At 40.8% G+C, this 54,838-nt stretch overlaps 1 long non-coding RNA gene across 1 annotated transcript; it reads left to right on the plus strand.

The window, feature by feature from the left end:
- Positions 1-4,163: 4,163 nt before the first annotated feature.
- LOC138923612 (uncharacterized) lies at positions 4,164-11,654 on the plus strand. The gene is made up of 2 exons (XR_011437483.1): positions 4,164-4,301; positions 11,544-11,654. It is a non-coding gene; the product is annotated as an uncharacterized lncRNA (long non-coding RNA).
- The last annotated feature ends 43,184 nt before the right edge of the window (positions 11,655-54,838 follow it).

The following is a 54,838-nucleotide window of genomic DNA, read 5'->3' on the forward strand; positions in this document are numbered from 1 at the left end:
ATTTGAAAAATTTCAAAATATAATAATAACGATTGTTGAATACTAATTTTTTTAGTATAGGTTGGCTAATGAGGAGAATTTTTTTTAAATAACATTTTTCTTAATGGGAGTTCGAGTTGGCGTTTCCTGTTATCAAATTGATTGCAAATGTTCATCTGTAAGAACAATTCTTATCCTGTGGCGTGTACAAAATAGATAGTCGTTGAGATTTGGTCTGTGGGTATAGTTGGTTGATTCCACCTCTAGAATAAACTTCAACTGAAAAATAGCAATTAAGAGATTTCAGTTAGCCTGAAGGTGCTTTTATTTGACAGTGGCAAGAGTGGAGCACCTCCTCAGTGCTATTGTATTGGTGAGGCTTTTTCTCTTTGAAGGCGGGGTTACAATGCCTCGTGTTGTGGATAGCTTCAGAAAAAGAGAATCTCACAAGTTCTCAGTGGGGAGTATTTTTTGGAAAGGAATTTGTCAAAATTTGTGAAAAAATCTAAAAAGTGCACAGACACTTCATTTCACCCAGTGGTTTGACTTCTAGGAATTTAACCCAAGTCTTTATGGGTTAGGTTATTCATCGCGGCATTGTTTATCAAAGTGAAAATTTGGGTGCATCCTGAACGCTCAGCAGTAAGGGGAGCAGTGACATAAATTATTGTAGAGGTATAAAAGAGATTGTTATGCAGCCAGTGGAAATTATATTGTGGAACTTTATTGACTTAGAAAGATTTTTTTAAAAAAGCAAGCTATAGACATTGTGCATAGTATGATCCCATTATTGAATAAAAAATATGTGAAACATACACACAGGAAATAAAATGAAAGACTCCCTGCTAGAACGTTAACAGTGCTAATTTGTGAGATAGGAGTATAGATCGTTAGCAGCAGCAGCACAGTAGTAAGTACTATTTCTTGAGTCCTTAGCAACTGCTGGCACTCTAGGAAATGCTTTACATACATAGTGTCATGTAATCTTTAAATCAATGATGTGAAATAGGAATGCTTATTCCTCTAATATAGTGGAAATGAGAGGCTTGGAGAAATTAAGTAGCTTCCTCAGCTGACGCAGCTAGAAATGGGGGGCCCGGGTTTTGTACTCAGATGTATCTGATTCCAGAATTTGCACTACTGGGTCACATGCCATACTGACTCTCTTCCTTTCTTCATGCTGATTTATGCTTCTAATCTTGCTCTAAAGTATCAGTGGGTGTTTTTAAGAAAGTTGAAGATGAGATCATTGGGTGTAATTACGTTAAAAACACTGATTGCCATGAGAAGATTTACCCATTCTTGTTCCATTGCTGCTGAGTCTAGGGACTACCATCCGCCTGTCCTTTCTCCTGGCCCGAGCGGCCTCCCTGCAGATTTGGAAGGGCAGAAGTGATTCCTCTAGGCTACTGCATAGAATGGGTATCCCCATTGCCTCTAAGTCCATAACCCAGCCAAGAAATATTTGTTTTTCTCCAAGATGAAGAATAATCTTCCATATTTTAAAGGTAAATTCCTTTGTTCCAAGAGAAAATCTGACTCTAAGAGCTTTTTAGAATCACTGCCAGAAGTGGGAGTAGTTGTCAAGTGGTGACCAAGAAACTTCCCCCCATTCCCCTCTTCCTTACACATTCCCTCGAAAGTGAATAGGGATAGTATTCATCCAGGAGGAGTGTTACGTATTCAAATCAAAATCGTAAATGCTTTCTTAATAACGTGTCTACCAGAAAGAAGCTATCACCTGAATTTCAACTTCATGATTGTTTTTTCTGTATGCGGGGCTACAGACACTATAAAAATGGTGCCTACTGAACTCCGACACTTTTCACGGTGAGCTGCTGTTTCTTGCTAAATTGCTCTTTAAGATAACGAGTCCTGCCACCAAACGTCTATGATCATCTTGCCACTTGGGTTTGTGTGATTACTGGCTTACAGAGCACAGTTAACATGATCAATTTTTTCTTTGACCTGTTTTGTCCCATCTTTTGTGTCCAGCTCCTTGAAAACAGAATGATGGGTAAATTCGTGTTTCTCGGGAGTTGGGAAGAACCATAGTTTTATTTATTGAATGCAGTTAATATGGCCAGTGTGAAATGATGCTAGATCACGGGTGGGCAAGTAGGGTCATGTAAAGCGATTACAGGAGACACATGAAAAATCTTGCCACACTGTTAAATTAAAAGTGATTATAAGTATAAATCTAGGCATTGCATTGGGAGTTTAATGGTCAGTATTGACTCTGAATCATTTGGAATAGGCAATAATCAGGTTGTGCAGTGAAGGATAATAGACAGTTAAGTGTGGTAATTGGGGGTGGGGTGGGAGTAGAGGGAGTTGGTATATAAGGGTAGCTCTGATTTCTTTTAGTTCCCCTTCATTCATCCATTCACTTAACAAATATTTATTGAGCTTTCTAGGCAATGAGGACACAGAGCTGAGCAGGACAGACCCAATCTCTGTTCTCATAGAACCTAGAGTCTCCCAGATGGATGCTGAGCATCCTGCAGTGCATGTGACTTGGGACCCTCCATAAATCATGAGGATGGATAACTCTCACCTACATAGACACGTAAACATGGTGACCTTGAACATGAAAGCGAGAGGGCAGTGGAAAGAGTTGACCTTCCTAGCTGCTTAAAATTTAGATTAATTCATATTTTTAAAATACCCCAATTCTACTGGTCCAGACCAAAGGGAAAATTCTAGTCTGATAATTAATATCTTTTCATAATATTTTTAAACTGGAGTTTTAATTCTCACAGTGTGTCACCCAATGATTGCAGGGTGCTGTTGACAGCAGCAGGGCTGTCCTTTCTGCTGGTTTCCAGAGGTGCTAGATAGTGGCTTATTGTTTGTGTCCTCTTTGTGTAAGCAGAAAATTTTTCCAATTCAGTGTATTTATCTTATTATAAAAACAACATTAAATGAAAGAATAATTTTCAAAAATAATGCTTTTAAAAGGAATTAAGAACTTGTTACCTTTCCCTCTAACACGAACATTTCCTTTATCGACTCTTCGAGAATCCTGGTGCGTAATTATAAAGTTTCACCAGCGATTCGTTCTTGACCTTCATGTAGCTGAGCGTCAAAGTCATCCAGGCTGTTTGTCTTTTAGCACTTCTTCCAACTTAGTTTTTGTATTAGGAACAATTAGTCTCTAATATCAGAGACTTTGTTCTCCTATTTTGTGCACAATCTAAAGATGGGGGAAAAAATGAATTTATTCTGGAGGGCAAGATGGCTGCAGAAGCTCCAAGAATCACATCCTCATTAACAGTATTTGAAAGAAAGTGCCCCTTGCCCATATTCCTTTTCCCAGAGCTCTTTGCAGACTCCCCTTCGTGCTCACTGGCCTACACCCGGGAAGGTCACTGCAAAGGGGAGTGGAGTTACTGTGTTTGGGTTTTAGACCCGATTCATCCCCAGGGTCTGGAGAGTTCATCTTCCCTGTGGCTCATGGCTTCTTGAAGAAGGATGGACACAATTTGGTTTGTGTTGGCACAGCGTGACAGTGAGGTAGGCAAGATATGGTGTTTGCCAAAGTTGTTTTTGGTGAGTTAATGTCATGAATTCTGGTAAAAAATTTTTCCTCTAATATTTGTTAAAACTTCTTCTCACCTCACAGTATTCTCAATCTTCTTCATGTTATTAATTTGCATATCAAACTCACTGTTCATAGGTAAGTGAAATATTTTTTCAAAAATAAGTGATTCGAATATATAAAGTTTTATTGTAATGACATTTTATAAAAGTGGATGTATTTTTAGAATAACTACCTAAGATCTCAGGACCTGCAAAATAAAGCAGGGGAAGAGAAGGAAAGGTTCCCAGTTTATTGCAGGGAGAAGGAAGTTATTATACAGAAATATCTTTATGTCTTTGGGCTATGGTAACTGGAGCCTTGACAGCCCTGGTTCTTTAGGGGCGCCTTTTAAGGTAGTTGGGTTATCCTAGATGAAAAAGGGTGAGAAAGCTGAAGGATAGTGTTATGGGCTGAATTGTACACCCCAAATGTATGTACTGAAACCGTAATCCCTAGTACCTCAGAATGTGGTTGTATTTGGAGTGAGGTGATCAAGTTAAAATGAGGCCGTGAGGTTGGACCCCTAATCCAGTCTGACTGGTGTCCTTATAAGAAGAGATCGGGACACAAATAAAGACACCAGGAATGTGTGTTCACAGAGGGAAGACCGTGTGAGGACACAGTGGGAAGACGGCCACCTGCAAGCCAAGGAGAGAGGCCTCAGAAGGAAGCGGCCATGCAGACACCTTCATCTTGGAAGTCCAGTCTCCAGACCTGTGAGAAAAACAGCTTCTGTTGTGTAAGCCCCCAGTCTGTGGTATTTTGACATGGCGGCCTAGCAGACTGATATAGATAGCGTTTAGTGCCGCCTGTTAAGGAATACCTACTGAGTGTCAGGGACTGAACGAACCCCTATTTGAGGTAGGAATTATCCTATTTTAACAACTGAGAAACTGAGTGTTGGAGAGATTAAATAACTTGTAAGTGGAAGGATCGAGAAGCAACCCACTGTAAATACTTCCCATATGCCACGCAGCCTGGATACAGCACATGTAACACGCCATAAACTTAGTAAAGACTGGCCTTGTTGATTTCTTCCTATTTGTCGGGCATTCTGTGCTAAGCATGTTGCATGAATTAGTGTGTTTAATCGTCATCATGACATTTTGACATATGTACCATTATTATTCCTCAGTACAGATAAGGCTCACAGACTGTAAGTCAGTTTACCGCGGTCACACGGGTACGCAGTGCTGGGGTCAGGACTGAGCTTGGCTATCTGACTCTGGAGCATCCTCTGCTCCCCATCGTCTAAACTACTTTCTGTTTGAATGTATCATCAGGAGGAAAGGTTTATGAAGGTAAAGGTTACATCAAAATGACAGAAAGCACCGAGGGTAGAGGATAAATGTAAATTCAATGATATGGTAATTGGTGAGTAGATCTTGAGGAGATATTTAAAAGGCAAATATGAAATAATATTTCTTATGAAACCAGTATATGCCTGGAAATATTTATTGACCATTGTAGCTCACAGACCAGTCTTTTAATTAATCAGTCATTCAAAGGATTGACAAAAGGGCCACAGGCAGTCCCTGAAATGACATCATATTAGCAGAGTGGTGAGGTGTACTCTCTGTTCCAAACGACCATGCTGTAATTAGGGCTCTAACAACAAATACTCATCATCAAACACCTCACACATGTGACTGAAATATGCCACAAACAGGCATTCACTTGAATATAAACTTGACAGACATCTTAAAATAAAAAATATACATCCAACTCCTATAAAGTGGGCATTGATAAAATGTCCCTCCCTTGTCTTAGCAACTTTAAGGTTCTCTGAAGTTTCAAAAAAGTGCTAACAGGCATCTAATACACAACTATGGAAATGATGAGGGAGAATCAGCCGTTCCTGGTGACAGCAAGTGGCATCTCTGGAATCACAGTGTAGCTATAAGTGTCCGCCTTCTTTGTCCTAAATGCCAGCTATGCCTCTCTCACACTGCTTACTTGACTCTCTGCCCAGAAACTACTGGACAAACGGGAAACACAGCAAGATGAGGAGCAGAGCGTTAATTAGTGACCACAAATGAACACTCAGGATTGTGAAAAACTCAGAAGCAGGACCGACTGGAATCCTGTGATTCATATAAAATATCCAGATTTTTTGAGCTATAAGATCTTTTTTTGGTTAATTTAACTATTATCTCTCTTGCCATTAGTAAATTATATGCAATTTGCTATATGTTTTTGAACTAAACTTATTCCTGCTTTGAGAAATTTTGTATCATTCTTTGGTATATTTATCTGAGCCCTCAAAAGCTCAAGATTGAGAATGATTCCTTTGAGTAGCATTTAGTATAGTATTGGTAGGAATAAACTTAGAAAGCATGTCAGCCTAAATCATGCCATAGAGATTTTTTTTTTTCCTGCTGAGGAAGATTAGCCTTGAACTAACATCTGTTGTCAATCTTCCTCTTTTTGCTTGAGGAAGATTAGCCCCGAGCTAACATCTGTGCCAATCCTCCTCCACTTTGTATGTGGGATGCCTCCACAGCATGGCTGACGAGTGGTGTAAGTCTGTGCCTGGGATCCGGACCTGCGAACCTGGGCCACCAAAGCAGAGTGTGCCGAACTTAACCATTATGCCACAGGGCTGGTCCCCACAGAGATTTTTATGCCATAGAGTAAAGGATGAGGGTTGGAATGAGTAAGATATTTAAAAAATATACTTCACTTTCTTGTAAAGTGAAAAGCCAATGTATTCAGCAGCTAGTTCTCCAAAATTCACATTTATCAGGCAGGGGTAATAATCATGACTTGGCACTTCTAAGGGAGAATGAAAAATACTCAGACTGATATTGGACAAGATTAAAAAGAGAAATTTCTTACGTGAATTGGAAAGCTTGTTATGATGGTTATGATTTTTTTATTTGACTCTTAAACCCATATCTTTTCTAGACACTTGGACCACAGCGCTGGTGAGCCTCGCCTTACGTTCATCAAGCTGGCGGCTCATGTGGCTGGCCATCACATCACCTTTCCCACGTCTGTTCCCTTCCCGGTCTCCCAGACCACGACCCTGTTCTCACCCTTCTCTCTCCTCAAATCTCCAAAACTCTTTCACTTCCCCCTTCTTATAGATGAGCTTGTTTCCCGTTTCACTGAGAACAAAAGCAAACAGCAGAGGACTTCCACAAGCTACCATGACCACTTCTACACAGCTGTATGCATCTGCTTTCTCTCCTGATATTATAGGTGAACATTTGCTACTAGAGAAAAAAATTCTAATCTCTCTTCTTCCCTGCTATCACTCATCCTTTCTCATCTATTAAGGACATTGCTCAGCAATTTTTCCTTCCAGCTTTTGTCATCAAATTGGCCCTTTCTACTTGAATATTCTCTTAGACTACAAATATTCTTTAAATTCTCATATTGTGTAAAAAAAGAAAAGAAGGGGGAAAAAAGCAAGAGAGAAACAAAAAGAAAAAAATCACTTCTCTTGACCTTATATTTCTCTCCATTATCAACCTGTTTCTCACCTCCTCTTTTTTCTCACCTCCTCTTTAGCGCTAAGGTCTTGAAATGAATTTTTTTATACCGGTTCTCTACAATTGTTCTTCTCCTATTCTCTCTTGAATTGAATGAAATGAGGCTTTTGATCCCACAAGGACGGCTAACTGCTCTTGTCAAGATCATCATCCCCTCCATGTTGCTACGTCTAATGGTCAAGCCCCAGTCCTCGTGCTCCAAGCATTCAACGTCCTTGATGACTCCCACCTCTTTGAAATGTGTTAGTCATTTGGCTTCTAGGACACTCTACTCTTTTGTCTTTTCCTCCTATCTCATTGGCGCTCCTTCCCAGGACCTTTGATGGTCCCTACTCATCTCTCTGATCTTTAAATGTTGAAGCACCCCAGTATTCAGACATTGAACTTCTTTTTTTTTTTTTTTTTTACTAGGACATGTCATCTAGGCTGGTGATTCACACATTTATACCTCCCACCCAGATATCTCTCCTGAACTTCAGACCCATGGATCCTGCTGTCTCCTTGACATTGCTACCTGGAGGTCTAACGATGATTTAATCTTGACTTTCCCCAAACCTGCTTCTCCCAGTTTTCCATATCCAGTAAAATGCAGCTCCATTTTTCCAGTTGCTCAGGTTAAAAAACCATGACTCCTCTCTTTCTTGATCCCACATCTGATTCTTCCATAAATGCTTTTGGCTCTGCCTTTAAATTTTTTCCAGAGTCTTCTCATTTCTCACTATCACCACAACTGCTTGTCAAGTCTTATCCAACATCTTTTGCCCCCTGAAGTATTCGAGCGCCTTCTACCTGGTCTCCCTTTCTCTGTCCTTGTCTCTCCTGTGGTCTATTCTCAATTCAGATGCCAGATGATCCTTTTAAATGTAAGTCAGTTCGTGTAATTACTCTCTTCAAACTATTCCTATGGCTTCTTCTGGTCTTATTTGAAATAAAAGTCAAAGGTCAAGTACATGCTTCTGGCGTTAGCATCATTATGTCTCACCTCATCTTCTACCACCGTCTCCCTCATCACCCGCTTCCAGCTGCACTGGCCTCAGGGATATTCCTCCGACAGGCTGAGGATGCTTCCGCCTCAGGGCTTTTGCACTGGATGCTTCCTCTGCCTTGAACACTTTTTCATCCAATATTTCTAAGACTTGCTCCCTCATCAAATTCAGGTTTTTACTCAAATGTCATCTTCTTTTTTAAGGTCTTCTCATACCAATTATTAAAAACTGCAACCACACCCTTCCTTGCTTTATATTTCTCTGTCGCACTTTTCACCATCTGACCGGGTAGCTCTTCGATTTACTTGTTTATTGTCTGTCTTCCCTCCTAGGAGGTGAACTCTGTGATGCCAGGGGTTTTGGCTTCATAACTGCAGCACACAGAGCACTGCCTTACAACTAATAGGTACTTAGTAAACATCTGAATATGTGACTATATAGATAAGATTTGACGGGCAGCTAAATGTAACTCCTATGTTTTTTCTGGAGGTATGAAATAAATCAGTGATTTACAGCATTAGGTTCTGTCTTTTAACATAATACTTCTATCTTATAAGAAATAAAGGGTATTTTTTACACTAATTAGATGGACTGTATTATAACTGGTGTGGCAATATAGATAATTAAATAAAATTAGTCAAACCAAATGTTACACTTTTTTTTTTTAAAGATTTTATTTTTTCCTTTTTCTCCCCAAAGCCCCCCGTACATAGTTGTATATTCTTCGTTGTGGGTCCTTCTAGTTGTGGCATGTGGGACGCTGCCTCAGCGTGGTCTGATGAGCAGTGCCATGTCCGCGCCCAGGATTCGAACCAACGAAACACTGGGCCGCCTGCAGCGGAGCGCGCGAACTTCACCACTCGGCCACGGGGCCAGCCCCCAAATGTTACACTTTTTATTGTTAATTTACAGCTATTTTTCCAAAAAAGATTTTTGTTCCCTTTTACTTCAGTGGTTTTGAATGCTTCCCTATGTTTTTTGTTTCAAAAATGGATTATCTCTGTAGGTCGCCTGTAGAAAAGTGGAATCTGTCACGTTTACAAATGATCTTTTGGATGCCGAGGCAAATAGCAGAGCGGAGGAAAGTTAGCTACAGTTAGATCTTTGAGTAACTTCCCGGCTCTAAATGAGTGGCTTCACATTCCAGGGTGCCAGTGACCCCCTGGAGCTGCTTGTTCCATACAGCAGCCCTGGCTGCACCCCAGGTCGGCTCTGCTGGAATCTGTCATGGGCCCTGGGAATCTGAGCTTTAACAATGCCCCCAGGGAATCTGCTGCTGGAGCGCCCTGGGCCTGGCTTTGAGATGTGCTGCTCTGATCATTCAAAAGATGTTCAATGTCTTTCCTAGAAATCAAGCAAAGGCTTATGGTAAGAAGAAAGGTAGCATAAATTTCACTCCTGTGGGGACGGATGATCTTGCTACTAATTGTGGCTTGGCTGCAAACTGTCCCCCGTCCTCGGGGTGCCATCTTGCATATGTGCTGTGGCTTACAAGGGGGGATGAGTGATTTCAGCTAAGCTCCGCTCGATCAGTATTAACCTATCCCCCTTACTGAAGAAATAATTCTACGGAAATGTCACATAACTGGAGGTGGTTGGAATCACTTCCTGATCACGTTTGCTGACTTATCACCATCTACGCCACAAACGCCTACATGGTTTTGTCTTAGGGTTTTTGTTTCCTTGCTCCTTTCTTTATCCTGAGGGAATCGGGTGATCAAAAGGGTCGGAATATGACACACTATTACCATGGAGACAAGAGCTCTCCAGCTCCCGTGCGGGTTGTTTTCTCCTCTCAAACCAGCTGTTACTCCATTGGAGTGAAGGATTTTTACCAAGTGGAAATATGAGCTTGAAAATCTTTCGCTTTAGCTTTAGTTTGTGTGAGAGGAATGCCATGAAGTACTTTGCATTATTCTGAGACAAAGTGCCAAGAAAATGTTGGGTTTGGGGTGGTGACATTTTCTGTCACCGTGGTGTTTGGTTTCTGGGCTTGTACCTATTTTGTTTTAAGATTTTGATTAGCACATTATAATCATGAGTGGGAAAACATGGAGTCCTGTTAATGCACCCACCTCCTGCTACAGGAGAAGGAAATTGATATGTTGGTACTTGCAAATTATTTGATGAAATTCTATCCACCTCTTTGAGTATTTACTATATCCAATCTCTCTTCTAAGTGCTTTCCATGTATTATTTCATTTAGCCCCGCATCAAACTATGAGGTAGATTCTATGATGTTCATTTTACAGGTGAGGAAACTGAAACTGAGTGTAAGTGACTCGTGCATGCACACTGTAGTGATGGAACTAGGAGTAGAGCTGGGCCGTCCAGCCCTGGAGCCCATGCTTGGACTGTGAGCACAGCTCCAGGGGGACTGCTGCTGAGTCTGTTGTGCGGATTGTGACAGGGCTGCTCTACTACTATACTTAAGGTCACGTTCATGTCAGACGTGAGTGTGCAAGTCACAAGGCTCAGCCAATAGTTATTTTGGCAAGTTGTAACATATCCTAGAATTACGGTGCAGCTGTCAGCCCTGGCGCCTGCATCGAGACCTCTAGGTCCAGCTCTGGTTTCAGCGGCAGCCGTGGTGGGCAGTTCTCTGACAGCCCAGTCTCAACTCAGCACAACCACCCTCACCTGGAGCCCACTTATGAGTCTTTCTGTGCTTTACCCAGGGTCTTCTCTGATGCTCCAGGAGCCCCTTATGCTGTGCATAAGAGCAGCCAGGAAAAGAGGGGGAGTTACTGTGCCAGGGACAGTGTCCAGCCAATGGAGCTGGGGGTGGGGGACTAATGTATAAGTGCTCCAGCCTCCCACAGTCAGTTGGATAATTCTAGAAGGCATCCTATATGCTTCTCAGAGGTCCTGGTAGAATCGAGAATCCACCCTAGGGGAATCCATTCATTGATGGAAATGACACCACATGGCAGTCTGACCTTTCTCCTGTCTCCATTTATTTGCTCCTGCTTCCTGGGATCAGTACCCAAACAAACTGCCTGCACCCAAGTCTTTGTCTCGGGTTCTGATTTCTAGGGGAACCCAAACTAAGAACCAGACTCGTTTATCAACATTCACAATTGTGATGATTATGCTGTACTGGGAGTATAACCACCAAGGTTGTGGTCAAGTCCATGTGGTCAAGACATACTTGTGTGTGGCTGGATCCTAGTTCTGTCACGCCTATACCTCACAACACTGTCAGCTAATCAAATATTCTGAGTCTCAGTGGAAAAGTACCTCACAGGATTGTTATGAGCCTGCTCAGAGCCGTGACATAGCAGTCTTGCTGTGGCTGTGATCCTTGCCCTCCTCTGGACTCCCCCTACAATCAGGTGTTGAGTGATGCTAAGTTGGAAAGAAGGAGGAGTGAACTAAATGTTGCTTAGAGATCTTTGCTCATAAGTTTGGCAGATGATTTGTGAGGCAACGTTTTCCCAATATTCTTTATAAGGAATTTTATTTAACAATGTCTGCTTTCCTTTATTCCCCTTCTAGGAAAGAACTATGAGCCTATGGCAAGATATAAAGAAATCTGGGGACTCCAAAATGCCAAAGCTTCTGTTTAAATTATACCTCTGTCTATTAAAACGTTTCTACTTTATTAAACTTTTGGTCTCTTGCTGTTAAAGAGATGTTACAGTGAATGGGAACAGAAAGTGGGTGAGTGTGCACTGGATCTAGGGTTGCCATGGAAACAGGAGGCACAACCAATCAGTGAAGAGGTATGTGTTCTTCCAGGAAGTCTTCAAATTGTCCCCAAAAGCCATCTGTCTGTATAAGTGAACTGAATAACCATATCTGGTGCTCAGTGCCCACTGTGCAACCCAAAATCTAGGTAAGGGTCAAAGAAGTCTTATCTTGCACACACAGCTGTAAGACTGAAGAGAGTAGGAGTCGTCTGTGCTGCAGTTCCCTCCTCTGCTTTTGCAAATAGCAGGAGAGACAGCGGGAATGGCAATAATAATGACTGAAGTGTGTCTAACTCTCCCAACATTTCCAAGGGATTCTATGTTCATTGATCACTTGATTCTGTAAGACAGCAGCCTCCGCCTTACTATCCCAGTATCACAGAGGGGAACACTGAGGCGCAGGGGGATTTGCTCAAGGTCACACAAATAATAAATAATTAAAATGGGACCAGATTCCTGAACTCTTATTTGTGCAACTTTTCCCTTCTGCTAAGGCATAGCCCAGAGGTATACTGGGAGAGAATAAAGGACTTAGGGGTCAGTTTCTCTGGATCTGGAAGAAATCCTGATGGTGCTGTTGGGAACCCAGGCTAAGTGTTATACACTGGTCCACCTTGTCTCTATCCTGTCCTCCATTTCTGCCCTTATCAAAACCTCAAGTTCTTATTCTGCAGCACAGTTTTTCCTCCATGAAAACTTCCTGAAGTTAACGTATATATACACCCACATATATATCTTTCTTGAATTCTCAACCATTTGCTCTCTGAGTAACCCACATGGTACTGTGATATTGTGATTTATAAGAAGTGTATATTTAATCATTCAGATGACCAAAATGTATTTCTCATATATATTTGGTCTTCATCCACAGTTCCTGGCTCACGGCTAACCAAAACCCTTGGAATTTCCTGAGCAATAAGAGCAATGGGAGCATCTTTTGTCATAATATTTGGTCTCTTGTCCTAGTTCCTAAAAACTCTTCAGAGTCATAAAGATCAAATGGGTGTCTTGCTGTTCATAACAATCACCTTTTCTCCACAACTGGGTTTATGTTGATGAGGTGACTTTTGGAAAGCACCTGTGGATGAGGGCTGGTTGCCAGGGGAACCAACCATGAATTGAGAGGGTGGAAACTTCACTCCTATCCCCTGATTTCTGGGAAGGGGGAGGGGCTAGAGGTTGAACCAATCACCAGTGGTCAATGATTTAATTAATCATGCCTATGTAATGAAACCTCCATAAAAACCCAAGAGGAGAGGGTCCTTCCGGGTTGGTGAGCACTTGGAGATTTGGGGAGAATGGTGCGCCTCCAGAGGGTATAGAAGCTCGTTGTCCTTTCTCCACACCTTGCCTTGGGCATCTCTCCCATACACTGTTCCTGAGTTATATCCTTTTATAATAGACTGGTGATCCTCTAAGTGAAATGTTTCTCTGAGTTCCATGAGCGGCTCTAGCAAATTAATCCAACCCAAGGAGGGGCTCTTTGGAACCTCTGATCTATAGCCCTGTCAGTCAGTAGCGCAGGTGACAACCTGGATTTGCGACAGGCATCTGAAGTGTGTGCGTGGGATCTGATACTTGGGTACTTAACCACTTTTTCTACTATTTCATGTGTGAGAATCTTGCCTCTTCAACTAAATTATAACTTCTGTAAAGGCAAAAGTTGTGAACTCATGTCATGAGCCCTTTGTTTCTCCCTAATTTCTGGCAATGTTGGACACAAATTAGGTGTTGAGATACGTCACTTGGTATTGTGGTGACTTGCAGCACCTGCTACTCTAGAGCTGTGGTTTTTGTTATTGTTTGCTTGCTTTTGGTGTGTCCAGAAATGTAGTATTAAATTTTATGAGATCATATCCCTTTTGTAACCCATCTAGAGCCTTAATAGAAGCAAGCAAAAAGGTGTTAACAGTACCAGAACTGCTTCTCAATTGCTGTGGCCTCACTGAGTTTCTGTGCTAACTTAGTAAATTAAGAAACAAGTTTGACTGCTAGAATCTTAGGACATCTTATTGACCTTAGAATGTCTTCTTACATTATGAGAATGAGTTATGTGTTACTAAGCCTAATGCAAAGGAGTTAAAAAAACAAAACAAGACCAGAAACCCCTTATCCTGGTGAAGGTCATGCACATTACAATACACTTCCCTGTTCTTTCCTAGTTTAGTCCTTCTCTGTGCTCAGGTTGAGCTAACTGCTGTAACGAACGCACTCCCAGATGAATCATGGCTTAAGCACAGGAAGAGAATGTTTCTGACTCATGTAACAGACCTTAGAGTGTCAACAGGTCAGAGATGCTGCCCTCTACTCATCCTCAGTCTTGAGGCTGCTGGAGGCCCTGGCTTCTTCCAGGAGTGGCTTTCAAGTTCACCCTAGGATAGTTCTATTTTGATGAGCCACAAGAGAAGAGAGGAGGAAGGCTTGGTTGCTTTCTACAGGCCAAGCTGGATCACATGCATTCACATTCAGTGGCCTCACCTGCCTGGAAGGTGGTGGGAAGTCTGGCCTGTGTGCCCAGGAAGAAGAGGAGACAACGGATTTTGGAGAGTAGCTAACAACCTATGACAACTCCCCCCTTCCGCCCAATAATCTGCATCCCATAATGAACACTCAGACTCAGAGTTTACCGGGAGATACCAAGAAGAGCAAAGAAAAGCAAACTTATGAATGCTTCCTTTGTTCCCAAATAAAGGTTTATCTTTGGAGGTATCACTCACTGGTCTTGTTGACTCTCAACCCCTTTCAGCTAAGATTGAAGGAATTGCAAAATGTCCTTGGGGACCAAATCAACTGTCACAAAGGCTCTGCCTAAAGGCAAACAAAAAGTGAGAGAGATACTGGATGACAAAGGATGGTTTTTAACATTCAAAGTTCTCAGACAAGGGTGCCCAGCACATCTTATCTCCATTTGGTTCATTCCCCCAATAAAGTCTTAAATACACAACTGTCCCCATTGTTGGGAGGATGGCCCTGGTGCCTGGTTGGAAAGAGAAGACCTGAGGAGTTGATGATTAAGGAGAGGGGAACTGGGGCTATTGTAGGGGAGTGGGAAAGGAGACAGGCTCAGGCCAGGCTATGAGTGGGCGTTTCATAAGTCACCCTCCAGGGCGCAACCATGAAATCACTGATGCCAGGTAGCCCCAAAAATTCCCTGCACCTCCTTGTTAGGTGAAATGGCTCCACTGCCTTCTTTGCCCACTGTGTAGGGTTTGGATTTGATTTTTACTTCTGTAGCACAAATGAACTCCTTCTAAAAGCAGCTCTTGATTGGTTCCCCCTTTTCATGACCTGTTCCCCAGGAATGCCCTCTGCAACCTTCTGCAGAGTGTCATGTGTATAATTTCCTTATATTAAGAAACCAAAAGCTGGAATGTAAATAGTGGATGATGCGGGGTCGGTGAGCCGAGGAGTCAAAAGAAAGATTTCTTAGACTCTCAAGATTTGGCAGTAGTGCTCTTTTATTTAGAGAATAGTGTGGAACAGCATGGGGACAGGACCCATGGGCAGTCAGAGCTTCTGCTGCCGCCACTTCTGCTGCCCCCGCTGGCATGGGGACAGGGCCCATGGGCAGGCAGAGCAGCTGCTGCTGCCCTCGCTGGCATGGGGACAGGACCCATGGGCAGGCAGAGCTGGTGCGTGGGGACAGGACCCACGGGCGGTCAGAGCTCCTGCTGCTGCTGCATGGGGACAGGACCCATGGGCAGTCAGAGCTCCTGCTGCTGCCCTGAGTTGAGGGTTAGGGCTAATTTTATAAGGCATAGGTACGTGACTTATTTTTACTGGAGAAAAGAAAAGATGATGTAAAAAGTCATTAAATGATTTCAGTGCAGATGGGGTCTGGTTATTGTGCGGTCATATAACTTTAGATACGAATCTGGCCATATAGATCGGCATGTAGGTGAGGATGCCCTGGGCTTCTCTCCCTGGGGCGGTCCTAATTCATACCATAAAAAAGACCACCGGGTCGTATAGTTTGGCATGTAGGCCAGGTCACCTTGGGCTTCTCTAGCTGGGGCAGCCTTAATCCACATCAGTGGATATTATCAGTATAAGAACAGAAGCACAGGTAACTCGGTAAAAACTTTAATCAAATATATGTGTTTGGAGAAATGTAACAAATCCTTAATTGTAAAGTAGGTGAGAATAATGCACGTATTATTCCTTTTATACTTACAACAAGGCTATGAAGCAGATATTATCTGTTTGTTTTTTTTGTAGAAGGGAAAATTGGGACATAAAAAGTGTTCAGTTATCTTTCTAAGGTCAAATAGCTGGGTGTTATGGATAGAATTTTAACTCAGTTTTAACTCCAAACCCCATGGATTTACTCATTATACCAGATTCCTTCATCCTTAGGAGTCAGGCTTTAAGATACCTTCCATTTCCTCCTACCTTCCACTTGAAAGCATAAAGTAGGCAGTGAAGTTATTTGATCAAAATGACTAGAAATGATTATCATCAAAGTAACTTCTTAAGTTCATGTTTGTGTATAGCACAGGGGAGAAAGACAATTCCTCTACCCTCTGGGTCCTTCTGGCTGGCCTAAGAATTGAATCCACAGGAGTCAGAGTAACAGGAGAAAATCAAACAAAGCTTTATAACATGTATGATGAGGATTATTTTAGGCTGGTTACTGTTAAAAACTGCAGATGAGAAGGAGGCTCTGAGGAGTAGAATTTACTTGCCCTTTGATGAGAGATATTTGCTATTGTGAAGGAAGTCTCCATCTGTGGGGGTATCTCCCTCTCTGCACCAGGAGGAAGGGGGGATGACTTTATCTCTAGAAACTCTTAATGGGGAAGGCAAGGACTTAAGTTGTTTACTGTCTGGTAACCTCATGTAGCTGACCCCCCATCCCAACATCCTCCTTTGTCTTTAGCTGAAGATAATATTTAAGGTGGTGGCTTCTGCTATTTACTTAATCCAGTTTGATTCTTATCTAAAAGTTATAGGACCACCCAATAACCAGACCCTACCGGCACTGATACCATTTTAACAACTCTTTTTACATATTCTTTCCTTTGTCTTGTAAAGAGATAACTCACATACTTATGCCTTAAATGTAGCCCTTATCTCAACCCATGTTTGCAGCAGCAGCTCTGACTGCCCGTGGATCCTGTCCCCATGCTATTCCACACTACTCTCTAAATAAAAGAGCACTACTGCCAGAGCTTGAGAGTCCAAGAAATCTTTCTTTCGACTCTTCGGCTCGCCGACCCCGCATCAATATACACGTGGGAGAAACCCAGAAAAACTGAGCAACTCACTGGAATTGCCAAAGGTGTCACCTTAAATACCATCGTCAGTTACAGACAAAGGAGGGATGTTGGGGGAAGTGGTTTGGGACTTCAGAGGGAAGAAGGCAATTCACATGGAGATGGAAAAGCAAAGGTTTGGTGCAGAACTTTGATAAGAGTGGGCTTAGTGAGGACCCTCACAGTCTACCCATACTCAGAGTTATTGTTGGTGATGGCCTGTCCTGGGGACAGGCCTTTTATCTTAAATTCTTTTAAGCAGTTAGGGGGGAAGGTCAAAGTTTCTTTCAGAGTCTTTTGTTCTTAAAAATAATGAAGCCTAAAAGACAGATTTTGAGGTGGCCAATTCTGATCCTCTGCAATAGCAATGGACTAGCTGTTAGGAAGAAATCCTGCCTCTAGAAGCTTACGCTTAGAAACACTGGCATGTCTTAGGCTTAGTATTTTTGATAACCTGTGTGTGTCTCAGAACTGTGTTTTATTTGAATGTCAGGGTTCACATTTGATTGCTGAAATCTGGCTTATCCTTTAAGATTCACCTTGAATACCACCACTTCTAAGAATCTTTTCTACAACTCCTCAAAAGAAAATTTCTTCCTTTCTTTTTAAAAATTAATTAATTAATTAATTTTTGGATGTACATCATATTTTGAATTCTGTGTAGATTACATCATGTTCGCCACCTGAAAACTAATTATAGTCCATTCCCTCGCATGTGAGCCTAATCACCACTTTTGCCCTCCTCCCTTCCCCCTTCCTTTATGGTAACCACCAATCCAATCTCCAATGCTATGTGTTTTTTTGTCGTTGTTTTTATCTTCTACTTATGATTGAGATCATACGGTATTTGACTTTCTCCCTCTGACTTATTTCACTCAGCATAATACCCTCAAGGTCCATCCATGTTGTCACAAATGGCTGGATTTCATCATTTCTTATGGCTGAGTAGTAGTCCATCATGTATAAATACCACATCTTCTTTTCCATTCGTCCCTTGATGGGCACTTAGGTTCCTTCCATGTCTTGGCTATTGTGTATAATGCTGCAATGAACATAGGGGTGCAAGTATCTTTATGCCTTTGTGTTTTCAAGTTCTTTGCATAAATACCCAGCAGTGGGATAGCTGGATCATATGGTAGATCTATCCTTAATTTTCTGAGAATACTCCATACTGATTTCCATAGTGGTTGCACCAGTTTGCACTCCCACCAGCAGTGTATGAGAGTTCCCTTCTCTCCATATCCTCACCAACATTTGTTGTTTCCTGTCTTGTTAATTATAGCCATTCTGACCAGAGTGAGGTGATACCTCATTGTAGTTTTGATTTGCATTTCCCTGATAGCTAATGATGTTGAGCATCTTTTCATATGCCTGTTGGCCATCCATATATCTTCTTTGGAGAAATCTCTGTTCAAATCTTTTGCCCATGTTTTAATAGGATTGTTGGTGTTTTTTGTTGTTGAGCTGTATGAGTTCTTTGTATATTTTGGATATTAAGCCCTTATCTGACATATGGTTTGCAAATATCTTCTCCTAATTGTTAGGTTGTCTTTTCGTTTTGTTGATGGTTTCCTTTGCTGTGCAGAAGCTTTTTAGTTTGATGTAGCCCCATTTCTTCATTTTTTCTTTTGTTTCCCTTTCCGGGTCAGACATGGGACTTGAAAATATGCTACTCAGACCGATGTCAAAGAGCGTACTGCCTATGTTTTCTCCTAGAAGTTTCAGGGTTTCGGGTCTTACATTCAAGTCTTTAACCTATTTTGAGTTGATTTTTGTGCATGGTGTACGGGAATGGTCTACTTTCATTCTTTTGCATGTGGCTATCCAGTTTTCCCAGCCCTATTTATTGAAGAGACTCTCCTTTCTCCATCGTATGCTCTTGGCTCCTTTGTCGAAACTTAGCTGTCCATAAACGTGTGGGTTTATTTCTGGGCTCTCAATTCTGTTCCATGGATCTGTGTGTCTGTTTTTGTGCCAGTACCATGCTGTTTTGGTTACTATGGCTTTGTAGTATATTTTGAAATCAGGGAGTGTGATACCTCCAACTTTGTTCTTTTTTCTCAGGAATCCTTTAGCTATTCGGGGTCTTTTGTTGTTCCATATAAATTTTAGGATTCTTTGTTCTGTTCCTGTAAAAAATGTTGTTGTAACTTTGATAAGGATTGCATTGAATCTATGGATTGCTTTAGGAACATAGCGTACATAGTGTTAGCCTTTTGGATGCCCGCCTGGAGTCTTACACGTGGTAAGTGTACTGCAGACGTTTGCTGAAATGAGATTAAATACCTTCCCGTAGCTTGAACACCACTCTTTTTTAGCTCAGCCTTTGAATAGAGAAAAATCTATTCTGAATTTAGACTTTTGCTTCAACCTCTCTGTCTCCAAGGGATCCTACAAAAGAAACACTTGGGAATGAAAGTGAGACACAGAAAAGAACTAGACTGCTTAGATAGTTTAATCCTCCCAGATTTTCCAAGCTTGCTCTAAAATTTGTTATCAACTTTTTTTTTTGGCTTTAATAGTAGATTGGACCAGATATTTATTAAAATCCTAGCTTCCAGGGTTTCTGTTTTACTCATGTAGGAGACACACACTGCTGTGCAGGCGTTGCACCTGGTGTTCCCAGAACAGGGTAAAAGCTGAACTGTATTTTGTGAAGAATAAATCGACTCCCAGGCGCAGAAGACATTGTGTGAATTCACTGGGTTCATTTATTTTCTTCTTTAAAGCCATTTTAGAAAAAAGATAATCTTACTCCATTTCAAAGAGCTTGAGAACAGAAGATCCTGCATGGTGTAAACAGTGACAAAAATGGTGGTCTCCATAATACTAGTGTGCTAAAAGTTAGGAAAAATTTCTTCCCCTTTCACTAGAATTGGGATGAATGTTTCTTTGTTTATTCACTCATTAAAATGTTTTTCTTTATTCATTCCCTGCCTTTTTGCTTCAAGGCAGCTTTGAATTTCTATAGTAGCTTCTCTTCCAGATTGGCCAGAATCAATTCAATGCTCTAAGAAACAGTTCGTCTCTATTATATGGATCTTTTGGTTGATAATTTTCCTGAAGTCTTTGTTTTGAAGGGGAAAGTGGAATGACATTCCTTCTAGTCAAAGAAATCATCCTCATTGGTGTAGAGTTACACTGTGGAGTAACTGCAATGGTTTAGCGCTATCCATAACCACACTGCTGACCCTAGTTATCATAGGTTGCAGGTAGAATGACTGTAAACTTGGAAATTTATAATAATGCTGTTATTTATTACTTTGTAGTTAAAATTGATAATAATGTGGCATGTTTTCTAAGAAAAAGTGCTTATGCACATCTTATACTACTCTTGAATCCTCCAAGTTTCTCCCTTTCTAAGGTGCTTCCTACATTTCAGACAAAAGGCTCTATTTTGTTGACTCATCAGTTGATTGTCCTCATTACTGAGTGTGCTGGCAGCAGAAGAGGTGTCCTGCACTGTCACGACCACCACGTTGTTTGCTGCCTTCTGACAAGCACCTCGAAAGAAGGAAGCATAAAGCAGATCCAAGTAACTGACAGAAGCCTCTAGTAAGACCAATGGGGATGAGACATTATCTCAATTTTCTGGGGAAGTATGTATAACTTCCAGTGATTTATTGAGAATTACATACCTATATCTAAGTTCTTATTGTTATCGAACCAGGTTCATTTTTGCCCACTACACAGAAAGCCAAACACCAAGAGCACGAGACTATGGCACAGAGAGGGTTTAATCACAAGACAGCCAGGTCAGGAAATGGGAGAATGAGTCTCAAACCGGCCTCCCTGAAAATAGGGACTCAGGGATATTTGTGGGGTAGAGGGCAAGGTGGTCTGAAGTGTGGAGATGGATAATTGGAGGTGAGGTGATTGGTGATGTGTGCAAGTGTAGTCAGAATCCGTGCTTTGTCACAGGACACATGCTCACAAAATGGCGGCATTAGCATGATCTGACAGTGGAGTTTTTGGCCTTGATGTCAAAAGGTCACCTATCGGACAGCTGCACGGGCCCATTTGATGAGTTGGTGGTCTCAGCTGGCCTGAAGTGGACAAGGAGTTCTAATTCCTGAAAAACAGCTCACACGCCCACTACCATGGTGACCCAGGCTCCAGGGGGATGTTCTTTACAGGAACCTAGTGGGAGTCAGAGAGCATATTGCCCAAAGAGCACAGTTAACTAAGGGTGGGTTAAACAGCTGAAAGCTATAATCAGTAATTGCAGAAAGGAAAAAAAATTTGGTTCCTAGCTATTTAATCATCAAACTCTCTGCTGGTTTCATCTTGAGAGAGTGAGTGGACAGGTTTTTAACAGCAGGTCAAGGAAAGAAAGAAAGGATTTGAAGGATTTGAAGCAGAGTTACTGCAGATAATTCTATAAGCAACTTGCTGTTTTTCTGTTTACCTTGAGGGCTGACTCGGGTCTCGAGGATTTGTGAATTTGTTTTGCAGAAGAAAGAGAAGGCCTTTGGGGAGGTTGTGATCACCAGATGGCTGGCCCCCAGCAGCCCTGGAAACCCAGAATTCAGATTGCCGAGGGGTTTATCAGGAGTGACCCCTTTGTTTTTCCCGAGCTCTTCCTGCCAAGCCCCTTAGCTCTATGAACCTCCTTGCTCTGGTCGAGGCAGAACTGAGTGAACCCAAGCTCCCGCCTTCTCATCTTAGCCAACTCGAATGGGGCCTTTCTCCACCTCCAAGCACTGACGTCTCGGTGTTTGGCTTGCTGTGCATTGGGCGCACAAACTTGAGATTAAGAGGTTCCGTGACAGGTTCCCTGGGAGAGCTAAGTGAACAGGAATAAGAAATCATTGAATAGCATTCAATCTGCGCTTATACTGAAGCCTGAAAACATTGTTCCATCTTAGAATAAAATGTGTCCCCTTCTGCTTTCCAGAAGTTTGAAAAGGTAAAGCATTGGCTATTTAGAGAATTTGTTGATTGACTTCCTGTGGACTTCCCCTCCCTCCTCTCCCCTGCCCACCTCTCTACCCTGGGTGGCCCTTTCTTCAGGGCAATGGGAGAGTCTGGGAAGAGAGAGCAAGCCTGGCAGTGAACTTCCTGATTGATCCTGACCGCTGCTCCCAGCCCGTCTGGGCTTCCTGAGCAGCTGGGAATTTCTTCCAAGCAGTTTGGAGGAGACCAGACACGACATTGAGGATGGGTGATGACGTGATTTACACTGATTCTGGTGACAGTCCTTGAGAGAAGCTACAAGGCCACAAAGCTCCCTCTCTGGGCGACAGGCTTGAGTTGCCACATGTAAGTAGAGTGACTGCATATTTGGCCCATACGATTTATTGTCCAAACTGCCACATATTTTAGACAGAAAGGAGGAACTATTAATCATTAATCCAGGACAAGAAGCTTAAACCATCCCAGGCAAACAAGGACACAAGATCACCTTACGTAAAAATCACGTTCTTTCTCTCTATAATGTCATCCTATGCCTGGGGCACAGATCGCTTCACTTCCTTCCCACTAATGGATTTTCCACTAAGGGAGAGCTAACTAGACCATATAACACTTAGTATCTACTTACGGCTGCTACATGTGCTCATGGCTTTTCTCATTACAATGCCATTGTAAGAAGTTGGGGGTTTCCTATTGTTAAGTGACTAGAACTGGAGTCTGTACGACAGTCTTGACTGAGACCTTTAACTGTCCTGAGTCAGATTCTTTCTGTGTTCTTGCTTTTTCTTACTCTGCGTGTTGAAAGAATAGAAGAATACAAACCATTTTACAGTCCCGCAGGTGTTCTCTTCATAGTGTTTCTCTCCCACTCCAAATTACAGCTGTGTAGCACAGTTCACCTGAATTTATAATTTATCTTATTCTGTTCCTTCTAGTTAAAGTTGATGGCTTTCCTCTTCCCTATAATGAGATTTCCCTTTCTGATTAAACAACCACTCTTATTTTAAAAAAAATTCTTGGCCCGGTCCCAGGCAGAGTGGCTAAAACTCCACGTGCTCTGCTTTGGCAGCCTTGGTTTGTGGGTTTGCATCCCAGGTGCAGATCTACTCTACTCACCACCCACACTGTGGTTGTGTCTCACATACAAAAATAGAGGAAGGTTGGCACAGATGTTAGCTCAGGGCAAATCTTCCTCAGCAAAAAAAATAAATAAAATAAAATTGCATATTAGTTCTTTGCTTTGTTCTTGGTTTTTCTGTTTCATGTATTAAAAATGCAAATTCACCTGATTTTGCTGTATTTTAATCTGCTCACTTTTAAGTGTATAAAGTATTTTAACACTTTAATAAAACTTGTACTCAGAAAAGTATAATAAATGCTAATAAAATATCCCCTTTTTGGCTGCAGAATAATAATAACATTTTGAAAAACTTCATACTTTTTGAGATGAAAGTAAAGAGTTTTTAAAAAATGCATTTCATGTATATTCTATATGTATTTAGAATCTAACATGAAATTTGTTTTTGCCTCAAAGGTGTAATAATTTTGAACAAAATATGAATAATTCTGAAATCACTCGTATACTAGTAAAACAAGAATGAAAGATTCTAAGAACACAAAATTAAAGAGAGCTGCCACATGCTGGGTTGTGTGTGCGTTTGTCTAGTTTTCCTTGTTTTCTTTCCTTTTATGCCTACTCTTGAATATAGGTAAATTATTTTATTTTGTCTTACTATTTTCAAATCATGAAGGTAGTAATATTTGACATGAAGAAAAATAGGTTGTAATATATTATTTCTTCATCTGTAACATCTAAATTTATTTTTATACATGTTACCACACAAAGTTGGGGTTCTCTGTCCAATGCGCATAAACAAGCCAATTAATTATGGCATCAGCCTTTGGGGGAGAAATCAGCTTTTATTCTGCAGCATTGATCTGCAGAGAGACAGGGGACATGTGCCCTCAGGTCTGTCTCCCCAGTTCAGGATTTGGGGTGAAATTTAAGAGGTTGGGGAGAACAGACTGGCACCTGGAAACTCTGGCAGGCCAGGTTTTGATTGGTGGGCTTCAAGCATTTATGGTGAGGTTTTAAACATGTATGACAGGGTTCTAAACATTTATCATGAGGATCTAAAGATTTATGATGAGGTTCTAAACATTTATGATGAGGTTCTAAACATTTATGATGGGGTTCTAGACATTTATGACAGGGTTCTAAACATTTATCATGAGGTTCTAAACGTTTATGATGGGGTTCTAAACATTTATGATGAAGTAGAGAAGGAATTTTAACACCGGATCTTCCTGAACTAGGGACCCTTCGCTTCTGATAAGAGTCCAACTTTCAAATTTTGGTCCTGTCTGCTCCTTGGGTTCTGTGGGAAAGAGGATTTTTAGTTCCGAGGTCATGTCAGGTCACGATTTCTTCTTTTATGCATGCTTTGGTCACATGACTTTGCAATTTTCCTGAAAGACCATCCCTAATCATTTTGTTGATAATAGATAGGGTCTGTTCAACCTGGCTCTGATGGGCCTCTGGTTACATATAGAGAGATTCTGAAAATGAAGCACTGAGTGAGAAGTGCTTCCGGGAAGATGGAGACAGGACCTCCAAAAACCCAGTCCTTCTAAAAGCAACAACAACACAGGCAGGAATGATCAAAATCAACTCTTTCCGGCCTTTGAAAATTAACTAATGATTTGTAACAATTTGAAGAGCATTTGTTCAAGCAGTTGTTCCACTGAAACTTGCTAAGAACAGTGAGCGTTGTGGATTTTTAATCTACCTTATCCCATCTCTTTCTCCCCACTTGTGAGGCTGCTGGTTTTCAGCAGTTGCAGAGAACTGTCACTATGTGAGCTGTCTTCAGCTTCTTACCAGCTGCCCAGCTAGCATTAGCAGTGGGTAGTTGGATAACACCAGTCTGGCTGGGGTGGAGAGGAACAGCAGGTGCAGACACCCTTCGCGCATTCCTCCCGACCTGCTCCTTCCTGAGGTGATGGGATGGTAACTGCGGGAGACTGCTATTGCACAGGAGCAGCGCCAGGACAGAAGTACAGTTCTTAACACCAGCGGTCCATCTTGAGGGTTGTCTTCCTTCTCTCTGTTAATAAAGGCCTGGGCTCCCACTCCTCCTCTGAGGACTCCATCACCTGCTGAGCTCTCTAACACTCTTTCCTTCCAGGGGGGAAATAGGTAATTTTAAATTTGAAAACATTTAAAAACACCACAAAGTTAAAAAACTGTAACAGACGAACAAACACATGGACCCAACAGAGAATTTAAAATAAGCAAACAAAATCTCAGAGAAATGAGGATTGTGGCAGATACTGCAGGTTGGTTCACTCCATATTTTCCAGCCAGTTTTTGCCCTGCCTTAATCTACTATAAGAGTCCAGGAAGCCAACAACCTACTATCAAGATGGCCTTGTGGCTTGAGTTGGATATGCAGATGCTGAGATATAACAAAAAGTCTGCTGAGAATCTCTGGGAAAGGTTTGTTGGCCTGATAAAGGTACTGCTTCTTCTCTCCTTCCTTCTTCTCGCCCTCCCTTCTTCTTGGGACCTGCTACAGGATGACTGGAGGGCATTCATCATCTAGCCACCACAAGGGAAAAATCATGGGAAGAAGAGCCCTTGACCTTAACACTCGGAACTGCCAGCAATGACTTACTTCCAAACCGCTTGCTATTTTTGAAAAGTAAACAACTTAATGTGTTTAAACTCCTACTTAATCAGATTTTCTGTTACTCACAGGTATAAGTAATTTTAATTTCCAACTGATGCAGGTAGAAATAGGACATATGAAGCAGAAGACAATCACTTATCAACTCAACCGGAAATAGTTAATTTGAAAAATATAATAGCTTAAATAAAGAACTCAATAGAGGGGTTAAGTAGCTGAATGGACACAATGGAAGATAAATTAGAGAGCTGGAAGATGAGGTCCAGGAACTTTCTCCAAAGGAATCAGATAGGGATAAAGAGAAGAACCATGTAACAAACAATTAAGAATTGTGGCCAACAGCATTAGCATCAATATCTGAATAAGAAGTGTTTCAGATGGCAAGACAAACAATAAAGAGAGAGAAGGAAATAACTGAAAAAATAATGAGTAAGATCTCCTTAAACTAAGACAAGATATTCATGCAATGAATTGACAGATTTCATGCAGTGTGAAACAGAATAGATAAATGATAACTCACACCCATGCATGTTATAATGAAATGTAAGAAAATCTAAGTCTAAGAGAAAAATTCCAATAGCTCTCAGAAATTAAAAGCATACCCCCTCAATCTAACAAGAATTTCATTGCTATAAGATTGTGCAATAGCAATGTTGGATACTGCAATACTAATTCTTTTTTTTGAGGAAGATTAACCCTGAGTAACATCTGCTGCCAATACTCCTCTTTTTGCTGAGGAAGACTGGCCCTGAGCTAACATCCATGCCCATCTTCCTCTACTTTATATATGGGATGCCTACTACAGCGTGGCTTGCCAGTGGTGCCATGCCCGCACCAGGGATCGGAACCGGCGAACCCCGGGCCTCCGAAGTGGAACATGTGCATACTTAACTGCTGCGCCACTGGGTGGCCCCTGGAATACTAGTTTTAGATTGTTAAATAAAAAGATATTTAAATCTAGAATTTTTCCCAGCTGAAGTATCATTTGAATGCTTGAAAAAAATCCTCACATGTAAAATGCTTCAGAAGAGCTATCACACGGTGATCCTTTTTGAAAATACTCTAGAACAAGAGTCAGAAAACTCTGGGCCGGGGGCAAAATTTGTCTACCACGTGTTTATGTAAATAACATTCTGTTGGAGTGCAGTTCTGCTCATTTGTTTGTGTGTTATCTATGGCTTCTTTCCTGCTATGAAGGCAGAACGCAGTAGTCATGAGAGAGGCTATACGCCACAAGCCTAAAATGTTTACTATCTGGTCCTTTACAGAAAACATTTGCCAACTCCTGTTCTAGGACAAAGTCCTCAGGCAAGAAGACAAATAGGCCTAGGGTACTTTGAGATAAGGAAGCTGGTGTGAGTCACTGACTTGGTAAGGCTTACTGTTTAAACCATAAAGGACCAAACCCAGCCATGACCCAGACAATCCAGAACTAAAGTATTTTATGTGATGACCACATGAGTCATGGAAAGGCCAGAGGAGGTATGTTTATGCCAAACTATTTGGTTGTTCAGTTGGCATTGTGGCATAGGACTCTTCCTGAATAGGGCGTCCCATCTGAGGAGGCATCCTTCATGATACTGACTCATCTTAGAGAGACAATTAGGGCCTGAGTTCCGGCCCTCACAGTGCTGTCTTACTTGCTAGTGGTGGCATGGGGGTGAGGCTTGCAGCTGTCTGTGCCGCGACGTGATGCCTGAGCTGCTGAGAGGGGAGCGTGTCTGGGCCTACAGCCAGATGGGGCTGCTGCCTGCCAGGGCTCTAGAAAAACCCCACACTCATTTACAATGATTTTTTTCTTTTTGAAGAAGTGTCGATTTTCTCTAATTCCCACAAATTTGCCTTCTGACCTAGTAGCTGACTTTTTAAAAGGGGATGATTTAGCCATGGATAGGCTTAAAAATGATAGGGGAAAGTTAATAGATGCGTGCTATCAATGTATTAGTGGTATCCACCAGGAGTGTAGAAATAGACCAACAGCAGAGTTTACCCATCCAACGGGAGACAGGAAAGGAGAGGGGGAAAATAAGAAGATTTGGTAAATAGAAACATAAAATAGTCTGCTAGAAGTCAGTCCAAATATAACAGTAATTACAATAAATATAAATGCATAAAACTGATTGATCCAAAAACATAGCTGCTCAGATTAGATCTTAAAATAGTGATCGTTAGGGAAGAGAATCAAATGACTCCATCTCCATGGAAACAGAGACATCGTGTGATAGTTGGCAAGTGATAGTTATTACTGTGCTTTTCTCTGAATCGAGTTAATTATTCAGAATCAAAGCAACATTCAATCTCCTGTTGTCAGAGGTGGACATGCTAAGGTTTTATCTTTCAGTTAACGCTCTGTCCCAGCAGAGGCTCTGCTTCGTGAATTCTTAACACGACTTAGCGTTATGAGAGAAAACTCTTAGGATAATTTTCAAGAGAGTCTTTTATGTGAAAAAATTTCTGCTTTACTGAAAATAAAACAATGAAACAATACTAAATATCATGGTTTTGGAAATGGAATTTTGATTAACTTGTTTAAAACCAAATTTGTCAGAAAAGAGCTATCATCTCTGATGCAAAGATGATTAAGATGTATGTAGAGTCACAGAGAAATTCAGCCTAACATTTTGCATAAAAGTTGACTAGTTCGTTATGAAAAACAGAGAAACTGTAATTCAACAAGTCCTTTACTACAGGACTGCTTGTTTAAAGTATTGGTAGATTTCTTCTATAAACTTGATTCTATTTTACCTAACTTTTTGTCATTAGATTGCAAACTACTGAGTATGATGTAACTTTCTTCCAGATAGCGTGAACTGAAAACTTCCCCTGTTTCTATGATTAAAAACCTCATTTTAAAAAAAGAGTGAGAGCATACAATGGGCAATAAGTGATTGGAGAGTAATTATTAATTTCCAGTGACAATAAGCACCTACTTTCAAAAATGTATCTCGGTGCTAAAATGTAAAGTCATACAGAGGCCACATTCTGTTTTTTGGAGCTGGTGAAATGAAAGCCATTCTAAACAGTACTTACTGAGATTGATCACCACTTTGGTCTTTCACAATGTTGTCTAATATCTAAGAGTGTTTACTCTGCAGAATTGCAAAATTTCAATGGCTGGGCTGCACCTGTACTGGTGAGGGAAGAGAAAGGTAACATTCATGGAAGAGTCACATTATAATAGTAACCATTTCAGTATCCTTTTCATCTGCAAATAGTTTCTGCAATCAAATTATTAAACCTCCAAATACCCCAATGTCATGAAAATTTATAGCTAGGGAAAAGGGGAAAACTAGTTTTGTGACTTTCCAGAGGGCGTTTAACTAGAAGCCAGATCAAGCTATTCCTATTGGTTAACACAATAAAAGTGGTAAAAGAAAAGACGCATTATCGGCGACTACTTAGAAGAATTTGGAAGCCAAATCTGTTAAGGGTCGGCTATATAGTCAACATATTGTATCCAAAAATGGGTTAGATTAAGCTCAGGGAAATGGTGGGACTGGGGAGAAGAAACAGAAAGCCTGGTCAGTAGAACTGAGCATCTGGTGAGTTGAACCCTAAGAAGAATGAAGAGAGGAGAAACGATGAGGCGCTCTCTGCTATGTGACTAGCACGTTAGCACTGTTTTTTAAATATTGGATTTTATTTTTTTCCTTTTTCTCCCCAAAGCCCACGGGTACATAGTTGTATATTCTTAGTTGTGAGTCCTTCTAGCTGTGGCATGTGGGACGCCACCTCAGCGTGGCTTGATGAGCGGTGCCATGTCTGTGCCCAGGATTCGAACCGACGAAACAGTGGGCCGCTTGCGTTGGAGCACGCACACTTAACCACTCGGCCACGGCACCGGCCCCCAGCACTGTTTTTTGAGGTGACAGCAGGAAATCTTGTGATTATTGGTTAATATTGCTGAGGCTCATTTGAAAGAAGTAACTTTAAATGCTGCACACTTACATTAGGCTGAGGATAAATGGCTACAAAATTTTTAACTTAGGTCTGGTTTCTGGGGCTAAGTTTTGGTTACCTCATTCTAGTAAACAGTACCAGCATTCAGTCAGAGATGGAAACAATTAGAGTGAATTCTGTACTTTCTTTCTTAAACATACATGTTGTATATTTTTTACTTGTCATTTGAAAAATACTCATTAAAAACCAGTATATGCCAGGCATTTTGCTTGATGTAACAATTAACTTGCTGTTTAGGATAAAGTTCCTTCACTCAAGAATCTAGCATTTTAGTGTGGAGACAGGAAAACAATATGACAGGAGACAGGAGAACAGGCAATTACAATATGATGGGTGATTATAGAATGTTTTGGGAGCCTGTAGGAGTGTCACTCTACTCAAGTTTGGAGATCAAAGAAGCCTGCCTGGAAAAAGAGCTATTGTTAGCTGAGATCTGAAGCAGGCATGAGATTAGTCAGGTGAAGCTCATGGGGTTAGGTGGAGGGTGGAGGAGTGTATTCCAGGCAGAGAAAACTGTCTGTGCAAGGCTCAGTGGCTAGAAACACTGTAGCGTCTCCAAGCAACAAAATGGAATTCATTATAATTCAGGGATAAGGTAGTGGGTTGGAGGTGGGAGAGAAATGACACTATTAAGAACTACTGTATAATCCGTTGTAAGGAGTTTGAACTTCATGACGAAGGCTCCAGAAGCCAGTGAGGATTTAACCGGGGATAGAGTTGTGTTTCCGGAACATCGCTTTGGAAGAAGTTTGAAGGATGACCTGGAAAGGAGAAGACTAGGGGGCGGGAGAGAGGTCAGGAAGCTTTGGAGGAAACCAGGCGGGAGAAGAAGTTGGTGCAATGCAGGCAATTCGCTGAGGGAGCGCAGCATTATGAGGAGGCGGAGGGATAGGAGCTGATGATTCATCAGAGGTAAAGGAAGAAGGAAAAGTTAGAGCTGGTGCCTGAGTCTATGATTTGGGCAAATTACATGCTTGCCATTGTGCCTGAATGGTCTTCTGTTTCCAGGATTCTCACTGTTCCTCCTTCACATTCTCGTTTCGTTCTCATTTCAAGCCTTCTGCCTTTATTTGCCTATTTTCCCTCTCTCTTTGTGATGTGTTTAGTTTTTATTCCATTGAAGTATATTGCTGGTCAAGGCATTTTTTGTTGTTACCCCTAACTCTATAAGTTTTCAAATGCCCCAAGAACATGAGAAAACTCAGATCTCTACTTTGAACTCACATTTGTGATCCGTTTAGGACTTTGAGATGTCTAGCAATAATTGTCTTCATACTGGGCTTCTTATTGTTACTATGCATCAGTTGCTTGGAAGTTTGTAACTTGCTTTTAATTGATTGTGAAAGATTGGCATCAGCCACACTGAACCACAAATACCTTTTCAGTTTAACTGTGGTAGCTATGAGGGCTTGAAGTCTGAAAACTGAGGGAAAGAGATGATAAAATTAACAGCTCTACTATTGTATTAGTTGTATATTGCTACAGTAACAAATTACCACAAATTTAGCAGCTTAAAACAACATGAATTTATTATTTTACAGCTCTGGAGGTCAGAAGTCTGACTAGAGTCTCAGCTGGGCTAGAATCAAGGTGTTGGCAGGGCTGTGTCCTTTTCTCAAGGCTCTAAAAGGGAATCCATTTTTTTGCCCTTTCCAGCTGCTGGAGGCCGCCCACATTTCTTGGCTCATGACCTCCTTCTTCCCTCTTCAAAGCTCTCAATGGTGGGTTGAGTCCACTGCATCACTCTGAACTCCTCTTCTGCCTCCATTTCACACTTTTCAGGACCTTGTGATAACATTGGGCTCATCTGGATGGTCCATGATAACCTCCCTATTTAAAGTCAGCTGATTAGTCACCTTAATCCCATTCGCCATGTCACATAACACATTCACAGATTCTGGGGACTAGGACGCGGACATCTTGAGCCCAGGTCATTCTTCTGCTACTGCACTTAAGGAAGACAATTAAAACAGCATTTTAACTGTTAACGTTTTTCTTCTGTTTTTCGAATGTAATCTTGTCAAGGTCATCAATAACTTCCACAATGCCAAGTACAATGGAGAGTTCTCAGTTCCCATCTTAACTTGACCTAAGAGCAGCTTTGATTCAGGAATGATTTACTTTTCTTCAATGCTCGTTCTTCATCTGGCTTCTAGAACATTACCCCTCGTGACTTTCCCTCTGTCTCATGGGCTAATGCTTCTCAGTCTGCGTTTCTGGGTGTTTCCATTTTTCCAGAGCTGGTAATGTTAGAGGGCCCCAAAGATTCTTTTTCCTCATCTGTTCAGCATGTATGCTCACTTGCTTGGCAACCCCATTGACTCTTAAGGCTTTAAATGTCACTCATATGGGACAATTTTCATACTTTTATCTCCATGCCTAGACCTCTCAAGTTCCAAACTTGCGTCTTCACCTGCCACCTCTACATCTTCACTTGGAAGTTGAACAAACATTTCAAAGTCAACATATTCATAACTGAACTCCTGCTCTTCCCATCCAAACCTGTGCCATTTGTGCTTTTCCCTGTCTCAGTTGATGTCAACTCATCATTCCAGGTTCTTAGGACAAAATCTTAAGCTGCCTTTGAATTCTTTCTTTTCTTCACATCCATATCCCTTCTGGCAGGAAAACCTGTGGCTCTGCCTTTAAACTGTATCCAGAATTCATCACTTCTGAACTCCTTACCTGTTATTACCTTGGCCTGCAAACTATTTTCAGGACCTCATGATCCAGACAAAATTGATGAATGCTGTTATGGAATAAGGAACACCATACGCAGAAGCATGATGTACAAAAATTGAAGAATTTGTTATGTTTCATGCAGGCAAAATCTCAATTCTTTTATCATATCCTTTGTGCACCTTACAGACTCCTGAATAAATGCACCATCAAGTGCAATATACCTCCCAAATATCTGGATAATTCCTGACCAGAGTAACAGCATTAGGCTAAATTTGATACGCTGAAATAATTTTTAATTATAGAGAAGACTGCCTTTTAAAAAAAATTTTATTGAGTTTGTGATAGTTTACACGCTTGTGAAATTTCAGTTGTACATTATTGTTTGTCAGTCGTGTTGTAGGTGCACCCCTTCACCCTTTGTGCCCACCTCCTACCTCCCCTTTGCCTTGGTAGTCACTAATCTGTTTAGAGAAGACTGCTTTTGATTTCATTATCAATTTGCTCTCCCATGACGATGAAGGAGAAAAGCAAAATTTGCAGCCCACGTAGAGATTATGTCAAACTTCTTGCTTCAATTGATGTGATGATTTTACATTAAACTGTAAGTTGAGTGTTTCTTTACAACCGAAAAGCTTTGTGTTTCTCGTTGCCGGTTCTGATTAAGTTCTTCCTCTCTACCGCACCCTCCTGGGGATGTCTGTTTGAGATAAATATTCCAGAAAAATTTTCTTTGTTATTCTTTAGCTGTCTTTCACAAAGCTTTCTTGATGGTTTTTCTTTTTAAACAGAAATATTTAAAAATAATTGCTATGGCAGCTTGCACACTGGAATGTCCCACACCAAGCCTAAATGTTGCTCAGAATATTGATGAGAGTGCATTGTTTGTTGCCAATGATGGTGCTAAACTATTTTTTGTCTCTTCTTTAAAAAGATCCATCTAAGGAGGGAAAGAAGATGTCTTGGACACTCTGAAAGAAAACACCACTAAGAAAACTTTTAAGAATAGAAACAAAAATAAATAACAATGAAGTACAGAAGGTCCTAATATTTAGGAAAATGGATTTAAAAGAACAATTAGAAGGGAGAGAGAAAAACAGCTCTTCTTGGGTACATCAATTACTATTCCTCCTGTTAGTACACTTTCTATATATTGAGCAATATAGGGCTGGGGGAGCCGTGGAAAAGGCGGGGATTAGGATCTCTGCTCCTACATTTGTATGGCCCAGTGCCTAACTGGCTTGCTCAACACAGGCTGCAAAATTCCCTTTTCGTTTGGGATCTGATTCTCCGACTCAAGAGCATCTTCGAAGGCCTACTCAGAATCCAAGACAGAGCAACTGCTGAGCCAGATTGAGCATCTCCATAAAATAGGTGACAGCTATTTCCTAGATATATGAGTAAAGTAGAAGGTAGCATTTCTAAAAGAGACTTTCCATAGATACTTTCAACCCATCTTTTAAAATACCAAAGGTGAAGGCCCAAACTGACCTCTGGCATGTAGTAGTCACATAGTTGATGCTGGGGTGGGCATGTGGGCAGGCACCATTATAGAGATAAGGTGGTCTCCCTGGAGCTTAACTCTGTGCGTTTAGCATGAGGCTCACCAGCTACTGGTCGTGTAAACTTGGAACATTAGATAACTTCTCTGCTTCCCCATTTCCTTATTTATACTATGGGAATGATGTTAGTAATAATACCTGCCTCATAAAGATTGTTGAGAGGATTAAATCAGTACCCTCAAATAAATGTCAGCCAATATCATTGAGATGAGTGGTTCAAATTTCAGCAATGAAAATTTTAAATAAAGGGTTAAGCCAGATTATCTACTCCAAAATAAGAATGAGACATTTTGAGGGAAGCAGTATATTTTAATCCCCAGGATTCTGAAGAATACTGGGACTGAAAAGTTCACCAACATTGAAATAAACCATGTTGTGACGAGGGACCCTGATGATCAGAAAGAGGTGCCTGAGACTTTGGTAGGCTGATCACAGTATTTTTATCTGGAAGAGTAAGTTCTGAAACCCAAAACCAACAGCAAAATTAGTTTTGTATGAGTCTCTCATGTAATGTTGATGTCTAAGAGCTTGGAGTTTCTAACTGCCAAGAACAATTTAAAAAAAGCAGATACTGTTATCTTGAATTTATGCTCCTATTACTAGTAGGTAACTGAGATAGGCTTGTGTGTTTGTTACAAAATAGAATGTTATTGACAACCATAAAATCAATAAACAGTGGCACAGTTACCTACCTTTTCGATTGTTCACGGCAATGAAAAACTCCAAGCCCTTGGTTGGATTCCCATGAATTTCCCTGGAATCTCAGTTTCTAGGTGGCACTCACGTCACTGCCCAGGGATCATGTGCTAGAGTGAAGGGAACCATAACTCGGTTGCCAAGTTAGTGCCTAAGACTAGGAAGAAGTACCAAGGAAAGCCAAATAGAGAGGCAAATACATTCATTACCATGTATTTGTTCAAAGCTGACTACACGCAAGAAACTTAGTTTATCTAGTGCACCACAGGAAAATATGACATGCTGGATGCTAGAACAATGTTCTGTACCTGACGGGCAATGGTGCTAGTGAATCTGAGGTATTCTGTTAAGTTGTTTTTTAAGTGCCATCACATAGAGACTGATTTACTATCCCTGGTCCTCTCCTCCAGCTCAAGGAGGATCTTTTCCTCCTCTGCAATCCCAAAGAACTTTATCTTTTCCTCACTTACACTCATCAAGGCCTACGATTTGTTTTGCTGTTTGAGGAAGATTAGGCCTGACCTAACATCCACCACCAATACTCCTCTTTTTGCTGAGGAAGGCTGGCCCTGAGCTAACGTCTGTGCCCATCTTCCTCTACTTTATATGTGGGACGCCTGCCACAGCATGGCTTGACAAGTGGTGCGTAGGTCCGCACCCAGGATCTGAACTGGTGAACCCTGGGCCACCGAAGCAGAGCATGTGAACTTAACCACGATGCCACCAGGCCAGCCCCAAGGCCTGTAATTTTTGTAGTTACTTAATTTACAAGGTGGAATAACTATTATTGTGTCAGCATTTGAAATCAGAATTCTTAGGTAAAATTCTTGCTGTGTAAGCTTGAGCAGGTCATTTTGTATGCCGGTTTCCTTGTATTTAAAATGGAGACTAATGGCCGTACTGATCTCATGGAGTTATGAGGCTTGAAGGTGTTAATAACACGTAAATATACTTCAGAAAGTGCCCTTATGAATGTCATTCATTCTATTGGGTTGAATTAGAATTGAAAAGTTGTTTTGTTATCCTTTCTTACATCGTAGTGAAAACTAAAAACAATCACGCATTTAACTAGCACAAACCAACATAAAGCACTTCACCAAATAATGTACACAATATTATCTCGAAAAGCCGGAAATGAAAGGATATTGGAGAAGATTACAAGGAATATTCTTATAATTTGTTATCACTATGTGTATGATCATTGATTACGTTTTCAACTTTATTTTAATCTGTAGCTTGAAAACCTGCTTACAACAAAATAATTAGAAATTATGGTTAAAACATAACAAACATCCTTTTGAATGCATAGCTGGATTTATAGGAAATTTAGTAACACCCACATGGCCAAAACAAAGAGTGAACTAATGCAGAGCTAATATCATGGTGCCAAGGGGGCTGGAAGACTTGGCTCTAATAGCCTCAAGAGGCAGGGAATTAGAGCTTTGAACTTAACAACCCAGAGAGTTGGAACTGAGACCTCTTCAAAAGCTGCATTCCTAGTGGAAGTATGAACACGAAAAAAATCTGCCTACAAAGATGGGAGATAATGAGGAAGCTTACATATTTCTACTTAGTTCTTTGCGTGGGAAACAACTCTCTTACTAATTTGTAATCACGTTTCTGCCACATGTGTGGGAGGTTTGAATTTATACTAACCGCATGGTATAGAAGTCACCAAGCAGAGAAGTCTAACATAAAAAAGATGCTCAGCTAGTCTGAAAGTGGCTGGCAAAAACATGTACAAATCCTTTGGATGGCCCCCCCTCAACTTAGGCTGCAGGAGATTGTCTCAGATAAAGCCCCTCACAATTCAAAATTCAAAAGACACAATGGAAGGTATACTTATGGTTAGTGTAAATAGACAAACAAGCAGTAGGATTAGGTGCCTAAGGACTTTAGATTTAAGAATTATTAGCAGATAGTATGAAATATGTATGTTTACAGTGAAATATATATGTTTAAGAAGATATAAAAATGAATCAAAATCACGACAGAAATCATTATGAATAAAAACTGTTGAAAAGGAACAAAATGGAACTTCCAGAAATGAAAAGAAAAAAAAATCTATTAAAAATACAACAGAGAGGTTAAACAGACATAGCAGAAGAGTAAATTAGTAAACAGGAAAATAGATCTGAGGAAATTAGCCAGAGGCAAAACAAACAATTAAAGAGACAGAAAATATGAAATATGAAAATATGAAAGAGAAATATGAGCAATAAGGCAGATACTACAAGAAGACCAAACATACTTCTAACAGGAGCTCCAAACAGAGAAAACTGAGAGAATGAGAGAGGAATTCAACAAATATTGAGAACCTCCTTTGTATAAGTGTCATCCTTTTTTTTTCCCAAAGATTGTCACCTGGGCTAACACCTGTTGCCAATCTTTTTTTTTTCTGCTTTATCTCCCCAACCCCCCTCCTGTACACAGTTGTATATCTTAGTTGCATGTCCTTCTTGTTGTGGGATGTGGGACGCTGCCTCAACGTGGCCATGTCCATGCCCAGGATCCGAACCTTGGGCTGCCGCAGCGGAGCACGTGAACTTAACCACTCGGCCACGGAGCCGGCCCCTACAAGGGTCATTCTAGGTGCTTGGGTTACATCAGCGAACAAAGCAAATAAAGGTACTTACCCTCATGTTGCTCACATTCTGGAACAGAAAGCAGAAAATTTAAAAATATATATAATATATAAATGAATTATAGAGGATATTAAATAGCAAATGCACTACAGAAGAAATAAAGAATAAAACAGGATAGGGAATATGGGAGTGTGTGTATGCGCATGTGGGAAAATTAGGTTGAAATTTACAGTAGTGTGGAAAAGGCAGGCTTTATTGGGAAAGTGATATTTGAGCCAAGAGTTGAAGGAGATGAAGAATTAGTCATTCAGATACCTGGGGAGATTTTTCCATAAAGATAGTGCAGGAGTCTGAGATGAGATGACCCCTGGGCTGGTAAAGGACTTTGTTTTGTTTATTGTTGTGGCTGCAGCACATTGAATGTCATTGGCATATGATAGCTGATCAATAAATATTTGTTGAATCAAGGAATATCTATCCTTATTTCTGTTGTAGAGAGTGTCTTTTCCTTTACTTGATTGCCTTGTTTTCTTCCTGAACTATTCCTCAATAATCTGTGTAGACTTGTCTTGAAGATTATTATGATTTTGATGCTGTATTATCAGTGTAATGTATTTAGACAAGGTACAGGTATAGGTGGATTTTGTGGTGGAAGCTTGTGGAAGTTCTTTTTCTGATGGTTTCTAATTTTTCAATAAAATGAGAAGCAAAACTGTTACCTGAGAGTGAAGGAAATGGAAGTGGTGTTAGAAGTTTGAAGAGAATAGAAAGTATAAAAGAGCTATCTAGGAGACTACAAGAGTGAGTTAGGAAGAGAAATAAGACTGGATTCCTAGAAAGGTCTAAGGGTTCCTCTGTGGTTAGCAGACAAGGATTTGAAACGAGACCGGTCATCACAGTTGTGTTTTGTCTAACACATCAGACATGGGGCATGTGGGGGCCTGGACTCATCAGCATTGGGTTCTGTCGGGCATAAACACGCAAATGTGAGAGGGACAAGAGAGTTATGGCTTATACAGAAGAGTGATTATAATCATGGGCCATGAAATTCAAGGTGGGAATGGAGGAAAGTGAGGATGTGAGGAGGAAGTTTCAGGTCAATGGAGTGAAGGTCAGTGTGGGCTCAGAGAAGATTTGAAAAAGGAATAGCAGAGGGAGTGGCATGCCTAAAATGGATGTTATGAAGGACTAAAGATGTTGATAAGTTCTCCTGTATAACCGTGGGAGTGGTGGCTGAAGTGAGGTGGAGGACGTCCCTTCTGAAGGTGGGCACAATAGGAACGAGGAGGCCAGCGTGGAGAGGATTGTCTACCCTAGGGATTCTCAATCTTGGGTGCACATTAAAATCACCTGGAGAGTTCTTAAAAAATATGAAAGTCTAGGCTCCATCTCAGACCAATTAAACCAGAATTTCTGGGAGTGGGACCTGTACATTAGTGCCTTTTATAAGTTCCTCATGAGATTTGTTTTACAGCTAAAATTGAGAACCACAATAGACGTGGATAAAAAGTAATGACAGAGAAAGAGAAAATGAGCCAGGAGGTAAAACATTTAAAGAATGGGGTAAGCGAGGTGCTGACCAGGATGTCTGTAAATTAAACTGCTCCAAGCATTTGTAAAATAGTAGTAGTACATAGATGTGAAGTGTCTTGATCCAATCCACAACAACGCTGAAGGAGGGCTTGGATTCCCAGGCCCTGTGAAATGGCCCAGTTGTTGACGTGATGAAAGAGCCCCCTGCCTTGGTTTTGTCTTGGAGGATCTTTCTGGTATTTCGATGCTGCTTTAGCAACTGTAGTTGTGCTTATTTTGCAACTGTGGTGAGTAGAATACAACTGGCTTCCAACAGCAACATTTTCTACAAAATGCAGAATGAAAGAAAGAACAGTGAAAATGGAATGAAGCGTATATTTCTAATGCACGGTATAAATGTTCTGGAAGGCCCCTGCTTCCAAGACAAACTAGATTAATTTACATTAAAAAACAAATCTAGTAGTTAATGCTCACCTTGAATACCCTGCTTTAATTATTCAGAAAGCTTTGCTGGGGTTAGGTCTGCTGAGGCAGATTGTCCCTCAAGTTTTGTGTTAAAAGATGTCAAATCAGCACTTACATTTTATTTTGCTCTTGCAATCTCTCTTGATTCAATTTTGCCATTCTTAGCCAAAGCTAGTGTAGCTGCCAGACCTTTTCACAAGGTTTGGTCAGGGGTATTTTCCGAGGAATGGCTCCGTCTTCCATTATGTGTTGAAAAGGTAGAGCTTAAACCTGTCTCTGCCCTATTCATGGTTGTGCATTGTTGTTACTATATGTACATGTTTAAAGTTGTTGATCTAAATCATGCATCTTTTTAAAAAGGTCATGGAAGCAGATTTTTTGATGTACGTGTAAAACTGTGGTTGGCGGGCATTACAGCATTTGAAAAAGTAGAGAAGATAATAATCCTATTTTACCCTCACGCTCTGAGAAAATTGGGTACCGGACATGCTGTTTTGTTCTACTAGTCCCCCAGGAACAATCGCAAGAGTCAGCTTTATCAGTAGATGGAAAGGCAGAGCTCCACGCTAGTTATTTCAGGGCTGTGCAATGCCTTTCTCGCATTGTCTGAGAGCTACATCTGGAGATCTAATAATTTTGGGTTTGAATTTTATTATTCTTTAAAATCTCTAAATTCAAATGTCAGTAAATCCAAGAATCTGTATCATATAACTTTGGAGTGCTGAGAACTTCCTTTAGCTAAGCACAGAGATGTACAGAAAGAAGATAGAGGGGCATTCTGGTAGGAAGTCGGAACGGGTGGGTGAGGCAGGAGGAGAAGTGGGAGAAAATGAGGTAGAGGCACAGAAGTGGAGTGTGCACGCTCTATCATCATATTAGAGGTTTGCCTTTTGCCGGACTTATCCCTCTGGCTGTGTGCTGAGAGTGGAGGGCCGGGGGACCAGAGTTATTGACTAAGTGTTTGGGTGTGGGTGGCGGTATGGGGCAATGAGTTCATATGATAAACAAACTTCTGCAAAGGGATGTTTGATCTGAGGAACTCAGTGAATCATTGAGAAGCAAAACTGGTTTCTTTTTAATAAAATGTCAAATACTGGTGAAATTACCAAAGTTGGAAAGTTGTAAGAATATGAAACCTTTTTAAAAATCAATCTTTAGTAAAATAGCATCTAGATAATGAATAAGGATTTAACATTAGAAGCTCTTTAACAAAGAGACATCAGGAAGGCTGAGAATCAAACTTCCCTGGCAGTCATCCTCTTGGAATTCAACTTCATAGAATTAAACGGTGATGAGGAAAAAGGAAGAAAATACAATATGAGGTCTCTTGTCTTGGTTCTGATTTAATTGATTCATAATGGCAGAAATGTATCCTAGTGTTTACATTATTGAAACAGAACTACCACTTGTTATTTTTATGTTTATTCAGTATTCTGGTATTAGTTTATTCATTTCTTCAAAGGAAAATTTTTATTACAAAAATATAATATGACATTTCAAAATAAAAAGCAAAGTCCTGATTTTACGCATACACACGTGTGCTCATACCTGCTATACACACACACACACTCATCCTATACGTGTGTATCTATGCATACACACACATATACACATAAAAACCTACATGCACACACGTGTGCATGTGTCCTATATGTATGTATTTATGCACATATAATATACATATATAGCTATACACACAAACACATTCTAGTGTGATCTGACTGAGCTCAAGGCTTAAGGGGAGATTAGATATGTAAGAACCTGTAAAATACCCTCCTCACCCTCAAGATAATTCTATGACTGACTTGAATGCATAGGGACTTTTGTTTATTTGACTGAAGGAGGAGAAAGGATACTGATGTGAGGGCAACTGGGACAAAGAAAAGAGAGAAGAAAAGAATGCTGGGGAATAACACAGTGGCTTTGTATTATGTCAGAGTAGCTAGGCTGGAACTACGTTTCCCAGAATTCCCTTCAGGTATAGTTCAGAGTTAGGGTCGGCCACAAGAGGAATTTGGGAGACACATGGGAGCTGGTAGTAACGCAGTGGCTATTACTTTCTAAAGGTTGATGTAGGACAACAAGTGCCATTGTTGTTCGTATGTCTTGTGGCTTATCTGCTGGCTCATTTTGGGTCATCTGTAGGGTCTGTGGCTCCCCCTGCTCTTGAGGTGCTCCTCCTTCAGCTCCTCCAAGTCCTGGGCCAAATGCCTGTACTTCTCAAGGACGAAGGATAGCAACTTCTGCAGATCACCAGGGCCATCAAGGTTAGAGATGGTGCTACACAGAATCCTGCTTGTCCTTTCATGTTTGTGTGGGTTCCAGTTTGTCATTACTCTTCCCCACTTCATGTCTAGCTTTTCTGCCCATAGCAGTGTTGCTGAGTTTTCTGAAAATCAAGCCCAAAGTCTAAACGTAGGGGGGCTGTATTATAATGCAGGTTGAGTTCCTAACCTTGAAGATTCTCTGATGTGCAAGTTAGGGTATTGTTTGGGAAGGAGTAGAATCCTGAAAATTGGGATGGAGACATACGGACAGATTCTGCTGAATGTGGAGACCTTAAACCGATATATGTGTTCATTCCCTCAAGTCTGCTTTGTCAGTAGCAGTAACCCTCCCTCCCCTGTCTGAGGAGTTGGTCTCCTCTTTCCTGAGGGACCTGTAACAACCTCCCCTGAGGCAGCCTTGTAGGAGATTGCAGATACTCCTCAAGACCTACTCATAACATCTGTTATTACTTCTTCTTTTTTTTTGAGGAAGATTAGCCCTGAGCTAACTACTGCCAGTCCTCCTCTTTTTGCTGAGGAAGCCTGGCCCTGAGCTAACAACATGCCCATCTTCCTCTACTTTATACGTGGGACGCCCACCGCAGCATGGCGTGCCAAGCGGTGCCATGTCCGCACCTGGGATCCGAACCAGTGAACCCCGGGCCGCAGAGAAGCGGAACGAGCGAACTTAACCGCTGTGCCACCGGGCCGGCCCCCAACATCTGTTATTACTTCTAAAACTATAACCAGGCTTAAGTTCAAGAAGATCATAGAGAGCGAGGTACAGGGTGTGAACCATGATGAGTTATAATACACACCAAAATAATTGCACAATTTTGACAATTTATGATAGAAAGTTGGAGAACTATGTCAGAATAGATCCTCAGGAATCAGATCAGATGGAACTCATCGATATGGATGCATTGAGCAGCGATTCTGGATTCAGCATGTTAACATGAGCAGCTGAGAGTAGCTCTAATAGTTTTTTAAATTAGTTGACTGAAACCTGGACCCAAGATACCCTACATTAAATTGAAGTTAATATGTAAGAAATTCCACGGAATACTGAAGAGAAAGGTATCCAAAGGCAGAGGATGGTTAGATGTTAGAGCGGATTTATCACATAAGACACACTTACCCACCCCCTATTTATGTCTCCTAAGACAATCTAGACCAAGGTCCTGAGAAATGCGTTCGTGAGGCAGACCTCGGCATCCTCACAGAAGAGCTCTATGGTGTCTATTCTCTGTAGTCCCTGGCATTTGATTGGCAGAGGCAATGTGGGTATGGTTACTCTAAAGGACAAAGGAACCAAAACAGATATCATAGTAGTCTGATTTACCGATATCTTTGGCATTGACTAGTTGGTCATGGTGTTCTATTCTCCTTCGCTTTCCCATAAGCCACTGTGGTCCTTTGCCCTTTCATTGACTCTCTGAGAGCTTAGTGCAGTTACTAACTCCGTGAGACCTGGAAAGTGAGCAGGAGAGAACAGCGCCAGACTCTGCTCACCTAGAACATTGTCAGCCGGGAGATCTTGAGGAGCCTGTCTCAGTCACTTGGGGGCAGTAGACTCCTCAGATCACGTCAGACTTTTACCGTTAGAGCTAATACAGGGTCTCTGACTGTGATATCTTCTGTCTTTGAAGTTGAGAGTGTGCTCCCTTATTGAGTATTTTTGTGCCCTACAAGAATTTCTCTCCCTCCTCTTTGTAACAATCATCTGAAAGGCTCAAATGCAAGGACAGAAGGCACTCAGTGAGACAGGAAAATAGATGCTGTACAAGTAAACAAAAATCTTCCTTCAGTTATTTCCATCAGTTGATTCTAATTCTGACTTTTGGAGAAACAGAGAATAAATCTAGGGTCTCTCTCACAGGTTCTCTCTCAAAGAATTTTTTCTGAGATAACGGCCCTGTTTTCTCAGCAGCTCCCTTATGGCCTGATCAAGAGCCCTGTCCCCTGTCTGGCTGCATTACAGTGAACTTCCTTTGAGGGTGTGTTATGGGTTGAATTGTGTTCCCTTCCCATATTTATATGTTGTAGTCCTAACCTCCAGTACCTCAGAACACAACCTTATTTGGAAGGAGGATGTTTACAGAGGTAATCAAGTTAAAATGAGGTCCTTAGGTGGGCCCTAATCTAATTTGACTGGTGTCCTTATAAAAGGGGAAATTTGGATACAGAGACACATATAGAGGGAAGATGATGTGAAAAGACACAAGGAGAAGATGGCCGTGTATAAGCCCAGGATTGAGACCTGGGACAGAACCTCAGAAGGAACCAACCCTACTGAAACCTTGATCTTGGACTTCCAACCTTCAGAACTGTGAGACAATAAGATTCTGTTGATTACGCCATAACTTTGTTACAGCAGCCCTAGATAACTATTATGAGTGAGGTCGGCCTCTGTTTGGGACCCCACATTACATGAAGTGGTATGTGGGAAGAGCACTGAAATTGGATCAAGAAAACTTATGTGCTTGGTTTCGCCACTTTCCATTTATATGACTTTAGTAAATCATCTAACCTTGCAGATCGAGTATGTTCTCATTTTCATAATCCTTTATTCTCGGGAATTGGTCTTAAACCAAAAGATTGTTTTAATTAGCTCTAATCAAAATAATCGCAGATGACACTATTGGCCTCCCACCCGTTGGGTGACCATAAGTCCCAGGGTGAATGAGAGTTCCGGTTTAGATCTGTTGTCTTGGTGGAATTCTTGAGTGTGCCCTTTCATTCTCAGTAATGTTCTGGTTGGATGATAAATTATACGGTCTCTTTATCCTTTGCCCTCTTCTTAATGCCAGTTTTGCCCAGGTATTCATCCTATCCCCAGCTTCAGGGGAGAATTCTCATTAGCTAACTCCAATTATGCTAATCTCACTTCCTGCTTGTGACTGGTTCAGGAACACCTGCTTAAGTTAATTAGAGAATAGCATTCCTGAGCTGATATTGATTGAGTGACAGTTTTTTTCTCAGTGAATGAGATGGCATATTGTCCCATTGTTGCTGGAAGCCACCTTGTGAGCTCTATATAATCAGGCTCAAGAATAAAACTTCACACAGAGCGTGCATAACACAGAGGAATGGGAAGAACCTAGAGCCTTGATTTTACCACACCTAAAACCTGGCTAACTCTAGATTTCCTGATATGTGAAACGATATATTTTCTTATTGTTTCATCCATTTGAGCCTGAGATTTTAATTGCGTATAGCTAAATGCATCCTAAATGAGGTAATGTGTATTCATGTACTATGGTTGCTGTGACAACTTAACATAGCTTGATGGTTTAAAACAACAAAGTTGTACTCTCTTATAGCTCTGGAGGCCAGAGTCTGAAACTAGTTTCACTGGGCTAGGTGAAAAAGTCAAGGTGTAGGCAAGGCTGGTTCCTTTTGGAGGCTCTAGAGGGAAATCCATTTCCTTGCATTTTTTAGATTCTGGAGGCCTCTGCAGTTTTGGGCTCCTGACCCCTTCTTTGCATCACTCCAACTTCTTGCTTCTACCAGCGCATCTCCTGCTTCTGAAGTCAAATCTCCCACTGCCTCCCTTTTGTAAGGACATTTGTGATTACATTCACGGCTTACCCAGATAATGCAGGATAATTTCTCCATCTCAAGATCCTCAACTTAATCACATCTGCAAAATTCCTTTTGTCTTTTAAGGCAACATATTCACAGGTTCTAGGGTTAGGATATGGATACCTTTGGGGGCTATTATTCAGCCTACTGCACAATACTTTTGACTTTAAGGCTGAATGACATTCTGCAATAGATGACACAGGTTGTTGGCTAGGACATTTTCTGTTGTCTTAGAATTTCAAGTGACGCCATAAACCTGAGTAAGGTAAGTACACTCACATTTTAAAGAGAGATGCTAACAGCACCCATTACTAAAAATTACTAAAAGGTAGCAGAACCTTTCTAGGGACTATCAATCCAGCTGTTAATTCCTATCTTGTATAAGAGAAGAATAGGAAATTTAACGAGCAGTTGGAGAGAGAGTAGTTAAAATAGGTGTGTCACTGAATTAAGAGTGCTGTGGCATTTCTCTCCCCTCCCAAGGAAGTGGGGAATGGGATTCTGGCACTTTCTTCAAGACAATTGATGAGTCTCTGGGAGACTAAGTCTTAGAAACGGGAGACGCCAGAAAGTAGGAGAGGTTGGAATCTTATTTCTTGGTTAGGTGCTCAAGTAGCTGCGCAAACCTTTAAGCTTACCTAATGTTTCCACCAGACTGGAGTCTGGCAGGAAAATTCTTTCGAAACCTTGACAGGTCCCATAGAGCAGAGACATACATAAACAAAGAAACTGGTGATTGCTTCCTACCTGCTTCTAGACTGGAGAATTCTTGTCATGAAGCTGGCCGGAACAACTTGCAACAGCAGGACAAGCAGAGAGGCTTAGCAAATGGTATTCTACGCTAAGAATGCATGAATCTCCTGTGGTCCAAGTGGCTGCCGTGGAAGAGTTCAAGATGTCTCTCTGAGACCTTGTCGAAGAGAGAAGTCTTCTGGAGAGAGGTGGCCTTAGCATAAGAGGCCAAGAGGTACACCAAAGAGGGCAGGAGCTGTGGGCAGTTGCAACAAGTCAACCGGATATGCATCACTCATATCAGGGAAATTTACAGGCTGCATGTCCCCTGAGTGGGGCCACCAAAGAGTACACAAATGTGCCCCATGAGGGCATCTACTATGGTGAATTATAATATACCTGTGATATAAGACATTCCTATTTTTCCAGTTGCCCCATCCATGACCTTTACCCTGGGAGAACCTGCAGCAAAAGATAGTGTAGAAGGAGGTAGGAAGGGGAGAAACAGACTAAGATTGTCATTGCAGCTACCTTATCCAAGGACCAGGTTTGAACTATGGGAGGGATGGAGCTTTGGAATGAAAGTCAGATTAAAGTTCTAATCTAGACTGCATGGGATTTTTCAGTACCTGAAAGTGAATCACATTTACTTAAATGAAATTGTTCTTGATGCTGGAAGAGACTGGAAAGGCACGGAAGATGCCTGGGATATTATCTTGGAGCAGTGAAGGGACCTTGAAACAGAGGGTACTGTTTAAAAATGGCTGGAGGAAAAAGTAGAGAAGTTCCCTCCTTTTGATAAACTGTTCTATAGGTAAGAATGTGTCAAGGAGTAGAGGAGAATCCAAGTGTGGCTGTGACAGCAAGAGCGAGTAGTAGATCCACTGCTAAGTATATTTTGAAGTTAAGAGAATACCCAACATTAGTACAGCTCTCTGTCTCTTAAAAACAAAGCAAAACAATAAACCAAACTAAACCACAACCAATTTGACCAAATGCTATCTTTCACTGAAAATTCAAATAACCTGGCTAGTTATTTACTGATAATCTATAGCTTAAAGCTTTTCCAAAATTGTGTTTGCAATTTTTAAAAATTTTGGGTTTTTTTGCAATTAGTCATCAAGTATAAGATGGCATTTCTAATTAAGTGAAAAATCATATACTACACTTTTTTTCCTACCCCAATACATGACTCAATTGAAGAGGAGGCACTCATAGAAACAAGAGCAGGAATACCAAAAGAATACTGTATGTGGCATTTTTCTGTTCATTTTATCTAATAGAAATGTTAAAATAAGTCTTCCATGTGACAGATTAGGGATCAACAAGCTAGATCTTTCTCACAGCTTGCTTTTACTCTGCCATTTCCCTTCGTTTCCTATAAATGTGTTTGGCCCACAGACCTCCTATTAGTTTTAAAGGGATTCAGTGTCTAAATATACACTAGAACATGAAAATGTGTCCTAGGAAGGAAAAAGCCCTATTGCCTCTTGCAATACTGCTTTGGGGGAATCCTTCTGAAAGATCAGCCGTTAGTCCCACTTCCTGTCCCCATCAATGATGAGACAAAGAAATAACATGGCTTTAAAATGAATCAACTACACAGAGGGCTTTCATTAAACCACCAACTCTAGAAAATAATATAAATTTTTTTCTTCTTAAATCTAAGTATAAAGGATCAAAGTGCAGGAGGAGGCTTTGTTGAAATGCCAATGTAAAGCGGAGGCAATCTTTTAAGTGATGAAGACTGTGTATCTATTCAAAAGGTGAATGTGTACATTAATTCATTCAATTAATAATCTTTTGGCCCCAACTATGGCTAGGCATTGTTGTAGATGCTGGGAATAAGAACAAAATGTACAAAAAATTCTGTATTCATGTAATTTACATTTTAGAGTGCAGAGATAGATAATATATATAACAAATTTTATGTATATGTATTGTATGTGTATAAGTATACACACACAAACACACGTGCACACACATACACATATAGTGATATGTTCCTTGGGGCACATATAACCAAGGAAGTGGGGAGAAGGAAAAAGAAAGGATTTTTAAACCTTAAGGGTAGTCCTGGAATTCCTCATCAATTAGGTAACAGCAAAAATCTGAAAGAAGTGAAGGAGCTGAACATGGCAATATCTGGTGGAAGAGGTTTCCAGGAAGACGGAGAAGCAAGTGTGTGTTTGCTTGGTAGATATTAAAGAGGCCAGAATGGCTGGAGGGAAGAAAGATGGAAAGTGGTGATAGAAGGGACAGGGAGATTGCAGGGGTGTAGATTTCAGAGTAGCTGATAGGCCATTGTAAGGATAAGGCTTTTACTCTGAGTAGAATGAAACCCATTGGAAGATTTTGAGTAGCTGCATATATGAGTTTGACTATAGTTTTGAAAGGATCATTCCAGTTTCTGGGTTGACAACAGACTGCCACAGGGGTGCCACAGTTAAGAGGCTAGGGCAAGAATCCAGATAAAAGATGATGATGGCTCTGAGCAGAGTGGTAGTGGTTGGGGTAATGAGATGTGGATATATTTTGAAGATAGATCCAATAAGATATGCTAATGCATTGGACATGGAATCAGAAAAAGAGAGGACTTAAAGATGATTCCAAGGTTTTTGGTGTGACTAACTGGAAGGATGAAAGTACTCTTTACTGAAATAGGGCAGGCGGTGGGAAGGGCAGGTTAAAGGAAGTTCTGCCTTGGATCTAACTTTAAGAAGATGTTAACGTGGATCTGTCTAGTTGGCAGTTGATGTAAGCATCTGGAGTTCTGGAGAGAGATTTTGGCTGTTAATACAAATTTGGAAACCAGAAACGTATGTATAATCTAGGAAGTGAGCGTGAATAAAGATTGAATCCTAAGGGACTCCAGTGTTTAGATTTGAGGAGTGTGCATGAATCAGAAAAGATAAGAAGTGGCCCGTGAAGCTGGTGGAAAATTAAGAGACTGTGTTATTCCAGAAACCAAAGGATGAAAGTTTTCCAAGGGAGCATGGCTAACTGGTCAAGGAGTTGACCGGTGATTTGGTCAAAGAGGAGTTCGTTGGTGTCTCTGATAAGAGAAGTTTTGAGTGGAGTGATGGTAGAGGGGTAAAAGCCTTATATTACAGTGGGTTCAGGAAAAAAATGGGAGTAAATTGGAGAAAGCAGGTATAGGAAAATTTTAAAGGAGCTTTGTAATAATATAGAAGCAGATACATGGGGAAGAGCTGGAGGAGATGTGAGGTCAAGGAGAAATTTTTTTCACAGTTTTTAGTTGGTAGAAATTACAACAGTTTTTGTTTGTACCATGGTGGGAACGTCACAGTGGAAAGTAGAAAATTGATGATGGAATAAAGAGAGAAGGAGGAATTGCCGAACTGATGAGTTTGTGTAGGCGAGAGGCAATGGGACCTGGTGCACAAGAGTGATTGCCTTTAGACAGGATCGGGGTAAGCCATCTGAAATAATGGGTGGGAAGGCAGACTATGTGGGTGTGGATGCTGGCACAGGAATAAATGTGGTGTGGGCACCTCTGGAAACTCTTTTCTGATTAGTTTTCTCAGCGAAATAGGAAGCAACTTCTTCAGCTGAAAGTTGAGGATGGGGGAAGAAGTTTTGGAGGTTTGAGAGAGGGGAGAAGGTGGGATATGGTTTTCCAGGAGGCTGCAAGAGTGAATGGACTAGAGAAGTACAGGAGGGTAATGGGTCTGTGCAAAGGGCTGACAGCTTGCTTGTGTTGCATAATCTCTCACATGGAAGACCCGTTTTACCTTTTCTATTGAATAATTTAAAGTGAAGCAAGTCAGCATTGATTTATATGTGTCCCCAGCTTACGTTAAGTACATGGGGACAGGCACAGCATGGGTGGAAACACGGCTGTTGTCAGGTTTTGGGTTTTGCCAGATGAGTGTGATGAAGTGAGAGAAAAGCATATACAAGCAAGGAAGGGCTCTGCTGATGGGCTATGGAATTTAAGAAGGGCAAGTAGGGAAGTGGGACATGAGGAGAGGAGCAGTATTAAATGTGAGGGATTCATGACTTCTAGATCTGAGTGAAGTCAGGAAGTGTTGGAGAGAGGTGTGACGGTCCGAGAGTGGGATGCCTAGTACCAGCCATGACAAGGTTTAGATTCTCAGGCATGACAGTGGGAGAGAATGGCCAGGCTACGAAGAGGTGGTCATTGGAGGAGAGGAAGATGGAGGAACCGAGAGGCAAGGCAGTATCAGTATGCACTGATACTGGAATGTCCAAAAATTATGCCTGAGTTGTGCTGGAGAGAGAAACTATAAGTCATAAGTTAAAAATTTCAAGGACTCAGTGAGAGTGGTAGAATGATTCAGTAAGAAAAATAAAACAAACAAAAACCCCAATGATATGAATATATATCCAAGAGCATTCCATGAAGTCTTGCCTGGAAGAGCAAAAAAATCAGAACCAATGTAAATATCCTCGAGTAAATGAATGATTAAATAAATTGTGGCATATCCACACAATGGAAGGCTATGCAGCCTTAAAAAATAAGGCTAATAACATACACTGACCAGGAAATATGTTTATGATATAATAATATATGACAATCTCCTCACATATTATATCATAAACATTATATATTATATCATATTATACTATATCATAAATATGTGATGAGATTGTCACATATTAATATGAATAGTAAAATTTGTTTATAAAGTTAAAAGCTATGCTGTACACAAAGATATGCATCTGGTATATGCACAGGGAAAGAAGTATCCAATGGAAGTTCCCAGTGGTTGGAGCGGGCAAGGCTGTTAGGTAAGGAGGAACTTTCATTTCTTCAGGTAAGAAGAAATTTTCATTTCTTTTCATAGCCATGTAAGTTCCTTTGAACTTTTTCTTGTAAAATATAACATAGATAAATAAAAGTGAACAACCTTGAAGTAGAGATCAATTAAATCCCAAACCAGCACTGGTGAGACCACCACTTAGGTCAAGAAATAGAAAATGGCCAGTACACCAGAATCCCCGCTGGGCTCCCTCCTGCTGACTACCCGTCTCTGTTCCAAAGTTAAAAACTCTCCTGGCTTTACAGTCACCACATTCTTGCTTTTCTTTATAGTTTACCACCTAAGCACGCATTTTTACACACAGGGGTATAGTCCCGTCTGTTTGTGAACTTCATATAAACCAGATAATCCAATTTGAATTCTGTTGTGCTGACTTGTTTTGTTCAATACTATGGATATAAAATCCATTCACATTGCAGAGTGTAGCAGTTTTTTTTATTTATCTTTTTTTTGCTGATGGGAACATTTAAGTTCTACTCTGTTAGCAAATTTTAATTACTATGTAATACGGTATTATCAGCTATAGTCACCATGATATATACGTTAGATCCTCGCACCTTATTCATCTTAGAACTGAAAGGTAGCAGTTTACTCTTATATAGCATTCTGTATATGAATATGCCACAATTCATTTGTCCATTTTAGTATTAATGGGCATTTGGTTTATTTCCAGCTGTGGGCTGTCATGAATAGTACTGCTACGAGCATTCTTGTACGCAGTTGTTGATACCATGTATATGCATTTCTGTTGAGTATATTTCTAGGAATGGAATTGTGAGTAATAGGGTCTGTGTAGTGTCAAGTCAAGCAAACGATGACAGACTCTTGCTCTCACCAGCAGAATCTCTTTTGCTCCAGGGCCTTTCCAACACTTGGTATCGCCATTTTAAATTTTCTTCACATATATATTAATGGGAACGTAGGGGTATCACTTTGTGATTTTAATTTGCATTTCAATCATTATCAGTGAGGTTGTTTATCGGCTATTTGGACAGCCTTTGGTGAATTGATTCTCCAGTCTCAAGGGTACTTTTCCTACTGGATTTATTTGACTTTCTCTTTTGATTTTCAAAAGTTTTTTAAAAAATAGAAATTCAAGATATGAGCCTTCTTTTGGTTCCATGTGTTGCAAGTTCTTTTTCCCATTCTGTGGATTGCCTTCTTACTCTGTTAGTGGTGACATTTGACAGAGAACTTCCATATAGTCAGATTTATCAATATTTTCTGTGTGGTTCAAGCTTTTTATGTTCTATTTAAGAAGTCTTTTCCTACATTAAGTGTATAAAGATATTCTCTCATTAATTTTTAGAAATGTTACTGTCCTTTTTCTTTCACAGTTAGCTGTATAATCTACCTGCAATTGGTTTTTGTGTTTGGCATGAGGTAAGGGTCTACTTTCATTTTTGTCCCTCTAGATATCCATATAGCTATCTAATTGTTCCAGCACCATTTTTGGAAAAGAGTGTTTTTTCTCCCCTGCTCTGCTGTGCCATATTTGCAGTAAATCACATACTCATCTGTGCATGAATTTATTTCTAGGATTTCTATTATTTTTTTGAGTTAGTATTTCTATTTGTATGCCAGTACCTTACTGTCCTAATTACTGTACCTTTATAACAACACCTAATATTCAATGGAGCAAAATCTCCCACTTGTTTTCTTCTTCTTTAAGAATGTCTTTGCTAAGCTTAGCCCTTTACATTTTTACATTTCCATATGTTTTTAGTACTGGCTTGTCAAGGTTCCACACACACACATACACAACATTGGACATTTTATTACAATTGTATTAAATCTAGAGATCAAATTTGGGAGATTTGACATCTTTACCATATTGAGCCTTTAATTCACATCCATGGTGTATATATATGTATGTATATATATATATTTTTTTTTTTGGTAAGGAAGATTGGCCCTAAGCTAACATCTGTGCCAATCTTCCTCTATTTTGCATGCAGGACACCTGCCACATCATGACTTGATGAGTGGTGTGTAGGTTCCGGGATCTAAACCTGCGAACCCCGAGCTGCTGAAGCTGAGTGTGTGACCTTAACCATTATGCCACCGGGCTGGCCCCTATATCCATGGTATATTTTTCCATTTATTGAGATCTTTGATTTCTTTCAATAACGTTTCATAGTTTTCTGCATGGAGAGCTTCCACACATTTTGTTAGATTTATGATGTTAAGGCACATGCCATCTGCGTCGGGTGCCATGGTATGCCACCTGGCTCTCTCTCTGGAACTGGAGTACTTCTTCCTTAGCTTCAGGGGAGTGATAGAGTTTGATGGCACTCAGGCAAATCTCCCTGGAACTTGCCCTCAGCTGAAGAGAGCCACCTGGCCTAAGGTCACTCTCTCTTCCAGGGGCAACCTACATTCATGATTGTCTGATACAAGAGATTAAAAGCCTGGTAGGCTCCAAAATAAAATGGCAGATGTTTCTCTTTGTATTAGTCATCTATTGCTGAGTAACAAGTAAGACCAAAACATGGTGATTTAAGACAACACCATTTGTTAGCTCACAATCTCTGTGGATCAAGCAAGGTTGGAGGGGGGCCTCTGGCTCTCAGACTCTCCCCAGCCTGCTGTTATCTCAAGCTCTGACAGGGAGAGATCCACCTCAGGCTCACGTGCAAGGTTGTTGGCAAGATTGAGCTTCTTGCTGGTTATTGGATTAAGGCCTCAGTGTTTCATAGCTGTTGTTGCTGGTTACGTGAGCCTCTCCACAGGGCAGCTCACAAGACAGCTGGCTTCATCAGAGGGAGTGAGGAGAGAGAGGGAGGCAGCAAGAGAAAGCCTGCTGGCAAGACAAACTCACAGCCTTCGGGAACCTAACCTCAGGAGTGATAGCCCTCCATCATACTATATTTTGTTCATAGAAGCAAGTCACTTGGTCCAGTCCACACTCAGGGGGAAGGGATCACACAAGGTGAGGATACTGGGGGCAGGGGTTGTTGAGAGCCATTTCAGAAGCCTCCTAACACACCATCCTTTTCTATTCTCTGGAAAATTTTATGTAAGATTTAGGTTATTTCTTCCTATGTATTTTACATTATCTGGTACAAGAGAATTTAATTTTAATTTTTTTTAAATTGTGGGAAGATTTGGATTTCACTTCTTTAATAGTTAAAGGAATATTACATTTCTTCTTTTGCCAGTGTCAGTAAGTCTCATTTTTCAAGAAATTTGACCTTTCTATCTACACATTTAAATTTATTAGCCTAAAGCTGTTTACAGTATCCTCTTCTGATATTGATTGCAGGATCTGTAGCAATGTCTACTTTGTCATTTCTGACACTTATTTGTGCCTTCTTTCATTTGTCCTTCATCAGTCTCATGAGAAGTTTATGAGTTTTATCACTCTTTTCCAAGAATCAATTACTGGCTACACTGACCTTTATTTTCTCTTTCTATTTTGTTTTTTAATTTTCGCTCTTTTCAGTGATTGTATAATATATCTTTTTACTTTTCAAGCTCTTATAGGATTACGTTTTAGATAGGTCTTTCATAACATCATGTAACTGACATTTTTACACAAATTTGGAATTAAATCTACAGTTTATCAATTTCTTTCCATATCACATATTTCTTTTACTTGCTTTTGGTATGAAATTTTTTAAAAAATCAGGTTTATAGAGACATAAGATACATGACAAAACCGTACAATTTTAAATGTAGAGTTCGGTGCATTTTGACGATTGAGTACATTCATATAACCACCACAATTAAGATATAGTAGATTTCCATTATGTCTAAAAGATATCTTGTGCTCCATTGTAGTCAATTCTTCTCTGGTGCCCCAGACCATAGTAACTACTTACCTGATTTCTGTCCCTATGACTTTGTATTTTTCTGGATGTCATATACACAAAATCACAGAGTATGTAGCTTTCTTTCTCTGGCTTCCTTCATTCACCATGATGCTTTCAAGATTCATCGTGTTGTTGCCAGAGTTAAGATCTTTTTTATTGTTGAGTAGTGTTGCATTGTATGGAGGCACCACAATGTTTTTTTATTTTTATTTTTTTATTCAAGATTGGCACCTAGGCTAACAACTGTTGCCAATCTTCCTTTTTTTAAAAAATTTTTTTTTAAAGATTGGCACCTAGGCTAACAACTGTTGCCAATCTTCCTTTTTCTTTTTTTTTTTTTTTAAGGATTGGCACCTGGGCTAACAACTGTTGCCAATCTTTTCTTTTTTTTTTTCCTGCTTTATTTCCCAACCCCCGCCCCCGGCACATAGTTGTATATCTTAGTTGCAGGTCCTTCTAGTTGTGGGATGTGGGACGCCGCCTTAACGTGGCCTGATGAGCGGTGCCATGTCCGCGCCCAGGATCCGAACCCTGGGCCGCCGCAGCAGAGCGTGCG

Source organism: Equus caballus, chromosome 3 (genome assembly GCF_041296265.1).
Source record: "Equus caballus isolate H_3958 breed thoroughbred chromosome 3, TB-T2T, whole genome shotgun sequence".
Classification (NCBI taxonomy): Eukaryota; Metazoa; Chordata; class Mammalia; order Perissodactyla; family Equidae; genus Equus; species Equus caballus.